This window comes from Camellia sinensis, chromosome 4, assembly GCF_055761805.1.
Source record: "Camellia sinensis isolate YWXY chromosome 4, ASM5576180v1, whole genome shotgun sequence".
In the NCBI taxonomy this organism is placed as follows: domain Eukaryota; kingdom Viridiplantae; phylum Streptophyta; class Magnoliopsida; order Ericales; family Theaceae; genus Camellia; species Camellia sinensis.
Genome location: NC_138964.1, coordinates 111,950,598 through 112,022,686, shown reverse-complemented (window position 1 = coordinate 112,022,686; position 72,089 = coordinate 111,950,598). Strand labels below are relative to the sequence as shown.

Below are 72,089 nucleotides of genomic sequence, written 5' to 3'. Positions count from 1 at the left end.
AAATGGCCAACTTGGCCACATCTAAAGCATACTCTCGTGTCTCGATGGCATTGTAGAGCAAGTTAGAATGGTGTCACCTCTAGGATTTGTACGACCTTGATTGCTTGAATTGGTTGAACTAGTTGTGCCTGTATTTACTCTCTTGGGAGGTGTGACACCGGGTCTTTTGTTATCTCTTTCCCAAAATCGCTTCCTTTGGCTTGGTTCCCCGAAGCGCAAGGCCTTCATCCCTTTTTCCGCAATATATGCTTGATCCACCACCTCCGCATAGGTTGGTAGTTTCAAAACCTCCAATCTGTTCTTGATTTTGGCATCCAATCCTGCTTCGAATTTCTTGGATTTTCAAGCTTCGATGGGGATGACGTATGTCGCAAATCAAGCCAGTTGTGTGAACTTGCTCTCGTATTCGGCCACCGTCATGGTTCCTTGCCTTAGATGTGTGAATTTTGCCGACTTTTGTTCCCGTAAGGAATCTAGAAAGTTATTTTCATAGAATACCTTCAAGAATCTTGCCCAAGTCACAATATCTTCCTTCTCCAAGGTAAGAAGGCACCATTCTTAAGCATCATCTTTGAAGGTGAATGTGGCGAAGGTTACCTTCTGTCTTTCTATGCAAGGTAGTGCACGAAAAATCTTCTCCATATCTCTGACCTAAGCTTATGCTACCAATGGGTTTGTACTATCGGTAAATATAGTGGGTTTCAAGTCCTGGAACTGTTTTATTGTAGTTGGCTCTTCTCGCCGTTCAGGCATTTCGTTATTTATGTTGGTTTGTAGGGCTCGCAGAAAATTAGTAACTGCTCTTTCCATGATTTGCTCCATTGGGTCGGTACTGCCGACCGATGATCTTGTTCCATTTCCATTATTATCCATTACTACAAGGTGAAAACGGTTAGTGGACTTTCTCTTTTTTTCTTTGCTTTTTTTTTTTTTTGAACCACTTAATATACATTTAATTATTACAATATCATATCTATGATTCACAAGATATTATAACAGTACATATATAATTTTCACTTATGCAAAAGAAAAGGTTAGTAGTACAATATACTTAGAATACAGTCAAGAGTTAGTGTCTAATCTTACTAATACAAAAATAGAAGGATTAGACTAATCATGGTCAGGTCACAAAAAAAGGATCTCCTGGTTGGACGTCTAGAAGGGACCATTAGGCCACCATAAGAACTGGCTCTGGAAAACTGGTCCATGAAATAACCCCACAACTCCCCCTACATGAGGGACTTAAACTCTCGCACACTGTGCTCTACTACAAAGCAAAGCCATACCACCTAGACTATGTAGACAGGGATACCGTGATCATAACCCCAAAACACCCGTCCGGTAATCCGTACTGGTATCTCCAAGTATGATGCACTGTCAGCGAAGTCCACAACTCGAGTATGGATAATGTGTTGTGGAGGAGGTGTCGTAGTGCGAATGTGGCTGCTAGGGTATGCATGTCCTCTCCTCTCCGCAAAGCCCAAAGGTAGAGGTGCGATTAGAAAGTGCGGCTGTCCTAGGTCCGGAGCAAGACTAACAACGTGGGTTAGCCCTATGTACCTCTCACGAGTACTGCCTTGGCTGAGTCTCCAAAATAAGAAATCCTCATCAGGGTCATCCTGCAAATATACGGGTCTCCCCATGAGCCGGTCAAGTGTCAGATGGGCTTGCCTGCTTTGAATCACCCCAGCCCTCTAATAGGTTTAGGATAAGATGAGCTCCTATGGGCTTGAACCAAAATAACTCCATTAGATTGGCCATTTCCTACAACACAAGAAAACTTAGCCTAGACATATGTACAACATGGTTTACTTGCATTAGACAAACTAAAATTTTGTTTTAGTTGGTATATATATATATTTTTTTGACATAATTTTCAATTCAATTAATGTGAATAATTGTACGGCAAAATTCAAAACCATATATTATTTTTTTAAAAAAACCATTGCTCTGATACCACTTTTGTCATGACCTAAACCCGATACCCAAAGGTTTGGCATCACAACAAGATAAAAATAAAATAAATCTAAAATTTCTGTAGTAGTAGCGCAACGGATAAATTAAATAAAATAAAATAAAATAATTGGATACCAAAAGCTTATTAAAAAGAAACAAAAATACTCATTTGGGCTTTTATTTTATTGCAAGAGTCCAATAAAAAATACAGATAGTACAAAAAAAAAAACACTGTGATTTATCCCCCATCTTGATCCCGCTAAATCCCGTCACTTGAAAGGAATAACAGCTATAAGCACATAACAGAGTGAGAAATATTATACTGTGAGTATATGGGCACAAAATAGTCGTGGATAGTTATTTAAGCTAAAACATTAACATAATTTAAGTTGAATAAACAAATTATTTAAGTAGCAGAAACTGAAATACAGAAATTACGTAAATAACTATAACCACGGTACAGAACAGAATAGAACAGGGGTCACTGGAGTAACAATCAGAACAAAGGTCAATGGATCTATGACAAGCAGAGGACCACAAGGTGGCCAAACAAGGGCCAATGGTTATTTAAGTCTTCTAAGGCATGGGACTCCCACGGTGGTACTTACAAAAAATAATTGTTTACAAGATCATTGTAAAATACTTTCTAAAATTTAAACAAACACATCCATGAGTTTCCAATTGAGCAAATAGAGTTCAGAAAATAATTCACGTAATTGAAACATTAATATAACCATAAAACATAAATCATATAAAATAAATTGTAGTAACTCAAAACATTTGTAAAATATATTATGGTAACTCAATGTATAATATAACTCACCTAAATATTAACCCTTAGCCTTCACTTTTTTATTATTGACTCGTTAAACCCCGTATGTATATTTCTTCCGAAACTTGGTGATCTCAGCTACAGAATCCTGAACTATTTATAGGGAGAGTATGCGTGGCCTCTATGTGGCACGTTTTGCCACTACTCTACAAGTGTCAATTGCCCAGCTCCCATTTGTCCCTCTAGGTAGGTGACTCACCTAAGCTATATGCTTATTCGCCTAAGCTATATACTTATTCACCATCCTATACATTAGGATGGTGATAAGTCGTTGTTTAAAAAATTTATTTATTTATTTTAATTAAATGTGTTACCCAAAAGACAACCTAAGAGGGGGGTGAATTAGATTTTTACAATTAAAAATTAATAATACCCTAATAAAAATTATGACTAGCACAATAGATAAATATAGTTAATGAAATAAAAATAATTAAAACAAGTGTTCTAGCAACTATGTCAGTTAATGATTTTAGCACAGTGAAAATGTGAAATATAACTACAGTAATTTAAATAAAATAAAGAGATAAGGGAGAGAGAGGCAAACAAATCTATAGCGATTTGGCTTCAACTCGGCTTAGGTCCACTCCTCAAGCTTCACTTGAGATTTTCCACTATGCTCTAGCTTCACGAGGGTGCTAGCAACCTCTTTACAAATGGAGCAATCCTCCACGGATTTTACACAGACTTTCTAAGGCAAGAACACTAAGTGTACTACACTCTTACAAGATTGAAAAAAATCTGTTTTTACTTTCACATAAAGCTATAAGAATTATCTCTCAAAGATAGATATATAAAATGAAGTTTTGATCTTTCTATAAATCTCACACAGGAAAGATGAGTTTAATGCTATAAGGCTCCGTGTATAATTTCTAAGAGAGGATGTAAACAAAAATTGAAGAACACTTCTCAGACAATTTTTCAGAGAATAGATGTGAGTGATTATAGATCAAAGAATATTTTATGTTTTTTTTTTTTTTTTTTTTTGTTACTTGTTTACATTAGAGGCTTTGGTATATATAATGAAACGTATAACCATTTATAACCGTTGTATTCATTTGAATTTATAGTTGTTTATAGCCATTGTAGTCATTTGAATTTATAGCCGTTTATAACCGTTGTACTCCATCATTACTAATTTGAATATCTTACACTCCATCATTACACATTTGAATATCTTCTACTTGAACCTTTTGACCTGCTGTTGTGCTGAGTTATTTGAACCTCTGTTTTTGGGCTGTTTGAATTCCTGATTTAATCAAATATTAAATACATTCTAACAACATTTAGGATAAAGATTTAGGTGAGAAATAATGAGACAAAATAAATTTTGATTCTATTTTTCTCTTTCAAATAAATTAAAACATAATTAAATAAATCATCAAGATAAATGTTGATTCTATTTTTCTCTTTCAAATAAATCATCAAAATAAATTTTGATTCTATTTTTCTCTTCCAAATAAATTAAAAAATAAATCATCAAAATAAATGTTGATTCTATTTTTCTCTTTCAAATAAATTATCAAAATAAATTTTGATTCTATTTTTCTCTTCCAAATAAATTAAAAAATAAATCATCAAAATAAATTTTAGATTCTATTTTTCTCTTTCAAATAAATTAAAACACAATTAAATAAATCATCAAAATAAATAAGTTTAACAATTTCTCCTTTTTTGATGATGGCACACAATGATGTTTTGATTTGATTTGGGAGTAAAAAAGGCTCCCCCTTAAGTCATGCTCCTTGAATTCATTTCTAAATACATAGGTTAACATATGTGTAATAAATAAGCTTTAATTAGAGACATGATATGAGACTAAGATATCAAACTATAAATTCATAATCATCATATTAGTTTTCAAATAATAACATAATACATAACATCATATAATTTCTCCCCTTGTGACATTATCAAAAGGAAATCATGGATCAGAATCTAGAGGAAGATGAGGAAAATCATAGTGATAAATGACATCGATACAATTCAAAACATATATATACGGGTCAATCAACAGTCATTCAACAAATATATATATATATATATATTACATAGCTATACAATATATATACATATATGCATACACATACAACTCTCCCGCGTCTCTCTTTTTTTTCACAAAATGCGGTTACCACGTGGCTTGGCTTTTGCTTCATTGGCCGACAAAATCAGCTCTCCTCGATTGCTGCTCGCCTCGGCTATCGCTCCCTCTTTGTCTTCTTCTCTTCAGCCTTCTTCTTAATCACACTCATCTACGTCTTCTTCTTCACCTCACTCTCTTCTATCTCTTCTGCGATCTCTTCTTTATCACTCTCTTCGATCTTCTTCTTCCTCAAGAGACGGAATAGAGAGATTGAGCAGAGCAGAAAGACTTCCAAAAGCTACCCTTCTTTCGATTACAGCCCTTTCTACGACCACATGGCCTCGTCCTGTCCGCTTATGCTCTTTCCGGACCTAAATGATCCCGTAAGCGCTACTAGGCCGAGTGTCCCAGCTCCTACTCTTCCCAACCTTCCTATGATGTCGATTAAGCAAATAATGGCAGCTCAATTAGACATTGAAGCCAATCATTTCACACTGACGTCTTGTATGGAGATGGTGACTGCAGTCACAAAATTGGCTCACCGACTGTAGAACAGGATGAGTGAGCTCCATCAGGTCAACACCCAACTCTCTCTACTCCAGCACATGTACAAGGATGCACAAGCAGAGATAGGCGCACTGAAGGCCGAAAATAAAGAGCTTAAACGGAAGACCAACTCCATGGCCCGATTTGGAGCAACATTGTTCTTGGCTTTTGATAGTCGGCGAGAAGTGCTCGCTCCTGACGAAAGCACGGGGGTAGGGATGTCAAGCGTCGCCCAAGGTGATAAAAAGAAGAAGAAAGCAGTGGAAGAGATGAGTAAGTAAGATCGGTGTATGGTCGTAAAAAAATGAAGGGTTTGTTTGTTTATTTTTACTTTTTTATGTTTATTTTGATTGGTGTATGGCTGTAAAAAAATGAAAGGTGTTTTTTTTAATGTAAATATTTGTATTTTGATTTTTTTTTGTTTTTATGTTTAAGTACTGAAAAATGAAATTAAAAAGCAGAAAAAAATAAGAAAATTAAGTCCAAACAAAAAATAATAATGAGAAAAAAAAAATTAAGCCTAATAGCAAAATAAAAATAAATAAATTAAAACAAAATAATACCAGTAGAAATTAAACTTAATGGGATGTTGGTGTTGCTGGAATGGTAATGCAAAAAAAATACCATGAGGCTTTAAAAAAAATCAATGTATGCAAAGTTAATTTTACCTCAAGATGCAGAACCTAAAAAAAATTGCACAGTTGAGAATAACAAACTGTTAAGGAGAATAAATGTATGAAGGACTTGAGAGTATTCAACTAATATAAATGTTTCCATATCAATGTAGCATCAAGTTTAGATAAATGCCATAGGTGCAATAAGGAGAAGTTCCAAAGGTCAAGAATAAGACACGCATGTTGTTGTAGCAAGATAATATGGCAACAATGAATTAATGAGCATATCCATTATGAAGAATTCATGCTATTTCAATCTATTTTCAAGCAAGAGCCAAGGAGATACCAAATTGTTAAAAGTATATGTGAAACAGTTGAGCATAATCTAACAATCGATTTGACCATGATCTAACAATCAATTTCTAGCAAGAGCGTACAGATTTTATACAAGATAATTAGAAAATATGTGAGGTGCAAGCTTATAAGTGTGATATCAAAAATAGAATAGAATCTGAGGGATTTTTTTTAAAAAAAATAATCTAGTTTAAATTATTCCCCTTGTTTCATTTGGCAAAATCAGTAGAAGATATGATAAATGAAAACTCATAACTAAAATGTTCTCCTCAATAATATCAAATAGAATGCCAAATATTACCAATAAAGATGCCAAAATGATACCAACATGCAATCCACCAAGGATACCAATATGCAATCTAGAAGATTTAACAATCATAGCTCAAGCATTATGTAGAACACCAAATATTGCTCATAATAGGTTAAACTCAATATAATCTCATGGCGCTAATGCAATTCCAAAAAAAAATGAAGCATGTTCAAGGTATAGCAATCCATGTGCCAAGAAAAATCATAAATTTCAATATATAGCACACATTTAAGCATAGGCATGATTCTTAGGCAAGAGCATCATCAAAGAGTATACATTACAAATAATATGAAGCATAATCATTCTTTTTCATATCAAAGTAATAACAGTATTAGCTCAAAGGATATAAGATAGAATTTTTACTTCAAAAGCTTAAGGGAGTATAGGAGGCATACCTTTGGTTCATGAGTTAGAAACTTTTCAATCTTCAATTTTCTTTCATGAGGAGTTCATCTCAAATGGGTTTAACAAGTATGTTAGCAAAATGATTTCTCCTCCTAAGTTGGTGTTATCCTTTTCTAATATGATTTTGTGTAAATATAGCATTCATAGAACAATCACTATTACTCAATAAAAATACAACACAAATCACTTCTTATTACAAACTCAAAAGGTGAAAAATAATTCAATGATCAAACAAGAGTTTGGAATGTTATTTTTCAAAATTTTCAAGTTGTAGCACATAGCATAATATGCATAAGAAAATAGTGTTATGCTCTTTGTTTTATTAAGAAATGATGCAAGAATCTCATTTAATCACATAACATTATCAAGAGGTATTTTCATCAATTCAATCTACATACTCAAGTGTGATAAAACATTTTACTTAATGTGGAACACAACATGAATGTTATAATTCGAACATGAATGTTATAAACAATTAATACAACAATTTATCAATCAAAAGCATTTCATGAGATGTATGCCAATATTATCCATATTCAAAAGATATTCAATAGGATAGATGCAATGTCTCTACAAACGTATGATACTTCTTTTCATTTAGACATTGTTGATGGATCATAATCAAGGAATTTCACAACTCATTCAAATATTCCAATGTAAAGCATATAAGCATGAAATTTTCATATTGAGCATATTCTTGAGAACACAAATGTAGAATTTGAAATATAGATAGTATACATCTCAAAAACATACTATGACATCAAAATTGATTCTACAAAGATATGACTCAAAAAGGAATTAACATATTAGTATCAAGTCATATATAAGATGTGAAAAGTATGCTCACAAAAAAATTTATCACTTCTTATCTCTTTTTCATAACAATGGATGACATGATATAAAATGTTAATGAATACATGAATCATTCATATTCTAATAGACATTCATCAAAATAATATAATTCTCATTTTTTAGTTCAATGAATATTTGAAAGAAACTAGCAGAACATAACTTAGCAAACTTAGTACAATTAGGTTACATGGAAGCAATAATTAGACACAACCTATTGTACACAAATCACACCTTAAAGAATATAGAAATTTAAGCTTAAAGGTGTGTTAAGAGTTATACCTTCATTTACCTCTTTGGAATCTTCACCCATACATTACCTCTATTGTTCATCTTGGTAATTTTTCATTTCATCATTCTTCTTCTTGTAGGAGCTGATTTTGTTCTTTAGATTGAACACTCTTGTTGTGCATTTCCTCTCAAAGTTCTTGGTGTTCTTTGAGATTCCACCTACAAAATATCTTGATTTATTTCTCGGTACCCATACTTTCTTGGGTCCTTGGGGATTAGTCTCAAGAATATTTAATCTCATAAAAGGTTTAGGAGAAACAAAACCAATGCCTACTTTGTCAAAAAAGCATCTTTTATTTCCAAGAAGCTTGTTGAGGCTTTTTTTTCTTTTTACAAAATTTTCAAGAGTTTTGTTTAAATCCTCAACATCGTTTTTCAAAATATTTTTCTCATTGGCAATAGACGTAAAGACATTTTTCAAGTAATATTTTTCATTTTTAAAACACCCACATCATTTGAAAGAGAAGTAACTAATTTCTTTAATTTAGAATTCTTAACACAAACATTTCTAAATATGTCATGTAATTCATTGAAAGCACTTTTAAGTTCTACATTATTAGAAATTATCTCATCTTGAATGTATTTTTCTTCTCTAAGAGCCATGAGACACAGGTTGGCTACTCCATCATTTTCTCCCCAAATGACTTTCTTTTTGCTGCCATCCATCATTGAAAGTTCATGAGCCATGAGTGAGCCTAGGAGTTCTTCAATGCTTAATTTTGTTAGGTCTTTTGCTTCTTGAATAGCTGTAACCTTAACTTCCCATTCATTTGGCAAAGACCTAAATATTTTTCTTACAAGCTCACCATTAGTATAAGATTTACCAAGAGATTTTAGAGCATTAATAATATTGGTAAATTTATAAAACATCTCAGAAATAGATTCAAATGATTCCATGGTAAAGAGTTCATAATCATAAATAAGTATGTCAATCCGAAACTCTTTATTTGGCTAGTTCCTTCATAGGTGATTTCAAATTTATCCCAAATCTCTTTAGCAGTAATACACCCAGAAATTCTATTGTACTCATTTGCATCTAGTCCACACACAAGAATAAGCTTGGCTTTAGCATTAGCTTGAAGGAGTTTATAATCACGGTCATCAAATTCATCCTCAAGTTTTGGCACACTGATATGGTCTACTGGTAGGGATTTTAGGACCTTTAGTGATAATGAGCCACAAAGTATAATTGGTAGCTTGAAGATACAAAGCTATTTTTTCTTTCCAATGAATGTAATTACTACCATCAAAGAGAGGTGGCCTATTGCTAGCTTGTCCTACAACAGAGTAAGTAGAATACATGATTGCTATGGATCAAAAACTCAAGATTGTTAAATCTAAACAAGAGCCCCAGGCTCTGATACCAATTGTTATCCAAAAAGAGGAGGGGTGAATTAGGTTTTTACAATTAAAAATTGATAATACCCTAATAAAAATTATGACTAGCACAATAAATAAATATAGTTAATGAAATAAAAATAATTAAAACAAGTGTTCTAACAACTATGTCAGTTAATGATTTTAGCACAGTGAAAATGTGAAATATAACTATAGCAATTTAAATAAAATAAAGAGATAAGGGAGAGAGCGGCAAACAAATTTATAGTAGTTCGGCTTTAACTCGGCCTACGTCCACTCCTTAAGCTTCACTTGAGATTTTCCACTATGCTCTACCTTCACGAGGGTGCTAGCAACCTCTTTACAAATGGAGCAATCCTCCACGGATTTTACACAAACTTTCTAAGTCAAGAACACTGAGTGTACTACACTCTTACAAGATTGAAAAGAAACTATTTTTTCTTTCACATAAAGCTACAAGAATTATCTCTCAAAGATAGATATATAAAATGAAACTTTAATTTTTCTGTAAATCTCACACAGGAAAGATGAGCTTAATGCTATAAGGCTCAGTGTATAATTTCTAAGAGATGATGTAAACAAAAATTGAAGAACACTTCTCAAAGAATTTTTCAAAGAATAGATGTGAGTAATTATAAATTAAAGAATATTTTATGGTTTTTTTTGTTTGTTTTGTTACTTGTTTGCATTAGAGGCTTTGGTATATATAATGAAACTTATAGTCATTTATAGCCTTTGTATTCATTTGAATTTATAGTTGTTTATAGCCATTGTAGTCATTTGAATTTATAGCCGTTTATAATCGTTATACTCCGTCATTACTAATTTGAATATCTTCCACTCTATCATTACAAATTTGAATATCTTCCACTTGAACCTTTTGAACTGCTGCTGTGCTGGGTTATTTGAACCTCTGTTTTTGGGCTGTTTGAACTCTTGATTTAATCAAATATTAAATACATTCTAACAACATTTAGGATAAAGATTTATGTGAGAAATAATGAGATAAAATAAATTTTGATTTTCTTTTTCTTTTTCAAATAAATTAAAACATAATTAAATAAATCATCAAAATAAATGTTGATTCTATTTTTCTCTTTCAAATAAATCATCAAAATAAATTTTGGTTATATTTTTCTCTTCCAAATAAATTAAAAAATAAATCATCAAAATAAATTTTGATTTTATTTTTCTCTTCCAAATAAATTAAAAAATAAATCATCAAAATAAATTTTGAATTCTATTTTTCTCTTTCAAATAAATTAAAACATAATTAAATAAATCATCAAAATAAATAAGTCTAATAAAATGATAAGCCATCTTTTATTTATTTATATATTTATAATTTTTATTATTATTAATTAAGCAAATGGGGTGTCACACAGTTGCTCCAGTGTTCTGCTTCCATGCTCCATCCACCATACAAGTAAATAAGTGGAAATTATCATGTATCATAAGACTATTAACAATAACAGAACAATTTTGAGAAGAAGTGTTCATCAACATTCCATTATAACATCCTCAACATTCCATCTTCCATTGTTCCATTGCATATTAAGTTAAGCCAAACACAAAGTCTAATCTATTGTCATTTGTTCATGTTCAAAAACACTATCATTTCTCTGCCTCCATATGGCCCATAATATGACAATAGAATAAACTATTATTTCTTCTCGTGAACACTCAGAACCCATTCCATCCACCAAGAACTAAACCTAACCGAATACCCTTGAGAAAAATACAACCCGAAAATTATACCCCTCCAAACTCTTTGGGACCAAGGACATTCAAAAAAAAGATGTTCTAAGGTTTCATCAGCATGACCACTCCTCATACATAACATATCGACCAGTGCACCTCTTCTTTTAAGTTGCCAACGCATCGGGACAATATTATGAAGGCGCTTCCAAACAAATAAAATCCATTTAGAAGGTATTTTAGTCTACGACAACTTTTTCCAAACAAAAGGATCAATCTCATTAACCCCATTATCCCTTTCTTGCCTTCAACTAATAGCTACCCAATAGCCCAATTTGACTGAATATATACCATCATTAGTTTTGGTTCATACCAGCTTATCAAGACAAGAGATGAAGGGAATGTGTATGCCTAAAATAGACTGGACAACACTCTAGAAACAACCATTTAATTAAATTTCTTCTCCAACAATTATTTAGAAAATCTATCAAATTGGCTACTTTCAAATTGGGCAAATATTGAGAGAGCCCCACCACTCCCACTGGATTAACCTTCCTATGTATCCATGAATCCTCAAAAGGATTTATAGATTGCACATCCCCTACCCTCCACATCAATCCTTCCTTCAATAACTCCCTACTCCAAATGACACTTTTCCAACCCCAAGACGATGCCTTTGAGTAACCAACTTCTAGGAAGTTATTTTAGAAACTATACTTATCTAATAACACACAAAGACATAGGATTAGACAATAAACGCCAAGCTTGTTTTGCAAACAGTTCTTGATTAAAACAATCCAAATCTCTAAATCCAAGCCGACTCCCCTTCTAAGTTAAACACAAACTATCCCATTTTTTCCATATCACACCTTGTCCTCTATCTGATTGCCATAAAAAACAACGAATAATAGCCATTATTTTCTGTAGAACCCTACAAGGCATTTTGAAAACCGACAAAGATATATAGGAATAGCTTGTAGCACATGTTTGACCATAATATGACCTGCAAAATTTAACAATCGGCATGTCCACCCCTATAACTTCCTATTGATTTTGTCCAACAAAGACTTAAACAACACAATTTTGGATTTACCTGAAAAATCCAGTGACGCCCCCAGATAAACTCCTAGGTTCATTACCACTTTAAATCGGAAAATAGATTCCAATATATACCTTTCCCTAGCTTGAAAATTGGGGCTTTTGTCACGCCCCACTTTTTATTACTCGAAGTATTATCAATTTCATTTACTTAATTCCATTTCAGAGATAACATGCAGAAATAAACTCGTATATTCAACTCGTAGAAGTGAATAACATTGCTCTCATTCGTATGCAAGTAAATACAACATGAGGATATTAAATAAATTGCCCTTGGGCTTACATTATTAACAAATCAAAAAGAAGGGTGCAACCCTTTTTCACATATGGCATTCCCCTAATACAAGAGAGGCCCTGTGGCCAACAAATAAGAAGATCCAAATCTTGCAGCACATTTAGCTCAACACCTGAAAAAGATTCAACAACGTGGGATAAACATATAGTCCAGTAGGGATCTCAACAAGGCCCTCAACAATAACAACTTATAGATAGCTATGATCATGAATACCTAATCTCATACTAGAATAGTAATCTGACAATTTATACGAAATATACATGAGTATGAACTTTTCTTGAAAATAACCATTTCAATCAACGCCATAGGCGATTCAATTTCCTTTTCTTTTCATTAACCCCCGTTCCCAATCTTTTATGACATTAACAATACCTTAGGAAATAAATTCACTAAGCCCACTACTCTCTTCCATTTTCCAAACATACACAGATATGCCTTTTCAAAATATATATCTCTTTAAAATATCTGTTCTCCTTCATACTTTCCAAAAGACAAAAATGACGTTTTGGCTTCTTCCCGATACAATCGAATCTATACATGCACCGTTATAAAAAGGGAGATAACAACTCACCAACATGCATAAGATAAACCAATGAGGCAACTCAGCCCTCTAAAACCGTAACCAACACAATCCATGATATTCCCAGACACACTAAAACATCAACAACAAAACTTTGCTCTACTAGCTATGTGCGTAGTAAGCCAAAGATACACCTCTCACAACAACATGCCAGTTTACCAGACGCTAGCTGGAAGGGTATGGTGCCTTAGATTCTCAGCGCAGTCAGTTCTCCAGGTGCTAGCTGGAAGGTCATGGTACCTCTGATTCTTAGCGCAAGGTATAACACCACCAACCAAAATACAACAGGGCACAACTAACATGTATAACACATATACATAAACTATCCAGATACAAGCAATGTGTTAAAGTATATGAACACATAATTAATTTCCTCCGAGCAAGGATACATATATAATGTATCTCAGCACCTCATCACATACAATGCTCAATCAATAGCGGTGTGATGCACACACGACAATCCAACACAACCATGTCATCCTCCACCGATGACCAAGGACAAAACCTTTAGATGCAAGTATTTAGTACATCTATTAAAGACTCAATCGCTATGAGACCATAAACCCAACAACAACATTAACAAGGTAGTTAAAGATACAATCACTCACATGTGTGTGTTCAACACTCAAGAAACAACAATCCAATTTTCATGCGTATTTCAAAAATACTTTTCCCATTTCACAAAACAAGTCCTATTTCCTTTCATTTTCACAAAACCAACTCCATCCCTTTTATTTCCACAAAATCGATTCCATTCCTTTTGTTTTCACAAAACCAAATCCATGGACAATAAAGCCATAACTCATTTTAGTCCATTACATTCATTTCAAAACCATTCCAAAGCCATGGTTAATCCCTTAGGCATTAACATCTTCACCTAACTCACATTAACTATAGAGATTTACAACATAGGTTAACTTGATACAGCTCCGATTTATTAAGATTAATCCTTAAACCAGTTTGTTCACAGAAGACATTTAACAACCATTGCAAACACCATATCTCCTTCGCCATAAATTGCATATATAAAAAAACAACCATCTGCAAACATTATATGGGAAATTGGAGGTGAATGCTTACTAATCGCAATACCCCGACAAATGCCCTGTTGTGCAAAATATTCCAATCCCTCAGATAATGCTTACATGACAATAATAAACAAATAAGGTGACAAAGGATCACCTTGCCTTAACCCAACTTGTGGTGTAAAAAAACTTTGAGGGTAGACCATTTAGCATAATAGAAAAAGACACCGTTGAGACACATTGGTGCACCAACTGAACACATCGCTCACTAAATCCCATACGACGAAGAACCATAATAAAAAATTCCCAATTCACCCGATCATAGGCCTTATTCATGTCCAATTTGAGCCGAAAAAACACTTTACTTCCCTCTTTTTTTTTCTTTTTTTTTTATGTCTAATAAACTCAATAAGCTCATGTGCAAGCAAAATGTTATCTGAAATAAGACGACCCTTAAGAAAAGCATTTTGGTTAGGGGCAATTAAGTCAGGCAACACCAAGCGTAATCTATTTGCCAAGACCTTAGACCCAATTTTATAAATCACATTACAAAGACTAATTGTTTTACAATCATGCACTGTCACCGGTTTCCTATTCTTTGGAATCAAACAAATAAAAGTTTTATTAAATTCCTTAAGCAATAAACAAGGATTAAGGAACGCTAGCACTGCCTCCACAACAGATGGCCCAACAACATTCCAATATTTGTGGTAAAACCCCGCAATAAATCCATCAGGCCCATGTGCTTCTAAACGTACACACTTTCTCTTCAACGCCTACAGAAAAATATATATAACAATTTTACCTTCAAACATAATTCATATTAAGCTAAACTACCAATAAGTCTCAATAATTAGATTTAATTCTCGTCAACTCTTATTGAAAATAACTCTTAGCACAATCGTTACTAAAATAATTTTTTGTGACGATTGCTTGTATATGTCGCTAAAAATGACAATTAGTGATTTTTTTGTCATGGTTTCTATAAATTGTCGCAAAAACTTATAATTAGTGACGTTTTTCTGTGACCAATTTTTCAAACTGTCGCTAAAAGTTGAAAATTAATAACCTTTTTTGTGATGATTTTTTTTAAACTATTGCTAAAACTTGTAATTAGTGACATTTTTGTGACAAAAATTTCAAACTGTTGTTGAAAATTAACAATTTGTGACTTTTTAAATAATATTTTGATGAAAAATGCCATTAATTATCATAAGACCTATTGAACAATAAGTTTACCTATTAGGACCTACACGTAAGTTCTCATTCATATTAAGAGCACAATTTACAATAATTTATTTGTTTTTTAAATCTCACCACCACCAATCTCCCTTACATTCTCACCATGTCCATTCTACCACTACCACAACTCCCCTGATATCCTTTTTTTTTTTTTTTCCCCTCTTCTCTCTTTCTTTTCTAAGTAATGCTAAAGATCCTAAAAGATTTATCAAAAATTCTACCAAATGTCTCAAATAGGTGTGGGACCTGCATGAGACCCACACCCATGTGAAACATTTGACAGAAATTTTAGTAAATCTTTTGGGATCTCTAACATTTTGGTTCTTTTCTTCCCTAACATTTTGAAACCTTTACCAAATAAATGAGAGGAAAGAAAGAAAGAGAAGGAAATGAAAAAGTAATAAGGAATGAAGGCATTCAATAAGGAATGAGATAAAGGGGCTATGGAGTAGCAAGAGAAAGAATATAGGGGCAACGAATAATGACATTTCCCCAACTCGTAGATGAAGAGGGATTTGTAAATATTGAAAAGGTTATGGATAAGGATTAATTTTAGGATTAAGATGGATGTAATTAAAAAAAATTAAATTAAAATTATGAGGTAAGTGTAGAAAGAAAGTGTGTGTAGAAAGATGTTCTTAGAGCATCTCCAATGGTTTGCCATTGAAGCTGCCATCGCTATAATATAGCAGCTGTGTTGCAAAATGATGCTCCAATGGTTGAATATAGCTGCTACCAAATTTGAGAAATGCCAAAGCTTGTGTCAAATTTGACACAAATTTTGGCAGCTGCCATTTGTGCCAACTCAGCCAAAACCAACTGTTTCCCTTATTCCCTCTCTCCCTCCCTCCCAGCAACTATTTCACCATTTTTATTTTTCAAAATTCACCACAAAAAAAAAATCGATAATTTTTTTTTAATTTACCAGAAAAAAAATAATAATTTACACAATCAATCAACAACAATCAATAAATCTCAACAAAAACTCAAACAAATTCAACAAATGTTAGATTCAACAAAAACAATTCAACAATTTCATTGGAGCTCAACAAGCAATTTCATAAGTTCAAATCTCAAAATCTCAGAATATGAAAAAAATTGAAAATAAAAAATACCTGGTCGCTGATCGTCTCTTGGGTGGTGGGGGATAGACGGTTGCCGATCGTCTATTCGATCTTGTACCATCGCCGATCAAAGAGAGAGAGAGTGACAGTGAGAGAGAGGTAGAATAGAGACCAATGAGAGATAGAGTGACAGCAAGGGAGAGATAGATCTGGTGATCGTCTCTTCCATTCTAGGAGTAGAAAAGAGAGAGACAGAAATGAGTGAGAGAGACAGAGGGGTGGGGGGTAGACGGTCGCTGATCGTTTCTTCGATCTTGTACCTTCGCCGATCGAAGAGAGAGAGAGAGAGAGAGAGAGAGAGAAAGAGAGAGAGTGACAGTGAGGGAGAGGTAGAACAAAAACCAAGGAGAGATAAAGTGATAGTGAGGGAGAGATAGATCGGTGATCGTCTCTTCCATTCTAGAAGTGTGTGTGTGTGTGAGAGAGAGAGAGAGAGAGAGGAGTGAGAGTGAGTGAGAGAGAGACATGCTTCGTAGCCGATTGAAGAGACAGAGAAAACAGATAGAGTCAGAATTAGAGTCAGAGTGAGAGTAAGAGGGAGAGGGAGACTGAGACGAAAAGAAAATGGGTTGGATGATTCTAGATCTTCATCTCAACCGTTGGAAATGGAATTGCATGGACGGTGGTGATCTGTCTTGGAAAGGCAAAAGAGTCCTTATGCTTTTTTTGCTTAAAAAAAAAACAAAAACAAACAAACAACAGCTATAAATTAACGATAATCTTCTGTTTTTTTTTGAACGGTTATATTTTGTATTTCTGTAAATAGAAACCTCAATCTCAATTTCATTTCATAGCAAATATTTCAAATTTCATTTTTCTTTTCGCTTTTTTTTATCTCAATTTCATTTGACAGCAAACTTTCAAAATTATTTTGTTTTTAGTTTTTTCTTACAATCACTATGAAAGGTTCATCAAAAACAAAGAGAGGAAAATCATTCACTACTCAAAAAGATATGACAATTTGTAGAGCTTGGTGTCACATTACTGAAGACCCAATTGTTGGGAATTCGCAATCTCATGCTTATTTTTTGGGAAGAATTTTTGAAAATTATTGCTCGCAGCAGAATGATCACTCATGAACACAAGTATCTATCTCATCTTGATAGGGTGTAATCATGAAATGTTGCAACAAATTTTGTAAGTGTTTAGTGCAAGTCAAAAATCTACACCCAAATAGGATGTCTCAAGTTGATATAGTAAGATTTCATCTTCATTTATTAAGTTTTTTTTTTTAATTTGTCTTATATAAAAATTAACTAATTAATTAATCTAATATTTTATTGATATAGATGCTTCAAGCAAAACTGTTGTACCATCAAGATGAAAACAAACATTTTGCTTTTGAACATTGTTGGCCAGTCTTACAAAACAATATCAAGTGGTAAGATGTAACTCCTACGACCACGGTGAAGTCAAGGATACATACACCATTTTTTCCTAATTCAGCCCCCAATTCCCCTATGGATAACTGCATTTCTCCTGAAAACAACAACAGTCTAAGTGTTGGTAATAATCCAATTGTTGGTAATAATCGAATCGGTGAGTGTAGTGTCTCTGCAAAGAGTAAAAAGCTTATGGGTAGGAAAGCTACAAAAGAATTATCTTGGAAAAATCAAGTCGTTAAAGCAGAAGTCCAAAAAATAAGTATACAATTGGAGACATTTAACCAATACCTTATTGAGAAGAAAAAGAAAAAAAAAACTGAAAAAGAAGAAAAAAAGATTCAAGCACTACAGGAGATGAAAGAACTTGAGATAAAAAAGGAAGAATATTTAATAATGACTATAGACATTTTTCATTTGGACCATCAGACGAAAGCGTATCACATAATACGAAAAAAATGAGATTTTTGTCAAGTGGTTCGCAAATGTCAGCAACCCAAATTATTATTTTTCCTTGCCTCTTGATGAATAATTAAGGGAGAATGTATTTTTTAATTTTGCAATGTCATTTATTTTTAATGTAATTTTTAGTCTTTATTTGCAATGTCATTTTTATGTTCCAATGTAATTTTGAGTATTTAAATTTATTTTTTCAAATTTTCAATTTCTTTTTCATTTTTTATGTTTGTATAGTCGGCTATAATATAAATATATAATTTTTTTTAACAAACAAATAAAAAAAAGTCACAAAAGATAAAAAATAAACAAAAATAAATTACTAAAAAATCTATATCCAAACAATAACTACAAACTTAAAATGAAAGTTAGTTGAGATTTGTTAAAATATCATGTCATTAAAATACTATTATTATAATTTGATAAATTATTACTATTTATTATCAAATTGTAACAATAATAATGGTATTATAACAATTGCTATGGAAAATGCTGTTAGAAAAGCTCCCTATTTTGCCCTTTAGCGCGGTGGTTATTGCAGTTAAACCCCTGTTCTATTTAATCGAACACATCAGCTACATCTGGACCGTCAAAACAAGTGGGACCCCAAAGAGCTATCACTTTCGGCACAGCACACTCGGCGCACATTAGCATTCTATCCTTTCTGTCAGCTACTTTTTCTAATCTATCCCCAGTTGCGTACTGTCCACTTACCTCCTCCCGCATTCTTCTTCTCTTGCCAACCCCGACAGCACCCTGTAGAAATTGTCAATTTCATCTCTGAAATTAGGGTTTCTTTTTTGACAATTCAACCTATTTCTTCTCATTCTGTTCTTCAATTTCAACTACAAGTCCAAATTAGGCTTGGCTTTTTTAAAATTATTGATTGGGGGTTATCTGCTTATTTGGTGTTTGATTTCTTCGAGACTTTGTGGAAGATTCGCTATAGGAGGTAAGAATTATGGGTTTTGTTGTTTTTGACATTTGATTCCATAGAAAAAGGCAAACTTGGTCATTTTGTGTATAGAAATAGAGTATTTTTTGGGGAAATTTGTGTTTGTTGTGAGTTATGATTGATGGGTTTTATTTTTTTGTTTCGATTTGATGCTGTTAAGTAGTAATTTGATGATTCAGGGCTTGGTTTAATTGTTTCGGAACAAATTTTTGTGTGTTCTTGAGGTGTGATGCAGGGGAGCTGTTTTTCTTAGAATTTGATTATGTTGAAGAAGAAAAATTGGTCATTTAAGGGTTGGAATTAGGTTCTTTTGGATTATATTCTTGTGTTCTTTGGGGTAAGACTAATGGGTACTGCTTTTCTTTTCTGGGACCTAGTTCTACTAAATAGGTGAAATTGGTGATTTTGAACTAAAACTCAGGTTTTGGGAGGTTATTTTGCTTCAGTATTTGAGTCCATGAACTTGAAGAAATCGGTGATTTGTGAGTAGATATTTGGGTTGTGTGCTTCTTTTCCTTGGGTTTTGTTGACATTGAATTGTGCTTGAATGGGCGACACAGACGATGATGCAAGATATCCACCCATCCCTTACGGTGTGACTCAAGGTTATGGGTCGGCACAACGCCTAAAGCTTCCCATTCGGAGTTCATCTTATCCTCGTCAGGTTGGTAATCAATATGTCAACGTTGATGATGATGATGATGATAATGAAGAGGTTGATGAAGCAGAAGAGGTTGATGAAGAAGAAGAAGAAGAAGAAGAAGAAAATGATGATAATGAGGATAATGCTAATAGACAAATGGTCAAAGTTGAAAATGTTGATGATGACGACAACGATGATGATGGTGATGATGAGACTGAGGATGAGGATGGAGATGAACAAAATGGTTATAGTGTGAGGATTGGAGACGTTGATTTAGAAAGGCACCAAAAGAAGCGGAAGGTGAAGAGTCTATCAAGTTACGAATTTGCTCCTCGAGTGGCTGCATCTCCAATGGCAACTGCATCCACCTCAAAGCCATCATTTGGTGGGCGGAATCCACTTGCTGATTGGACTGAACATGAGACATTTGTTCTGCTAGATGCTTGGGGTGACAGATTTCTTAAACGTGGTAGAAAGAGTCTTCGGTCTGACGAGTGGCAAGAGGTCGCAGAGAAGGTAACACAGGAGTCAAAAATTGAGAGGGCAGACACTCAGTGTCGAAATCGTTTGGATACGTTGAAGAAAAAATACAAGAAAGAGAAGATTAAGTTGGCTGAGAGCAGAGACACAACCAGCAAATGGGTATATTTTAGAAAAATGGACATGCTAATGTCGCCTGCCCCCAAACAACCAGGCCTTTCATGTGGGGTGGATTCGGGGGAGTTTGTTTTCATGAACCCTAAAGTCTATTTGAATCGTGCTAATGGATTGGATGAAATGAGGGATAGCCCAGGAAATTCAGGATCTGCAGAGGAGGAGGATTCAGATGAACTTCCACCCAAGAGGACAAGGATGGGCAAGGAGAGAGATGATGGAGCTTCGTTCAGATTGCTTGCTGATTCTATTCATAAATTTAGCGAGATATATGAGAAGATTGAAAACAGTAAAAGACAGCAGATGCTAGAACTGGAAAAGATGAGGATGGATTTCCATAGGGAGTTGGAATCACAGAGAAGGCAGATTCTAGAGAGAACCCAGGCTGAGATTGAAAAAATAAGGCAAGGTGACAATGAGGAGAATGATCTTTCTGCCGAGAACATCAGTGGGTGATGTATCTGCATCTGATTTTTTTTCTTAATGTTATTTAGAATTGGGCTGCTTGCTGTAGTTGTTCGGTATATCAGGCATTGTGTTCCTTTTTGGTTATTAAATTGCTAGGCAATAAACCACCAGGATGAATGTATTTGAAAACATTAATTATGGCTGAAGTAATAATCAAACTACATAGATTAGTGCCTTCTCTGTTACATTAACATTCCTTTAATAACGCCAGTGCTACTTTTATCAGTAATTTTTTCTGTTTCACGACATAATGAGGATATCTATGCTTTGCTGATAATCTGTTTCATTGCCACCCGCTTATTCGGTGTTCAAGAGGAAATTCAGAAGGTAATAGTGTGATTGATAGTCAGTTATGCATCATACTTATCTGATGGTGAATACTTAGAGGTGCATGAGAATTTATTCAGTGTTTTGGGCCTACTTTCAAATGTTCCTCTCAGCTATATGCTCTTTTCGCTACTTCTCAGAATGTGCATGCCTGATATCAGGCAGAATATATGGAACCATCAATTGCTTTCTTAAACCTTCAATTAGGAATAAACTTATGTAGTGCAGTGAGGTGCATTTGTCTAATCTTCTTCTTTTATATTCATTTTTTTTTTTTTTCCTTCAGTCATTCTATGCTGCTTTACTCCTTCCCATCAATTGATGAACTATTAAGTAGGATGATTCTTGTTTCTCTAAAAGCTAGTTCTAAAATTCGTAGTTGGGAGCAAAATCCTTAATTTCCTTGGAGAAGATGACTTGTGTTATATGTTAATCATACATCATGGGACATCTACCGCATGTCTTCACTCAAGAAATAAGAAAATAGAAGGAAAGTTATAGATATTGTTAGAGATAAGATTTAAACAGATATAAAATAAGGTAAGAACACCTTTATATTTATACAAAAAAATCGATTTTGTTGAAGGTGTTGTTGGCTTGTATTTTTTCTCTCTCTTTCTTCTTCATGCAACTAAACTTTAATAGATTTTCCCTGTGGGAAAGAAACATGTTTGTAAATCCTATTGTTGTATAGTAACTAGAGAGATGGAGAAATGAAATATGATTCAAAAGAGAAGCAACCGATAATAACCAGTCTTCCACCTTACCAATGGATGGGGATTTAAAGTGGATGGTTTTAGGCCTGTTTTCGGTGAAACCCTTTTTTCGTTGGTCAGTCCAACGAATTTCAGGGACATTGCCGCGATTTCAAGGAGCAGAGTTTCAAGGGTTTGTTGAGTTATGACAAGAGGTAGGGTTTTCATGTTTCCCGATGACTTGTTTTGATGTTATACTTTGTGGCAGAAAGGAAAGAGATTAGGAATGGAAGCTGCATGGAAAAAAGAATTTGCATCTCTCCACAATCATGGTAAGAGTACTCGGTAAAATGTGGATGTCCAGAATTTTGTTTTAGTGAAATAAAAAATAACCATTTAAAAAAAAAATTCCATAATAATGTAAGAACATACTGTAGATGTTTATCAAAAGCTCTAAAACAATGACAATGGCGTGATGTAACACTTGTCAAACTTAAATTTTAGAAAAACTTCTTAAAGATTATAACATATCGAAAACTTGTGTCAAATTTAATACAGAATTTGACGATGGTACAAATTTAACAAGACTCTCTCTCTCACACAGGTTCACAAATGTCATTTTCATTTGGCATTGTGCTATGAAAAAAACTACATTTGCACTACTTTTTACAATGTCAAAATAGAAGTCTTCAACATTACTAAAATGGTAAAATTACTAGAGATGATCTTAGTTGGAAATTGAAACTACTCTTGTTCAAGTAGATAATGTTTTGATAAAATTCCATGTTGATAATTTTTAATTGACACACCACAAACACAGTTTATATATCTCAGTGACAGATATACAAAAGTTGCTAGCTAAATCCCAAGACTGAAAAACATAATCATCATTCTTTACATGAAATAACACATCAGGGCATTGTTTTCACTCAATGTAGAACTTAAACTAAACAAAACAAAACCAAAAAAAAAAAATTAAACAAAGTCAAGCGTATAATTCTGCCAAGTTACCTTGCAGAAATGCACTATAAAAATTATTTATTCACTTAAATTCTACAGATCTCGTAAATGACAGTAGCCATATACTTCACTCTGAATTCACTTGCGAAAAGAATCGGTGCCTGATCATATATAACATATATGATTCTCATAACATCCTTTGGTAGTTTTACAACTAGTTGGTCTATCAACAATTTGACCTGTGAAATTCTTCATAACTTCTGCCCATTTGCAATTTAAAATGTAGAAGCCTCTGAGCAATCTGCATTCAAATACACTTTTGACAGTTGCAAAGAGTTTTGTGCGCTTTGGCCATTTATAATGGAGAACTAAGGGCTCAAGCCTCAACGTTCTTCCGCCTATCTTCACCTGAAATTTCACCACTCATCAGTACTCCAATGCATTCTGGTGCAGGTTTGTGCTCTCTCTATGCAGTCAAAATGACATGCTCATCTTGGAGTATGGACCATTTTCTTGTGTCTACTATGTCAATTACCTAATCAGTGTATCACCAAGAATATATACCTGAAAAAAGCATGAAAAAAGAAACTGTTAAAACGAAATTAACCTGACAGCAAAAATGTAATCAGATTTCTGAAATGGTAATGATATACAAACAGAAAATTTACGTAGGATTTTCATACAGAACGATGTGGCTCAAAGTAGACTTTAAAACAAAGCAATCATAAAGATTATTTACAAAAATTGCATTGCCACATCATTCTTGTAATGTTTTTTATATGAATTTAATGTATGAATAGATTTTCCTTCCTGAAATGTTCATGCACAATAGTTATCTAGCAAAGAAAGAAGTCACACCATGTACAAATCTCTCTCTCTCTCTCTCTCTCTCTCTCTCTCTCTCTTTCAACTTATCATGAAAGTTTAAAACGTGGATAGAATTTTTTTTATAACATCCAATCAAGAAGGCATCCACATATTTGAAATGCATACAGTATGAATTTGTGGTAAACTCGTCATTGCAAAATTTAGTCGATTTGCCATAGTTGGAAATTATGTGACTTGAACAAGATGTTCAAGCAAGATCCTCTCCCTCTCTTGGCAATGGAATGATTTCACAACAATAGCCTATGGTTTGATTATTTGAAGCACCTATCATGTTGGTTAAACCTTCAACTGAGAGGGGTCAACATAAGGATATCATATGACAAAAGTATTATGACTCGATTGAATTGTCTCTCAGATAATCATCAAAACTATACAGCTACTACAGGACAATACTAGATAACATGGAGCAAAATTGACGTATATTTATTCCCCGTGGCATACGTTACGCCCTTTTATATGAGGCAAATCCAATAGCTTCAAATCTAATGCATTCTTATCAGATTTAATATTTACTTATAAAATAATAATGATAATAATAATAATACATTCTTATCAGACCACCCAGAGCTAACTAATGCAAAAGAGTCTTACTAAATAAATTAAAACGAATATATCGTACCAGGTTTTCTTTCACAGTATTGTATCTGCACGAACTTCATCAATCTTACCTACTGCCTCGAGTATTGATGAGTATGTTATACGATCATATTCAAAACCATTTAAATGCATCTCTTTCATCAGCTTTGCAGCATCCTCAAACATGCCGGCACGGCTGAGACAGCCAAGGACAGTATTGTAAGAAACAGCGTCCGGCTTTATTTTCAAATTCTTCATCTTTGTAAACATCTCCATTGCTCGTTGTGGACCACCCGTCCTAGCCAACCCATTTAGAATGATGTTATGTGAATTTAAATCTGGAAAACAACCATTTTCTTCCATGGTTCGAAGCAACGAGTAAGCTTCGTCTATCATTCCAGCCCTTACCATCCCAGACATAAGCGCATTATATGCATAGACATCAGGACTGCACCCAAGTTTTTTCATTTCATTGAAAAGATCTATAGCCTCGGTGAGACACCCACATTTCCCAAAGTGCTTGATCATCACTGCATATACCCGAGCACTTGAAGATCCACAATTCTCCTTGAGTTCTTGAAATAATTCATTTGCAGCTTCATACCGCTTTGCTTTTCCAAGAGTGTTGATAAGGCTGCAATAGGCAGCTGGACAGGGAGGAAAACCCTTTTCATCCATCTCCTCAAGCAACAACAAAGCTTTCTCTACCCTATTAGTCTTGCAAAACCCATCAATAAGAATTGAATAAGTAAAAGAGCTAGGAGTAACACCATTTGCCTTCATCCTTTCAAACCATGAAGAAGCCTCGGATGCAGGAGCTTTGCATTCAAATAAAGCTTTAATAACAGTGTTATATGTCACCACATTCGGCGTGCAATGCAAGGATTCCATATCTTCAAAATGCCTAATAGCATCAGCCAAACGACCTGCTCTGCCTAAAATGTTTATTACATTGTTTATTAGCACGACATCTGGCTTACAACCCTCTTTGAGCATGTTCATAAAGATACTGTACGCCTCTTCGACCCTCTGAGCTTTTCCAAGTCCCTTTATTACTTCTGTATATGTATAAACAGTTGGAGCACAACCCTTTTCTTTCATTTTCTGGACCAAACCTAAAGCTTTTTCAACCATACCCAACTTGAAGTAGATCCCTATTAAAGTAGTATAAATTTTTGCAGTTGGATGTAATCCATTCTCCCTCATTTCATCAAACAACCTAATAGCAGAATCCTCGCGACCCAATTTCCCAAATGTTGATATAAGCGCGCTGTATGTTACTGTGTCAGGGAAACAATTACCTTCATTACACATCTCATTATAAAGCTCATGGACTTTTTCATGATGACCTTCCTGCATTAGCATCAAGATTATGGAGTTGTAAGTGCTTGCAGTTGGTTTGCATTTGCGACCTTTCATCTGGTAGAAGATGGAGAGTGCCTTGTTCACCATTTTAGCCTTGCCCAAAATTCTCACAATTTCAGATAAATCAGCTGGACAGATGAGGCATGTACTCCTAAACAGTTCCTGGATTGTCTTCCACATTTCTCCAACCAGTCCAGCTTCATCTAAACAGTGAATTAGAGACATGTAAGTGGTGGAGTCATGTTCAAAGTTCCTTCTCTTCCCAGCCCACCTGAAAAACTGGATCTTAACATTGACCTCAACATCTATTTTCAAAACCTCACGAACTAACCGATGATCCACTTTCAGCATGAGAACCTCCAAAGCCTTTTCTGCATCAGGCCCCCACTTAAATATCTTCAAAATCCTTATGAATCTCTCATCCAATGTCCTTACTGAGCGGTTGTTCCGTGACAGTGTTCGATTTGTGGGCAAGCTTGGTGTTTCATCTTTTGGACTTGACAGGCGGAACATTTGGACAATTTCATTTTCTGCTAGAATAATATGAAAAATGGAACTAAATGAGATTTAACAGACTCTAGGAAAAAAATTTGTCAAGACTGTTTGGAAAATGCAGCATTTGTTCAAAACAGTATACCAAACCAAAATAGATAATGAAAATCTTACCTGTCTGTTTAATTCTGTTACATAGATGAGGCAATGTTGATATTACTCGCCTTGAACCCATCGGTCCTGCAACCATTTTTCTGAAACCTACAAAATAGATTTCAATGCAGCTAGAAGAATGTTTTTGTAATTCTCACAGTATTGCATAGAAGACCATACAGATGCTTGATGTAGTTAATTTCATTTCATTATCAGCCAACATAATGTGATGTAACACTCACGGATTGATATGATGGAAGCTGGTTAAAATTTCAAAAAATATTTAGCAGAACTTCTTGAAGAAAGGATACCAAAACTCACCGATGGATAAAAGAAAATTCCAAAGGACACTCCCCAACCACTGCAACAAGATTCTTGAATATTAGCAAAGCTCTCTAACCCCATCCCCAAATTTGCAAACAAAAATTCTGGATTTGGCATATACAATTAAAAATTTTCTTATTACTATATGCAAATAAGCAAAATTTACTTTTTTACTCAGAAAAATACACAAATTACTCCACTTTCAAAATTTATTTCTAGTCCCAAACTGATCTTGAAGCTACCCAAATCTATGCTCCCGACTAGTCACCAAATCCATATTATCCAAGCAGCTGACAACTTTAGAATGCAGAAGTTGTCACAATATTCCCATAATTAAATTGAAGAGTATCTATCAATTGGGTTTTGAGGAAATGCAAAAGGTGAAATATAGGTATATTTATTCATATTTCACCTGCTTTTTTTTATTTCTCTTCCCAAATCCCCCAACCAAACACAGTCTAATGGAAACAAGTCAGTGAGGCATTTCGTCGAACAACAAACGTGCATACATCATTGAACAAACCCACTTAAAAACATTCATCATTGAGTCATGAATTTGTGACAATAGTTTAGGGGAACAACAAAGTTACCTATAAAAGACAAGAATGATTTAGGGACTTCGCAGAATTGCTGCCCAAAGAAACAGAAACAGAGTTTGCATGAATTTTCACAAAACACTACCAAACCAAGAGAGAGGAGTTCAAACTGATACTTAGAGCATGGGCTTCTTAAAACAACTTTGTTGGGCTATAGATCGCTCCACATACTTTAGAAAATTACAAATGTCTTTTATCAGAATTTTTTATTTAATAAAATTAACGAAAAAAAATATAACTTTTAATTACTCTTTTATATATAATAATAAAATTACTTGAATTATTAATTGAAATAAATTTCTAATATCATTAAAAACTGTTAATTGACTTGATGATTTATTAATAAAATAGATCATTTGTTATAAAATTAGAAATTTCAGAAGGTGTAATGTAATTTCCAGAATCACAAGTGATAAATCGTATTTTAAACAAATATCAAGGGATGTATTTCTAATTTATCCTTATTTATTTTAGTAAGATTCTTCTGTGCAAGTTACATTTAGACAGTTTGGGAGGCTTTTAAAATAATTTGCGTTGATAAATATATAAAATAAAGAGTAATGTTGGAATACATACATAAAAAAATTAGTTAAGTATAATATAAGTATATCTTTTTTTGGTAAACAAATAAAAGTATATCTTTTTCATACTTTAATTAGTGAAAAATAAAGAGTAGTATTGAAGCTACTCTTATACAGCCGGCAATTATTTTTTTAATAAGGATTTTTCTTTTAAATTTAAAATTTTTACAATTTTAGATTCTGTTTGAGTAGATAAAACTTGAAAAGTAAAAAAAATAAAAATCTCTAAAATATATTTTTGTGTATATCTTTACTGATTTTTTATTTTTTATTTTTGAATAATTTCAAAAAAAATTAACTTTTTAAATCCTTCAAGACTAGATAGACTTGATCTCCGTCTCCATGCGACAATGATTTATTTACAAGTAACAACTTCAAATCTACAATGATTTATTTTGTAATGTGGAGGTAAGAATTATGTCAACCATTATCGATTGCAACGATTGTTGGATCGTGAAAGATGTTTGGGGTTAATTATTTTAATTTTGGTTATAATTTTTTTATGTTAAAAATAATATGCCTCCCTGCATAAAGGTTTTCTTCCTTCGTGAAGGATTTATCTTCTTTGCATGGAGGTTTGTTTCTCCGTGCATAAGAATATTATCATCACTATGTTGAAACTTTCTTTATTTCTTTTGAACTCATTATAATAATGTACTTTAGATGACTTATTATCGAATATACAATATATTAAATCACTTACTTTTTGATAACAAAAAAAAAAAAAAGGATTAGACAAACTTGAAAATAATTTTTTTGATATGAACCTAAAATAATAATAAAAAAAATTCAAAAAAAAAAATTTTTTTTTAACTAATTCCAAACAGATCAATGTAAAAAAATTTAATTTGGGGCCCTTTTATCAGTTTTGGCATTGTAATTTTTAATTTTTCTAATATTATAATTTTTATTTAAAATCCATAACATTTCTTTGCTTGATCCAAATCAACCAATATCCCGAATTTGAATCAAAATAATTTTGATAATCAATAAATCCAATCATATAAGATGTTATACTTTTATGGGAAATAACAACACAAGATACTAAAAAAGAAAAATAAATATATTTGTTTTAATTTTGATTACTAATTAAAGAAAGAATGATTACTTTTCTTCTTTTTTTTTTATCAAATATTAGATATTCCAAAAGTTTTATTAAATTTTTTAGGATAAATTATAAATACACTTCTTGAAGTTTGCTTAAAATACAGATTGTCTCCTGTGATTTAAAAAATTACAAATACCCCCTTATTAGAATTTGTTATTTAACAGAATTAACTAAAAAAATGAAATTCATAATTGCTCTCCTATACAATAATAAAATTACCTAAATTATTAATTGAAACATATTTTTAACATCATTAAAAACTATTAATTGACTTGATGATTTATTGATAAAAGGGTCGATTTGTTATGAAATTAGAAACCTCAGAGGGTGGAATGTAATTTTCAAAACCACAGCGGGCGATTCATATTTTAATCAAATCTCAGGAAGTGTATTTGAAATTTACCCAATTTTCTATCAAATGTCTCACATGGGCGTAAGACCCATGTAAGAAATTTGATAAATTTTTTAAAATTTCTAACATTTTTTAAATTAAAATATTTTTATTTTGATATGCTTAAAAAGAGGGTACGAATTTAATGATAGGTTGAAGTATAAAATATTTGACACGATGGAGACCCAGATTAAGATTAGACTTCTCTCACGTTTATATCTTATAATTTGGCATAAATTAAATAATTAAGTGTACTTATTTGGGTCGCACCTCTTTATTTTTCTGCATATTTTTTCGTAAAATGTCAAAAAAATATTCTTATTTAGATCATTCAAAACAATCCCTTAATATGAAATTTTTTTGAAAAACTTGTAAAACCCACGAATAATATGAATCATTCACTTCTTAAGGCTAATTAAATAAAATATTTATGCAAAAAATCAAAATAATCAAATATCGATAATTATATATTTAAATCAAATTTTTATTACAAAAAATGGATGATTATTTTCAAATTATATTTATTGTATATTTCTTTTTAAAAAACAAATCTAATTCAAGCATAGAGTTATCAATGTCTTATCATTTCTAATCATTTTAATTTTTTATATAAACATTCTATTCAACAAGTTCAAAAAATTAAACAACTTAAATCATCAAAATCAATTTTAAAATAAACTTATCAAACCCAAATACTCTTTTACGTTGAAATGTTGACTTAAGAAAAAACAGAGACTACTATTTTTGTTCCATTGAGAACATCTGAACTGTGGTCTTTTCATCTTTCATCAAAAATCTAAAAAATGTAGTCATAAACCTCTTTACATGGAATGAGAGACTATTTTGCCTTTAGATTTGGTTGAAAGACTGAAATGACTGATAATTTCTTTAATAGTGAAAACATAATAAAGGAAGATCCCATTGCAAAATAGCTTCAAACAATTGCATTTGAAATGGCATACCTAAATTAACCGCAAACATCATCTTTGACATCCCTTGGTGTTGAAAATTTTGATAATATTGTCTGACATGACAGAGCTGAAAGGTGTGAACAAATCTCAAGCTGCAAATAATACTTAACCAAAATGGAGGTAAGAGGAACAATTTAGACAGACAAGGAAACAATAATTGAAAATTCTATACCCAAGAAAAACTCAAAAACAGTGGACAAAACCCAAAATAGATCCTCCTGATAAGGAAAGGAGACAGATGACACTTAAAATCCCTCTGCAAGGGTAGAAATTGGTCTCTTTTTCACACAAACCACAAAAAAAAGAAGGCAAATTTACTGTTTCCCTTACAAACCCATTTGAAAAACTGGATTCTAGAGACCTATCCCATTTAATGACATAATTTGATAAACCATCTGAGAACCTGGTAAAGACTGGCTTTACAGAAACTAAACAAATCTCACCAATAAAAACCCCGTACCCTTTTTTAACCATTGGCCCATCAAAGAGGAAAAGACATTAAAAAAACAAATCCACCAAATTTTGACCCTGGATTGAACACTTAAAGACAAACAGGTCTACGCATTTATGCTGCAGCACTGGGTGCTGTCTCAGACTTGTCAGTTTCCATTGGCTCCGAAGCAGCTGGTGGCACCTCGCAATTGGCAGCTCCAGCATTCTCGTTAGGGTTGCTGTTGGGGTCACTGTCAGCACCCTGAGGCGGTGGCTCAGTTCCTGGGGGAGGAGTTGCTGATGGCATTTCAGGACTAGCTGGCTTGGCCGGCTTGGGTTTCGTCATTATTGGCCTGCAAAACCTGTTCAAACAAATTCTACTGAGTGAATATCAACAGACTCCTAGCAAATAGTATTGGCACATTTAGAATCGCAAAAATTATATCAAATAGCCGAATAAAACTGAGATAAAATATAAAGGCCAGCATATATTTTACATGGGACGAGCACAAACACATTTTTAACTTGAAGAAGATTTGGGAAAGACCAAATATGCGGAAAATAAAACAACAAAGAAATATTCAATTCAATTCGAGCAATGTCAAACAACAAGACAGTACCTGTTGAGTGCTTCAGTCTTCCTTCTCACATCAGCTGACAAGAGAACTGGGGTCGCATGTTTGGGCAGCGAGTCCTGCTGCTGCTTTTTCTCCGTCAACCAAGCTTCAGCTTGCCCACATTCATTCAAAACCTACCACACCCAGAAACAAAATTACAATTTACAATCAATTTATGACTGCATATACAAAGAGAGAGAGACAGAGAGTTGATCTCACACCTGCTGCTTCTCTGCTAAGTCAATGTGATCGAATTTAGAATCATTTGAAATGGCAGCTTCTCTGTAACTATTGATACAATAAACAAGTTGATCAATCACTGATCCCCTCTCAGTGTGCTCTTTGTAGCGCTCCTCAATCGGATTGCCTTGCTGCAGATTTTGAATTCCAAGTCAGCCATAAAAAATATAGTAATTGAAGAAAATCAATATGCACAACAAGAAAAGCCAACCTTCTTGAGCTCATCAAGCTTGGCAATGTAAACGCCTTTAGTCTCATCCTCACCATCTTCATACAACCAATCTTCCACCACCTGGAGTTTAGCAATAAACTCTTCCCTCTCTGATTCAGTCACAAACTCTTGATATTTGTCGTGAAGCTGGAGAGCAACAAAGAAACTGGTTAGTTAAAAATATCCAAATTTGTCGAAATCTGTTTTATGGCAGGACATAATAATACATAATAATAATAATAATAGTACCTTGTTTCTCATATCATAAACATAGGCCTCCACAGCATTCTTCTTATCTTTGGTTTCTTCCATAACTCGATCCTGCAAAGCCATTTCAAACTCCTTCTCCACTGCTTTTTGCACATCAGCAGAAGCCATTCCTCCACAAATATGCTCTGTTACCGGAATATTTGTTTTCTTTACCTTTTTCTTGGGAGCCTGAGCCTGCACAGCAGAAAATTACTTATTTCACATAAAAGACCAAATAAAATCTACTTACTTGATTTCTTGTTAGTTGATACACAATAACTACTTCCTTAGGACACGATTAATCAATCTTCACAATTGTGGGCCAAGCATTAACCAAGCTTTAGCAAACATTGACCACGACCAATAAATGCAGACAAGTATGCATCACATCAATTTTCACATTGGACAAAACTACTCTTATCTTACGAACTGCATTCACACGGCACAAAAAAAACAAAGGCTGTCATCCCCTTGCCCCTTTCTTCCAGAGGCTAATGAGTGTATAACTTGCATTTAACTCTCCATTCAAATTTTGGACAGCTAGAAGGTTATGGAAGCCTAATAAGCATGGAGATCTACACATCCTTGCAAAGGAAAATATATTGAGTGTAACAGTGACACGATCCCATGTGGTGTCACCAGCCAACAAAAAGTCACAAATGGGATAAAGTAGACAACCCTTGTCTCCCATTAACACAACAATGTTGTGGTCCCTACTACAAATCAAGATTGCTCATTGGATGGTGATATAGCGACGTGGTATCACCGTTACATCCAATATTTACTCAATTAAATCAACTTACTTATTTTTGTTTCTATTCAAAAGGGTACTTGACCACCAGAGTCTACTTAGGTGCTACAGATTTACCATTTTTAAGTGTCTTATAGATCTCATTACCATAACCTCACAAAGAATTATGTAATCATTACTGTTGGCAAAAAAAAAAAATTGCAACTTCTTCCCACAATCATCAACCAGATTTGTGGATGCTTATCTTAACATTGATTTAAACTATCCATGGCAGTAATCCAAAGCTAACCGAAAGTAACACATTAGGGTTATGAATCTACTTCTACAGTCTTGTCAGAAAGAGCAAGTAAGCCATTGACATCATCCCCCACCCCTCGATGAGAGAAGTAGATTACAAGAAGTCCTTTCAGCTTTTAGCAGAGCTCTGAAACATCATTTTAGGTAGATAACTGGATCTCTTCATCACCCAGCCTAAATCCAAAGCGGTTTCTATGCTCCAATTAACTTTATTCAAGGCTCGGAAAATATGCTTCTTATCTAAATTTCCTTTTTCCCTTTCCAAATCCCTACCCAAATTCATGATCCCAACACAACCTAGGCCAAACTATTTCTTAGTTGATATAGAGCACTGCTCAATCAAAAAAAAAAAAAAAAAATTAAGAAAAATGAACTTGCAGTGCCAGTGGGCTGCAAACGAACCGAGTCGAGCTGAGTTTTACTGAGCTCGAGCTCGGCTTGATAAGAAACTAGACTCGAGCTCCGCTCAATAATTTTTTTTTAATATTATTTATATTATTTAAATAAAAATATTTAAATAAAAAATATTATTTATATTATTTAATATATAAATAATGTATTATACAATTATTTATATATATTTAAATAAAAATAAACGAGACAAGCTTGACGAGCTGAAGCTCAGCTCGTTTACTAAACGAGCCTAATATTCAAGCTCAAAGCTTGGCTCGTTTACTAAGCAAGCCGAGCCGAGCTGAGCTGAGCTGAGCTGAGCTGAGCCAAGCTCGGTTCCTGAACAGCTCAGTTCATTTAAAGCCCTAACTGCCAGTGGACTACATAGAACCATCTATGTCTCGACAGACAGAAGTATGTCTAAATCAAGTATCAGATGTAGGTCCCTGCTATACCATGACTTCCTTTTCAATTTGCTCTCGAGTCCTGATTTTCCAAAATCATATTTAAGTTGCAATCAAGCTTTGACTGAGAACTCAATTTTTCATACAAAAATCCATATTCAAAATTGGAGCTGACATGCTCAATGATTGTCGTCAAATTGCAAATCAAATCGTGAATCATTTTGCTGAAAAGTATATAATAAATCATGATTAGTGAATCGTAAAATTCACTTTATTTAGCATAATATAATTTTGTACGTGTATATACGTATAACAATGAATAAATATCAATATAACTAATTAGATACATATAAAACTACAAATATCAATATAAATAAATTAATGTTTTTAATTTTGCAAAATGACGTTTCATGTATTATGCAAACAAAGTGAATCGTAGTGAATTATAGAGAATCACAATTGAATCTTGTGATACACTAATAAAGATTCAATAGCATGAATCAAATCATTTTTGCTGACACTCATATTAGATTGAATTAATCGATTTGTGAAATCGTAACATTCTAGCAACCATGTGCTCAATTTTTATTTTTAATGCTCAAATAAAAATATCATTTCAATAATATAAGAATTACAACTTACAATAAGAAATAAATATCAAAGTAATGGAAGAAATTGTGGTTCATTACATACTTAGGTTTGTACAAGCCCTTCGGTTATTAGCTAAGATGCAACATCCGTCACAACACCAACATGACAAGGACACACACACCAACACAAGAGGATTAAGTGTTAAGTATGTTGTTTTTCAAAAAATATAGAACACAACACGTAGAGTACACGAGAAAAATATAAAACTATATATACAAGGAAAAGCAATTATTATATATCATGCTAAAAAGCACTGACACTTCTAAAAAGGCAACTCGTGTCCGTGTCCGTGTCCGTGTCCGTGTCCGTGTCCGTGTCAGACACCGACACTCGTTGGATTCTTCCCTGACACGTATCCGACACTCTTCAAAACATGTTCTATTTTTTAAAGATCCGAACACTCTTTGGACACTTGGAGGACACGTGTGTATCTTTTAAACACACGTGTCTATCGATTAAACACATGTAAAACTAATTATAAGTATGAATAAAACAACTTAAGGTACGATAATAAAACAAAACTATATAAATTTATAGGGATTAATGTCATATTACCTATGAAGTGTGAACACTCCAAAATCAGTGCCATGGCGGTGTCCGACACGAGAACACGCCGGGTACATGTACGGGACACGCCATCTGTAATTTAATGATTTTTTTGTAAGGGACATGGTGGGTACATGCGTGTCCATATGGGACATGACGGGGACATGGCGGGGCTAATTTTTTTCTTTTTCTTTTTTTTTTTCTTTTGCCTCTCTTATTTAGTGCTTTTGTGAAGAATATTATTAGATGTTGAATGCTTTCCCCTTCTCGTCTTAACTTTTGTTATCGTTTATTATGACTTTTTTTGTGAATGGATGATCTATTAATTTGTTTAAACGTAGTAATTATATTTATTGAATTAATGTTATTATGTTAGTGTTTATTAATTTTGATTTAGGATAAATGTAATATGAATCTACATAACACAAAAAAATATATAAAAATAAATAAAATAAAATTTGTCGTGTCCCCCGCCATGTCCATATCCCCATTTCTTGAAAATTGCCGTGTCCTGTGTCCGTGTCCGTATTCGTGGCCGTGTCCCTGCTTCATAGCATATTGCATTTTTTTATTATCTTTAAATAATATATTCATATATATAACATAGAATAAATATATAAAATTATATATTTCATGTGTATCCCTCATGTGTCGTGTCCGGCATTTTTTTAAAATTAGCATGTCGGCGTGTCCGTGTCGTATTTGTGTCGCGTCACGTCATGTGTCTGTATCCATACTTCTTAGATATCATGTAAAAATATTTAATTCAAATACAATAATTTTTAAAATCTAAAAGAATAGCATTAATACAAATTTATATTGTTTTTCTTTTATCATTGGTTTCCTCATCATTTTATTCAAACTTGTAATGTGTTTGATGTGTGTTTAAGCAATAGATGTGTGTTCTCCAAGTGTGTAAAGCACGTCCGAGCCCAATTTTTTTTTAAAAACAGTCATTTTGAACACATGTTCAATAGGTGTTGGGAAGAGTCCATCAAGTGTTGTGTCATTTCAAATAATGTCGAACACAACACGCCACCTTCTTAGAAGTGTCTATGTTGCTTAAGATTATTAGATGCCTTTCCTAATAAAAATGGTTGAATTATATTCTCTATTATTAAAATGATAAAGTTCTCTATTATTAAAATAATAAATAGAAGCTTAAAAGAATAAACAACAAAATTAACATGTGTGCCTGCACACTCATGTGAATGATGACTCACTATGAGAAAGTTTAGAACTGACCTTGGCATCTGTTTCCATTTGTACAGGCTTCTCTCCTGACTCTGGGATACCATTCTCAGCCCCAGGAACATCGGTATCACCTTTAGCATCTTGCATATTGACATCACTTTCAGTCAAAGCTGATGGAGCAGTGTCACTTGGAGCTTCATCTGTTTCCATCTTATTAGCTTCTTTTGCTGGCTCTTTAACAACTGGAACCTCAACTTCCTCCTCTTCCAAAAGCTGGACAAAATATCAAATCATTAAAAGGTTAATAATGATCTATTAATCCGCCCCAAGAATCAATTAAACTAGCATTATGACTTACTGTTGCTGAATCAATTGATACAATGCCGTGCAGATTTAGGCGAACTTTCACCCTCACTTTTGCCCGTTCACCCTTAGTGGATTGAAAAGGACCAATCTGTACACAAGCATAAACATTTATTTCAAGGATATTGTTTCAAGAAACCATAAAGTCCAAAACTCGGCAAATCACAGAACTGGAAGTCTAAAATCGACAAGCACCCTAGGTGGATCCATTACCGTATATGTGCTAATCTTAGCTGGTGCCTGTAATTCACTGACATCAGCATATTGAACATCTATTGTGAATGTTTCTGATCTGTACAATGTCAAAGCCTTAATGCTAGGTATTGGATTCCCCTTGGGGAAAACAAGAGGGCTTTGTTGATTATCTGCAACTCCATTCTGAGTATCTGGAGCAGCGCCTTTCCATGACAAATCAATGGGGAATGGAAAACTCTCATTGACCTTAAATCCCACAAACACAAAAACAAAACAAATTAATTTCTATTGAACAATGCCATTGCACATCCAGTTCAATTCAATCTATAAAAAGTAACTAAAAAAGGAATGACAGTTGATTATGAGTAACTTCCCTTCACCTATACCAAAATATACAACAAGAACAAGAAGGAATAAACTGCATATGCAACAAACTAAATATGCATGATATGACAAAGTTCCTTTTATAAGTTTTAAAGAGAGGTCATATATTTCCATTAAGAAAAAAAGGATAGAAAATAAAAGAAATCAAATGGTTCATTCGATTAAAAACAAGTAAATAACTTGGATCTCAAACTTGATGATAAAGAATGCGGAATGGCAAGCTTTGAAGAATAAATGTCATGTACTTCAAACCAGGTCTTTGTTTGTTTGTTAGTTCGTTAAAAGGTTCATGCCTTGGCATTAGTACGCACTAAAAGTTGTACTATTTTAAATAGCATGTCTTGTGTATTAAATTATTGAATAGTTTGGTTAACCTTATCTCTGGACTCCGAAGGGTCTTTTGTCTTAATTGCTGTATAGCATCTGAAATTTGTAGGAGGCATGCTTGATTAACTTGAAACACATCCAGTAGTAATTTTAAGAGACATCTTCCTTTATGTGGTAGAGAATCATGATGAAATCATGAAATTATTTTTATATTTAGATGAGTGGAAACAGACAAACAAAAATATAACCCAATATAATCAGTGAGAAGCATCTTTACCTGGAATTCCCGCACTTTAAATGTGGGACTGAGGATTGCACACTCTAAAGCACAGCCTTTGGCAACACATTCACTCGCATTCATAGTTCGCCTAGGCTCCTTGCCAAAGAACTCTGTCAATATCTTAATTATGGCAGGAACCCGAGAGCCGGAACCAACAACCTCAACAGCATGAATATTCTCAACAGTCAGTCCAGCATCTGAAAGAGCCTTCTCCAACGGCTTCCTCACGCGTTCCAAAATCGGAATACTAATTTTTTCAAACTCTTCTCTCTTGATGAAACCCCTAACATCCTTTTCATCCATCAAGCACTCTATATTCAAAGGTGCCTCTGGGTTTGCACTAAGAACTTTCTTCAGTTTTTCACAAGCAGCACGAAGCCTGAGGCAGGCCCTAGCATTCTGGTATACATCAATCTTGTACTCTTCCTTGAACTTTGCAGCAAAGTACTGGAATAGAACTTCATCAAAATCTCTGCCACCTAAAGATCGATCGAATGAATGGGCCAATATCTTCAGCTGGCCTTTCTTGAAGCCAGCTATACAAACTTGCAAACTAGCATGACCAACGTCAACAAATGCAACATTTAGTTGGTCATTCTCGGGTAAATCTGTCTTATAAATTCCAAATGCCAAAGCAGTTGCAGTGGTCTCATGAAGTAATCGGAGAGGGTGCAAACCTGCGATAGTAGCTGCATCTAAAACAGCTCTTCTTTGAAGGTCAGTGAAATAAACAGGTATCCCAATACAACAATCCACAACTGCAGCATTCAAATTCTTCTCCGCTATAGTCTTCATATTTGAGAACACCATTGCTAATAGTTGGGTAGGTGTAAATGACCTTGTATCTCCCAAATACTGCGCATGAATCAATGGGTATCCATCAGGGCCTTCAGTCACGGCAAAGGGCATTGCCTCGAGATCTTGTTGTAGCTCAGGATCAGAAAACTGCCGCCCAATCAGACGCTTTATCTGAGAAATTGTATTCTTTGGATTCATCATACTTGACGCAGCCCCAGCAGTTCCAAGGAAGCGCTGTCTTTCACCAAAACATACAATAGCGGGAGTCTCGCGCTTTGATTCGTCATTGAGTACAACATCAATTCCTCTTTGCCTTGCAACGGCAACAACACAGCTCTCGTTCCCAAAATCAAAACCAACCACACTCATTTTCAAACAACAAGATTCACTTTGGCGCACACAATCACTCTATCCCCGAATAGACAACGGCCTAAAAAAACCAAATAAAACCCCATTTAATTCAATTCCATCAAAAGTAAAAAATAAAAAAAGCCATTAATACAAAGTTGGAAAAAATTAGCACAAAAACAAGTACTCCTATGTGCTGATTTTTTTTAGACAACGGCCTAAAAAAAACCAAATAAAACCCCATTTAATTCAATTCCATCAAAAGTAAAAAATAAAAAAAAGCCATTAATCAGGCTTAACCCCAATAAATGAATCACATGGAAAACTAGCAATCACAACAAGAAGTAAAAAAACCCCATTTAATGTGTACTCAGTTGCAAAAAATTAGCACAAAAACAAGTACTCCTATATGGAATTATTATAGTAACTATTAATCAGGCTTAACCCCAATAAATGAATCACATGGAAAACTTAGGCAATCAAAATCAAACTCAAATGAATGAGTAATAAACTCTTAGAAACTTAATTTTCTTCTCACTTGGTTCTAAAAATGTTAGGCAATCACAACAAATATGTATTCCAACATATATAGCACATAGTAATTGCTGTAATACCACTATCATTACTAGGGCTTTTTTATTTCCAAATGATTCTATATGATAACACCTCCACGTATATTTCAAAAACATAATAATACAGTTTGTTAAAGCAAATAATTGTTTCATCGATGTCATTTAAAAAACATATCTTTTACAGCACCAATGATTAACAATTCCAACCAAAAAAGGACAACGAACTTCTTCCCATAAATCGCGTAAGAGTAATTGAATCTAGAGAAAGATACGAAACCAGAGATCTGAGAATTCTAGAGAGAGAGAGAGAGAGAGAGAGAGAGCTAGGGTTTGGCGGAGAGAGAGACAGAGATCGTACCTGAGGGTCGAGAGAAGGCTGTGCCTCTGTGTGGAATTTTCTGAAGACTCCTTGAGGTCGTCGAGGAGTAGCAGTAGAGAATTTTTATTCTGACGAGAGGCGAAAGATGTGGAAATTTATAGTGTGGGTTGGATTAAGAGTGCGTGCGCTTTTGTTCAACCAGGTTGCTCCCAGAGGTGTCTAGAGACATACTCTGCTGCCGCTTCTAGAAGGATCTTATTTTGGACTACCTCTTCTGGTCTTTGGACCATACCACCAAATGAATATGGATCTCATTGTGGTTTGATGATATGGGCTGGGTTGAACTGGGCTTGGATTCAGTCATGGTGAGGCCTAGGGCTTTATTTGATATACTTACAAAATTATTTAGTATGCTGAATTTGCTATTAAATTATTTAGAGTTTTTTTTTCACAAATTATTTTTCAAGGTAAAGTCATAATTTGTGATACACATAAATAATAAACAAATCAATTCAAAGAAAATCCCCTAATCTCTTCTTCTTTTCTCATCTACGGTATTCTCTTTCTTTTTTTCTCTTCCTAACTCTCCGTCATTGGCAAATATTGAAGAAGAAGGACATTGTTTCATCTCCATAACTAAATAAATTCCTCATTTTTTATTATTATTATTTTTTTTTTGTTGATTACATTTTTCATTGTTTGAGATAGTGGTTGTCAACTTTTCAAAACTACAATTGTTGATTTCAATTTATGATCTTCGCTAAAGTCGTTCGGCCTTAATATGCCGAACATATTGCCTTTGTTTGGCGATACAGAGCTGAACAAAAACATGCGCAATTTGTTCGTCTCTGAAATGTCGAACAATGTTGATGTAAAATAAGCAAAATGTGTTTTTACGTAAAAAAAAAAAATACAAAAATCAAGAATTATTTTTGATATTTATGTGAATACTTATCTCATCTTTGATGCATTATTTCAAAAAATATTTTTGATTATTATTCTCATTCATTGTTTGATTTTGTTTAAATTTTCTTCTATTTACAAATAACACAATAAGAAACAATGACATTGGTGATAATTATGAGTTTTAGTGGGGTGGATTGAAGTTTTAGAGTGAGGAATAAGATGAAGTGAAAATAATTGAAACTTTGGGAAGAAGGTGAAGAAACTTGAATATAAAGAATACGTGAAATTGATTAGAATGTACCATGAGGAAAAAAAATATTTTATTTTAAAATTTAACATGTATTGCCCTTATTAATAAATTTACATTATGGTATAATATGAACTAAAATTTTGGTTGAGTATACTGAATTACTATTTGGGTGCAAATGGAATCACACATTGATATTGTTATATGTATCACTCATTCGGTATATTACACTCAATTCCCATGAGTTTTAAAGAAAATACTATAAATTCTATAATTTTAATATAATTACACTAATATTCCTTTTAGTAAGATTAAAGAGACCAATAATAATGCATATAATATGTATGAAGACACAAAAATACACAAGGTAAAACATATATTTCAATATAAAAGATATTTTACAATATTATTTTTTTTATTCATATGACTAACGAATTTTTTATGAAAATAAGAAAGTATTATATGAATTAAAACCCTTAAGAAAGTCCAGTGTAATTATGTAAACCTTATGGACCTTATTGTATTCTACAAACCTCAAGGAAAATCGTGTAATTTACTCTTATTGATTCTAATTTCAGGAAAAAAAATTGAAAAAAATAAAAGTTAATTTGACAAAAATAAACGCTAAAAATATGTTTAAATTTTTAAAATTTATTATCCCCTCCAAAAAAAAAATAAATCATATGAAAATTATGAGTGTTTTTTATTTATTATTTTTTTCACTAAATTTTTAAATTTTTTCAAAAAATTTAGAGAACAGATTTTGAAAACCAAACAAATAGAAAATTTAGAGAACAGATTTTGAAAACCAAACAAATAGAACCTTTTGTTCGAATTTCGATTATCTCTTCATCTTCTATTACAACAATTACAGTCGTTTGGAAAGGTGTGAATTTCAAATCAAGTAATTTAAGATTAAATGAATAAAAAAATAATGAAGATCAGTTGAGATAAAAGATATATTGTAATAGTATTCTTGTCACTATATAAAAGGAACCTTAGTATAATTTCAAATATTTACTTTTACATAGTTATTTCAAACCCATTTAGATAAAACTATTTTACTCATCTTTGAAGTAAGTAAACTATTATATCTAAATTTGAGTTAATGTTCTTGAATGCATAAGGTCAAATCCCTGTGACGCCTCAAAATAATGAAACCTGATTCGTCAGGATTGACTCATATTCATTATTCAACCTCCAATATTACCATAACCAACAAGTGGAAGCAATAGATTTTCTTGATAATTCATTAATTAACATTAATACTAAACCTCCATACATCGTTCATGAATTTCATATGAGAATTACAAAAGTGGATCACATGCAATTACACATTTATATGCCTAATAATTGAATTTATAGTATGTGATTTCCAAAACTAGAACTAAATAAATATAAGTTATGCTCTATTGGCTATAATTTCCAAGGCCTTACCCAGTTACAATCAAAAGTGGGAATTAAAAACTCAATACAAAATAAGCCATCGGTTATACAAATAAAATAAACACAACGAGCTTTTCGCTCAAAAAATCCTCCCAAGTCTTCACCTTGATAGAAGCACACTGTCAACACCTGGAAAGTTGTTTCCACATAGGGATGAGTATAAAGCCCAGCAGAGATAATCTAAATAAAGTGCATAAAACTTAACAATATCACAGGGTGAATGCATATGAAATGCCATGCCAAAATATAAGTTTCTTTTCAAAATCTCATGCCATGCACATGCTCGAAATCAAATCCAGATCAATTATTCATTTGATAAACAAAGAGGCGATAAATACGACACTATCCTTAGGTTGTTGTTTGTAAATACTTTCAAAGTACTACCACAACTACTTTTTCGGCTCTTAACTAGAAGGAATTTGAGACTTACTTCGCGTGTGTTTTTTGACTTTCACCATGGACCTAAAGAAACTTAATTCACAACCATCTACACCCCTTAACCAGATTCACCAAGTTGTTTTCGCCATTTACTCAACACATTTCAATCATTTCTAATAAACGATCTCAAAAGCAATTTCTCAAATATAACACGGTAGCAAAATCATAAAACATGAAATGATTAATACCATGCATGAGTTTGTAAGTGTTTCGATTGACCTAGCCCAGATGTAAGTTCTATAATGATCAATACGACCCTCCACTGGTTACCAAAACAATTATTTCTATTCAATAGTGGCCCAGGTCAGTTTAACCCGATCCGTTTTCGTTTTTGGTGGGACACAGGCTTGTCCAGAGTGACATGGGCCTTTCAGAGCAGTTTGGGCCTTAGGAGTGCCTCGGGTTGGCTGCTGGGCAGCAGCCTAGAGTTGCTGGGCTTGGCCAGTCACGCTTACGACCACAGTGGTTGCCCCCGTGATGGGTGGTTCTCGAGGTCACGCCCGCAAGGGGGCCGCGACCAATAGTGGCTCTTAGGTCATTTGGCCTAGGTTGAGGGAATTGCCCGTGGTGTAGGTCGCGGCATGCATAACCACGCTCATAGTCCTATGGTCACGCCAGCTACCATGTTGGGTGGCCTAATCGCGACCATGGTATGGCCTTCGCAACCGCGGTCCGTCTGTCTTTGTGAGGCGCCAAAAGCTAAAAATACCTATTTTCTTGATCCTATCTCCTTTGTCTCTCTCTCCCTCCGTCATTTTTAACCTTTTTAAGCTTTCAAGCTTGGGTTTCATCTATTTTTACCCACTTTCTACCCCCTAGTACCATATACCAAAATGTAGAGCTCAGCAAGGGATTCATTTTAATCTGAGCGGATTGTCTTTTTGTCTCTGGCGATATTTTTTGGTTTGTTTCCTCTTCGCTTCAAGAGGTAGGGTCTATTTTTTAAACTCGATGTGAGTTCAGTAATGTATTCATGGTGTGTTTTGGAAATATAGATTTTGTGGTTATTTGGGTTGGTTTTGAAATTATGTTTGTGGGTTGAGGGTTTATCCAAGTTAAGGGTTGTTTGGTTATGATTTTGCTATCAAATCTCTTTTCGGTATACAAAATTGCATATGGATTTCCAAAGGTAGAAAAGCCTCAATTTGTGAAAAACCCTAAATGATATTATTTTGGGGAGTTGTGTTGATTTTGGAAAATGGTTTAGTTGAAAAGGGATAGAAAGGGAATAGTTAGGAAATTTTGAAAACAATGAGTATTATTACTCTTTTGGGAAATCTTGGGTGTTGAGAAATATACGGGTTTTGAAATTAGTGGATTATATATATGTATTGTTATCTTTTAATTATTGCATTAGAGATAATTGTTTTGGCTATCGATGAAGGATATCATTGCCGTGTGTTAGAAATTGTATGTAGACTAGGTAAACTTGAATAATTGTGAAATCATACATGTCATGGTGTATGCCATAGATTTTGGAACTCAAAACTGTAAGTTTTGGAAAAGTTATTTTTAAGAATTGTCATATTGTGTTTTGAAAACATTTCGATTGATTTGAAAATGTTATTTTGGAAAACATTTACTGTGTAAGTGAAAAGGGTAAATAAAGTGGTAAAGTTGTAAGAGGGTGTTAAAGTAGAATTAAGTTGGCCTATGTGTCCATGGTGAAAGACTTAAAACCCGTGCGGTAGGTTCTGATTCCATCTGGATAATCTCGAAAAAATGGCATAGTGACTTGTAAAGTTGCTATTATGAACACTAGCTCTGGAGATTTATCCATTTTACTTATTATCGTTTTGGTTTTGAAAAGGATGTTTTCAAACAGTTTTAGCAATGTATTTGTTGTTATTAGCGATGTATTCGCATTTGGTTTAGCAATGTATTTGCTAGTTGGTATTGTGATATACCGAACTTGTTTTGGAAATGAGTTTTAACAAACAGATGTTTGATTTCTAAAAATTTTGTTTTGAATAAACAAAAAGGGTTTTGGTGATTGGAAAGAAAAGATTTTTGTTTAGAGAATCAGATAGATTTTGAAAACGCATCTGGGCATATTGTTTATGTATACTGCATCATGATCATTTATGATAGTAGAGCATATTTAGTTTTTAAAATATTCTCTACTGGGCTTTATGCTCACCTTACGTGGCTGAAAATGTTTTTCAGGTGTATGGAATGTAAGGATATGGACTGAGGCATTAAAGTTGTGTTCGGAACTGTGTAGGGTGGTTTCATTATTTGTAGGCCTTGGGCCATTTGTTTTCTTTATTTGGCTGTGTGCCATTCTTGTAAGGGTTATACCCTTTGTATATGATGTAAGCCTAAGAGCGTTTTAATTTAATGAATAACATCATTGTATGTTTCATATAGAGAGCATTCATCCACTTAGATGTTGTATAGAAGAAGTACAGAATCAGATAAACACATGTATTGTGTGACTATACTATACACATCTGGATGAGAGTTGTTACCTTAATTTATATTATTATTATCTTTTATTCATCATTAGGTGGTTTATTCACATGGGCTGGTGTAAACACCCCATTTTTGACCGCCCTTATGATTTGGACGCCACCACTTACACACCCAATGATGAATGTGTGTATGCTTGTCAAGTGCTCGGAAGTCCTCAGCGGAATGCCACAGTTTTGATCCTTCAAACCATGCAAACCTTGTGTCTTGTTTTTGCATCAAAACCCTAGTTTTTCAAGCCTGAAAAACCTTGGGACCTGCCGGTCATCACCTTTGGCTGCCGGCCACTAATTTCGGTTGCCGGCCACTTGTGTGGCTTGTTGGCCACAACTGTGTTTTGTAGATATTTTCTACCAGCTGTGCTAGCTGTTGTCACTGATGCATGCACTTGCTTACACATGTATGTGTTAATATTTCTGAGGGAGTTTGTTTGTCTATATATAGAGGACCTTCCCTCTTGCTTTCAAGGTTATAAAATTTTGGAGCAAATTATTTTCTCTCTCTCTCTTGCTAGTTATTGAACCAAACCTTGCTATCTTTGAACTGAGGTACTTTTGAGCCTACTTTACCCTTGTGTTTCTCACCTTTACATTATCTTTTTTTTGAGCTTGTAAACACTAATTTTCAAAGCTTTTTTAGTGGCTCAAATGTTTTTTTGAAGTCCCAAAAATTGAGGGGGTAGCCTCCCTTCCTTGTGTCTTGTTTACTAGCTTACATAGCTCCATGTTTTAGCTTATTATTCTAGCTATTTTTGTCTTAACTCCAACATGTTTTAGGGCTTATTTAGCACTGTTTTAGGACTGTTTTTAGTTGTTAATTGCATTTGAGCCTTGTATTGCATGCTTGTAGTGTAATTGTCCTCGTAGGCTTGGTGATTTAGACCTTAGCCACCAACCTATTTGAGTTGATAGCATTTGTTTATGGCTTTTCATATTTGTTTTCACCCCTAATCACTTCTGCAACCTCCCTCCTTTCTTGGCTTTTTCTTCGCTTTGAAAGTTGGTTCAAACTAGTTGCTTGTTTAAAGTATGGGATTGAGATCTTGTGCTTAATGGTTTAATAATCTCTTTGGGGGTTCATTACCAATGACATGCCAATTCTCTCATGCCTAAAACAACTCTTGGTTTGATACTTCTTTCCATTAGAGGACTTAAAGCTCACCTTTGGACTTAATTTATTCAGGAATGGTTGGAAATTAAAATGACGTAATAAAATTGGGACTAAAATGATACAAGATAATAACTTGGTTAGGGTTCAATCGAACGTTAATTGAACCCTTGAGTCTTGAATCGTTTCATACTTGTTAGAGATGTAAACGGTTCAAGAGTCATCGTCGACCACTTCCCTTGATCAATCCATGATAGGGAGGAGGTTTGAGAGTCTTTATTTGTTGCATTTATTGAACTTGCACACTTTGGTTCATAGGCCATCATGCAATGAAATTGCATTGATTGATGGTTTGGGAATCAAACTTACCACTCCTTTGAGCTGTTTGATGATAAGGATGGGTAAGTTGTGCAAATAACCCTTGAGAATACCTTGATTATGCTTTGTTTGCTCTTTGTGTAGTGGGAAGAACAGTCGGCAGACCACTGTTTCTGGATGACAAACCAGCTTTTGTGGACAGCAGGCCACCACTTTTAGCCTGTCGGGCACCTTTGCAAAACCCAACAGTGGCTTTTTGAAATGGAACATAGTTGATTTTGAGGTGAAAAACAGTGCAAATGTTCTAACTATGCAACAGAGGCTTCCTGGCAGTAGAACAATGGCTTTTTCGGGTGGAGATCGCGCGCGCACGCATGAGCACTCCTCGTTTCCCAAGGCTGTTTAGTTTAAATTACTTAGCTTAGTTATTTGTTGTAATTAATTAGTTGTAACTATTTAATTTTGTCTTGTAAATAATTAGTTAGCTAAACTAGTTATTTAATTTGTTGTAATAATAATTAAGCTAGCATAGTTTAATTCATTTTGTAATAGTTAGTTAATTCGTAGTAATTAGCTTAGCTAGTTAGTTCATTCGGACCCTCCTGCGTAAGGGCGCAAACTTAGAATAATGTGTATGTCTTCCAACCCTACGTCTTTCTCCTTTTTATTTACTAGCTTATGGTGGTTAGTTTAAGGCATCATATTTTGTTTAGCATCTCTCATGCCTTACATCTATTGTCTTGCATGTATTGAGCTCGGCGCATCATTCTAACTTGCATTGTCGTTTAAATACTTCTTTGAAAAAGGTGCTTAAACCGCATGCTATTAAATTGATTCATATGATATTTTAGTAGCCGAGCCTAGTAATTGCATATCGCATGTGTTGCATTAGTCATGTTGTATTAGTTAGAGCAAGCATTTTTCTAACTCTTTTCTTTTGGCTTGCCTTGGAGTACAAGGTGAGCATTTTTCTCTTTAGCATATTGCATTTGTATGTTAGTGTTGCCATGACAAAGCATCTTCACCATGAGGCTAAGGGCTTATTTGATAAACTGTTTGAATGCATGTGGATGAAGGCTAGTCGCTTGAATTAGGATGGTTTGATTCATGTACATTTAAGCCCACTTTTTCGAGTGACACATTTACAAACTCTTTTCAAAACAAACATGAAATCAAGTGTTCCAATTTTTGCAAGTTAGTCTATACTTGTGTATGTGCATCACATAGTAATGCAAGCCTAACAATTGAAACAAGAGCATATAATGTTGATAAGAATCACATCATGATTAGTAGAGGCCGATCTTTGATCGGGTGAATGAGGGTGCTCAATTGATAACCTTCCCCTTTGGTACCTAAATTCCCAAGCCGAGACAATCTTGGTGATGACGGACACGTGGCTTTTGGCACGAGTCATGGGTTTCCTAAATTTTCTCAAAAATATTTAGGTGGCAACTCTGCATCTGGCAAAGCAGTCCATTTTTTTGTATTTTGATTCAAAATCGATTTTCTAAAAGATTTGCCAGATGTGGACTCTTTAGTATTTATCTATTTCACATTGCACTTGTGAGATCAGATTTAGAACCACGAGAGTTCGAACTGTAAGGCTTATTGTCTTCCGAAAGGAGCACGAAAAGTCGAGCTACAACTGGACTCTATAAATCTGGGGTGTGACACAATATATTCCAAAATGGACAATATATAAGGAGCATGATTTCCACATTCTCAACAATATCAAAATAGTATATCATTTCTCAACGCATCACAATAACCCATCATTTCCAAAATCTCATTAATTTCCAAAACAACCAATACTTATAATTCTCCAAGAACTTGATGATTTATCAAAACAACCAATTTCTCAATTTTCAACACAATCCAAGGTTTTAGCAAAAAATTGGGGAAATTTTCATTGAAGGTTGTTTTTCCTCCTCAAAATCTAGAATCACAAAACAATCATACTCAACCAATGAAATCTTTGAAAACATTTTGGAGATTTCCTCCTTTTATGCATTAAATATAATTTTAACAAAATCGTAGTCTCCAAAACTGTCAAAATAGTAATTAATAGAGCTAAATTACATACACAATGTTTAGAAAATCTCTAACTCAAGTTTTGGGAGAGAAAAGAAGAAAAAGGCCCAAAATTGACGTCGTTGGAAAATAATCTCTACGGGAAAAAACGCACCTCTCGAGATGCTCGTCAATTTGGCCTAAAGAACTATGGCCAATAAGTTAATGGATCGTGATAGATTTGAAGAAATGTAAGAGTTTATGGGTTAACGTTAGAGAGAATGTAGAGAAAAGAAAGGAAATGTAAGTGAGAGAGAGAGAGAGAGAGAGAGAGAGAGAGAGAGAGAGTAGTGAAAATGGTTCAAAAATAAGAAAGAGATAAGATTTGAGTGAAATGGGACCAAAAACAGAGGCTGGGATGTGGAAGGCCGCACGTGCGGTGGTCACTCCCATACTGTCACGACCCAAACCCGCTCCTATAGGTTTAGCATCGTAACCGGCCAGTAATCCTTGGATTACCGAAGGCCTCTGAACAGATTAATAAAATTAAAGGGCTAGCAGAAGCTAATACATAAATATAGTTATCCAATGAGCTGTGCTGACTTATATGAAACAGAATATTTAAAAACTTTATATACATAATCAAAAGTCATTCACGCATTATACCTACACACATTAAAGTATCTTAAGTACAGCCAACAGAACAACCGAGTGTTATATATACAGAAACAACAGAACTTAAACACTTAAGACACTCTAGGAACCTCCACGTGAGGCACAAGGGTTGGCTGACAACAGAACACAGATCCAAACAAAAGCCTTCAGGCTCGATCTCCAAAATGCTGACCTATACATATATATACACACAGTGAGCTAAAGCCCAGTGAACAACATTAAGGTAAAGAGGTTAGTAAACGAATTCCGAACATATCATAAGCGTAAAACAGATCATAGCATAATCATTCTCGTATTAGAACATAATAATGGTACATCTCATAGAACACATCACAGAACATCTTCCAACTAGAGTAATCGGTTCTGGATACCGATTAAACACATATCACCACAATGAAGTGGCTAACGAGATCTCGTAATTACTTGTATGTCATGGACCCGCATTTTCATGTCGTCCCCCATGACTTGGGACTATCTATGGATGCCATAATAGATTTCAAACATGGAATATTCGTTCACGAAAACAGATATCATTTCAGAAATCACAGCTTATCATATTTCATTTAGAACATAATTCATATGAACGTATCTTTACGATAACGTTACTCACAGTGGTTCCAGTAAGCGGTCAATCAATCCTTGAGTCTTGACCTACAATCACAAAATACATAACACAAGCATGTCTTATCATTACACATTCAAGTGGCCATTAAGGCTTAGCTTTCATTACATTGGTTCTTATTCTTTTTTATCACATTGCCTAAAACACACACACTTGCAGTCTCAGAACTTAGTACATTCTTTTCTTAGTGTGTTTCTAATCCATAACCTCATTACCATGGCTTAATTAAGGCTTAGGAATGCCTAAGATGCAATGAGGATGTCAAAACATGCCTTGGAAAACACTTAGTCAAATTTATGAAAACAGGGTCCCCGCTCGAGCGTAGCTTTCCTCGCTCGAGCAGACATGCAAAATGAGGGTGGCCGCTCGAGCGTAGATTCCTTTGCTCAAGCGATCTGCAAAAACATGAAACTTTTGGGAGCTTGCATCTCACGCTCGAGCGGACTCATGGTCGCTCGAGCGGAAGTGCACGCACTCAGAGCAGTCGCTCGAGCGTGAACTACTACGCTCGAGCGTAGATGCAGAATTTGGAATTTCCAGATTGCACCTCCAAGCTCAAAACTCGAATTCAACTCACCAAAACACATCTCTTGGGCCCCAAAACTTAAGATAACATAGTAAACTTGTAAAATATGAAGAATAAAGGATCATTTCATAAAATCATGGCCTAAGAGTTTGCCAAAAGTTCAGAATTCATCTTGAAATTCAAGAAACAAAACATGCATGTAAAATCTTTTCTTCAAACCTCATGAAACTAGCAAATTGAGCTCATAAGCTCCATGCATGTAAGAAATTCCTTCCAAAACATGAATTTAAGTGAAGGAACATGATATTTCAAACATGGATGATATGAATCATGTTCAAAATGATGAAATTAAACTAAACTAAGCATGCATGTATGAATTAACTCTAAATTCATCATCTTTGGTCCAATTCTTGTATACAATCACAAATTCTTCTTGAAATGATCTACTTGATGGTTAAAACTCATAATTATGTCTTAAATCCTTACCTAGAGTCTTGAATTACTATTGTTCTAGCACAATCTTGGTGAATTCAACACAAAACCTCCAATTCTTCTTCAATCTCTTCCTTCCTCTCTTTAGAATTGTGCTCCCTCTCTCTCTAAAATGTCTCACCAGATTTTTCCACTCAAGGGATAAAAGAAATGAGCTCAAAATGAGCTTATATCTCATATATATGTTTATGGTGCTAAAACACATTAATTGGAATATTAGGCTAACCAAACATGACTTAATTAATCGTTTTGAATCAATTTTTAATAAAACTTGCCATATGGTTCTAAAAGATCCAAATAACCTAGCGGTGTAGTCAATTTCGATTTCGGATGCCGATAAGGCTTTCAATTTACATATTAAAGTGGAATTCCAAACAGATATTTCTATAAGTAACAGATAGAAGGCCAAATATCATGCAATTTACATATTAATCCCATAATTCATTTGATCCACTCAATTAGCATCTTTAATCATTGATTAGTAGCTAATTACGGGTCGGGGTTATTGCACATACATTCAGTGCCCCTTTCTCGCATGTGCTAATCAAGGCAACATATATTTGCTTGGCATGCACCCCTTGCCATGCTTATGGGCCTCACCCACCGCATGTGTGGCCCAACCCTTGGATCAGATGATTTTTTGTTGGAGCAAACCATACATGCAAGCTTCTCTTGTCACACGTATGGAAATGACTGAAGGTCAAAAATTTGTCTAAAGCATTCTCACACTCTCTGATTTTTTCCTTACACCCGAAACTTACAAATTTTAACTCAAAAATTATTAAGAGAAGTTACATAAGGGCGGAAATAATATCTCAACAATAGCACACAATACTCAAGGCTCTAAAAACAAAATGAATAACCCGAATAAACACGTTCAAGTCCGGTCCAAGACTCAGACATCATAATCGCTTTATTTGAAATCTATATATATCCAAACAAACCATTAGGTCTTTAAGCTTTAACATATTGGCATTAATAATAAACTAGTCAATAGAAAGAGGACATGCAGCAACCAACTACATTGTAATATGAGCAAAAATCAAGAAAAACGCGGAGAAAAGTTAAATAAGCAATTTAGCATTTAGATCTACGTATGTTGAGGAGGTGGCATTAACAATTGTACATCTTAATGGTTAATAAAAACAATTCAAGTTCAAATTTGGAGGGGAAGCACGTATGAAATTAAGCAAAGTATAATGGAGGACTTGCAAAGTAACTGCTCTTTCAATGATTGTTGAAAAATTCATAGATGCTAAGATGTCTATGAATGACAATTATAGTAAAAGAAGAGACCTTCAAACAAACCATCAAAGCCCAACATATTACTTACCTTTCATTTTATTTGATGGCGTTTTACGTTTCAGGTATGAGTAGCCATAGTTTAAGTGGTTTTCTCTTCTAGTATTTTTCTTATAGTTCTTTTAATGCCTTTATGTAAAGCCCCGAAAAAATAACAATAGACCATCGCATAACATTCCTCATAATTGAACAATAACATCATATTCTGTTCCACTTATGAACTTGATGATACAAAAGGCGACATATGCGGTATACATTCATAAATCCTAAATCCTAAATCTATAGCATATGACATAGATACACAAATTAAAAGAAAAGTAAAATCCAAGTAATTATATGCCCTATTGGCTACATCTTTCCAAGACAATGCTTTGTTACATCAACATGAGTTCAACTCAATACAATTAAAGCCCAAGGCTTGTACAAAAATAATTACATCAAATAACAAAAAAAAAACCCTTGGCTCCAAGTCCTCCCAAGCTATGTCCTTGTGGAGGCATATTATCAGCACTTGAAAGTTGTTTTCCACATAGGGTGAGCCAAAGCCTAGTAGAGATACTTTAACGCAATATATAAATCTTAACAAAGTCATAAGGGAAATTCACATGCATGCCATTTATCAAATATTTCTCAATGCTAGATTATATATCAATTCATAAAAATAATCCTTTTATAACAGAAAATAGGGCAGTGGATACAAAATACTAAGAATCTCTGGGTACGTGTCTGCCAGTAGGCTATATAAGCACTACTAAAGCCATTTTACCGGTACTAACCGGAAGGATTGGCACCTAACCGCGCGAGTTTTTTGACTTTCACCATGGACACACAGGCCAACATAACAACCACAACCACATTCTGATTGTCATCATTAGGTAATCAAAAGAAAGCGCCCAAGTCTTAGGGCCAGTCAAAATAGGGTGTCTATAACACCCCCTAACTAGATTCACCAAGGTATTCACCCATTTATCTCAAAACAAACATTTTCAATGTTTAAGTATGCAACAATGCTCAATGTAAGGTGTATGAGTGATTAATTTTAATTTATAATCCTCATGTAATTTCTACAATAATCAAAACTATTCTCCACCGATAGTTTAAAACAGATATTTCTATATAACAGATAATTTTTCGACAACAGATATAATCTCTTCATTTTTAAAATGGGAGTGATATTACATATCCAAAATCATTAACATATACATTGTTTCTATTCTTACCAAACCAACACCATTTTCTATTTCCTTTTACAAAACTAAATATCCATAATTTAGAACAAAAACCCCCTTCACTTACAAAATCAATTTTAAGTAAAGAATTTACCATTTTAACATATCTTAATCATAAACACATTCCCACTACCTTTCTCAAGAATCCTTTTGAAAACCCCTCATTTTCAATTCAAAACCAAACCCTAGGTTTAACTCCAAAATCCCCAAACCACTAGACTTTTTCAATAGACAAATAACTAAGGCAAAAATCATACCAAAGGTTAAAGAAATCCCTACCTCAAAGTAGAAGACCAAAAGAGAACAAGAGTTAAGGATTGGCGGAGCCGAAACGATAACTCCTCCGATTAAAATGAAGCCCTCGATGTGCTCTACATTTTTCTCCAAAGAGTTAGGGTGAGGAAACCAATAGATTGAGAGTATTTGGAGTTTAAATGCAAGAACTAGAGAGAGAGAGAGAGAGCGAAGATTTAGGGTTTTTGAAATGTTTAGAGAGAGAGAAAAATAAAAAATGACACATAATGCCCTTTTATTAGATTGATATATGCGCAGACCATTGGGGCGATCAAAACATCACTCAAGTGTCAGACACAATAAGTGACACTGCTCGAGCGACCAAAACCACCGCTCGAGCACACAATGACCCCCTCCTAGAAGTTCAGACTTGCAAATGAATGCTCGAGCGCAAGGAAGACTGCATAAGTGAAGATACCACACTTCTAGTAGTTTTGCAGATTGTAAAAGATCGCTCGAGCGCAAGAAAGACCATTCGTGCGAACAGACAAAAATCTGAGCAACAACTCTTTTGAAAAACTAACTCTAAACCTGTTTCAAACACAATCATAACTCCCAAATAGCCAAACTCAACTAGTAACAAGATGAAAATGAAATAAACAATAGTTAAGGGCATGGATTCCCTGATTTAAAAGCAAGAAATGGGTTGGGTCTAAATTGGAATCATTATACTTTACCTTTTTGTAGTAACTCATTTATTTGAATTTTTGCTTCGTAAGAATAGAGGTAGCTTTAAGGTAACTACCATAGAACTCGTGCTATACACAAGGATAAAAATATATCTTCATATAATACAATTCTATAATACCGTTCGACTTAAACTCATGTCTAATTATCTTTTGATTCTTATAATTTTGTATCATATTATCAAATTATAATACCTAAGTTTAACGGGTCACCCTAATCATCATAAGACCCAAGAAATAGTCTAAAAGTACATTATTATGTTGTCATTAAAATTAAAATGCAAAATTTGTTCAACTATTACTATGGTTGACATTTAATGGTACTCAATTAATTGTTAAATTCACTATTGTCGTCTTCATTCCTTCTTCTTTTTAACGTTTTTGGGAAAGGAGACAATAAATAAGTTTGATGATATTAAAAATGTTATATATCAAGTCGACAGCCTAAGAATTTTTGTATATAAGTATGTGATGTTTTCAATTGAAATGTTATACCTCTGAAAGCCGATCCTAAACACACATTCATGTGTAATCTATAATCCTAAATTTCTTGATTAGAATGTTTTATACATCCAAATGCTCATCTTACACAATACCAAATTTATCTAGATTAGTTTTTTCTTACATAATGAAGTTTACAGTTTATCTAGTATACAATTATTGGGTATATATCCTGTGATGACCCCGACCTCCGTACTATTATATTATATTGATTCAATAAGTTTAATTGCATGATTATGTGTTTAATTGTGTGATTATATGCTTAATTTTGTAGTTATCTATTATTACATGGAATATTTGTTCACTTATCGACTTAGAATCAGAAATTGAAAGCTTGAATGGCTTCAGAAGCCAAAATTGACTAGCCCAATAGGCTAATTAGAATATTTAGAATTTTATGACAACTTTCGTCAAAATTTGATTCAGACCGAAATAATTAGAATAAAATAATTGGAATCAATTAAAATTTAGTAGGATTAATTATCCATAAGCAAGCTTAATTAGGTTAAGATAATTACTCCCAATATAAGCCTAATACATGTCTTGAGCTCACATATACAAACACATGGGCTGAGATTTTGAGGAGAAGGAAGGAGAACTCAACATTTAGAGAGAGAGAGAGCGAATGAGCATTGTAGAGTATTTGTGGAAGATTTGAAGATTGAAGCCATAATACACTTGAATTCACACCTTTGGTATGAAATTCATCCTAAATTCTTAAGTTATGTAGGAAATAAGTTCATGGAGTTGTAGGATCATTTGCATGAGTTTAAGTGGATTGAACATGAATTACCATGGATATGATGAATTGGAGTTGAATTATGCACATGCATGCTTGATCCTTCATTTTTGAGTTAAGATTTCTTGAATTTCATACATGCATGAAGTCTAGAAGGCTTAAACTTGAAGGTTTTCCATGGTCTTATACATATCATGTCATCTTGTTATGTTTTGAGAAGAGAAGAGTGTAATTAATGTCATGCATGGTTCCAACTTCATGATTTAAGTTTGATTTTGAGAATTAGGTCCATGATTTGAGCAATTGGTTCCAAACATATTTTCAAGTTCTAAAATGTTTTTCCATGTTTTTGTACCAAAAACACGAGTTTTGGTCCTTTGAATATCAAGTTTGAACTTCAAACACAGTTTTGGAAATTTCAAAATTCGACATGTCCGCTCAAGCGAAGAAAGTGTCGCTTGAGCGTAAAAATCAAGCTCCCAGAAGTTTTGCAAAGAATTGCATGATGGCTCGAGCATCCAAAGCTACGCTCAAGCAAATCCTGTTTTGCATTACTCATCGCTTAAGTGACAGAAAGCTCGCTCGAGCGCAAAAATTGAGCAACCAATACTTTTACAGAGTTTTGCAGACCGGTCGAGCGACCAAAGTGGCACTCTAGCAAGGACTCTATTTTCAACAAATTTTGATTAACTCTTTGTAGACCACCCAAGACTCCGCTCCGCGCGCAAGGACGCGAATCGTTTGTTCTTAGCTACTACAGTTCGGACTCATGTCACGGTTCTGAATCTAATCTTGCAAAGTGCAATGCAAGACTGATAAATCACCTAAGAGCCCAAATCCGGCAAATCGTTTTGGAAAATCGATTTTAATAAAGAAGTGCCAAACATGGACTGATTTGCCAGATACAGAGTCGCCACCTAAATGTTTTATTTTAGAGAAATTTAGAAAACCCTGACTCGTGCCTAAGGCCACGTATCCGTCATCACCAAAGTTGCCTCGGCTCGGGAACTTGGGTACGAGAGGGGAAGGTCATGCAATGAGCACCCCCGCTCGCCCGATCAAAGATCGCCCTTTACTAACATGATATGTTGTTTTTGAAAACACATGTGTTCTTATTCCGATTATTAACCTAGAATTACTATGTGATGAGCACAGCATACAAGTATAGACTAGATCTCCTAAGTTGGAACAAAACATTTCGTGTTCGTTTATTTGAAAACGGTTTAGAGGTGCTACTCGCAAGTAGGCTAAGTCATGGATTTTGCCACCCTCAAGTGGTCTTAGAAAACATGATTTTGCCACTCTTAAGTGGGCTTAAAACACACATTTTGATGAATTGTTCCAATTCAAGCAATCTAACCTTCACCCACAGGAATTCAAGCAGTTAATCACTTAAGCAGTTAGCCTCATGGCAAGCATGCTAACATGGCAACATACACATCTCATGCAGTATACTAAAGCGTAAACACTCACAGTATACTCTGAACCAAAACAAAGAACTAGTTAGAAATCATGCATGATCCTAGTTCATGTTGAGATGGCTAATGTAACACATGCAAAAATGCAACTAAGATAGGCTTGGCTATTCTAAGATGTCATGTGAATGCAACTTGATAACATGTATTCAAATTGGAATTGAAATACAATGCAGTTAGTATGGTGCGCCGAGCCCAGTGCATGCAAAACAGATGAATGATACACTCATGCGAAGCATAAGGATAAGGATGTTAATGAAATATGTCCTAAAACTAACCATCATAAGCGATTAAGTAAAAGGGAGAAAGAAATGGGGGTTAGAAGACATGCATCACACACACGCACGCTTATTATAACAGTGTGCCCTCTTGACAGAGGGTCCGAATAATAAGCTAACTAGCTAATCTAAGTTAATTAAACTAATTATTACATCACAAAACTAATTAACTAACAAGCTAACTAATTAAGTACAAAATGAAGCTAATTAACTACCAAGTTAACTAACTAGTTATTACAACACAAATAAGCAGCTATATGCATTAACTACTTAAGTACAGAACCAAAGCATAAGCTAGCTAAGGAAAACATTTAAGTAAAGCAAATAGAAGGGGCCTCGGAGCGAGAAGCGCATGTATGTTCGGTCGCCTCGTTCGGAAATCCATCGCGATGCCCCAATTTGCCTCTGTTTTCAATTGTTCTCAGAACTCTGCACCAAGCTCCAGATAGCTTCTAACTCACCTTGGGGACCCTCAAGAGGGCTGTCGACCAGTTATTGGTATTGCCAACCACCTGCCGACCACCTATGTTTGCTGCAGACCAGAAAAAGTGGTCGGCCAACCACTTTTACTGGTCTGCCGACTACTTTTTGCTGTACTTTTCTAGTTTCCTGCAACAAAGAACAAGAAGGGGCATGGCAATGTATTTGCAAGATATGTGTGCACAATCACCCTCCCTATCATTTCATGAGCTCAAGAGAGTGCGGTTCTCTACCCTCGGGCCACCAATCACGCATCTCGATGTATGATGGCCGAGAAGCCGAGATTGCACGAATCAATGTGAAATGAATGCACACATAACACATAAATGCCTTAAACTCTATCATGCGTGATCAAGAGCGTCGGGGACTGAGAAATGAGGCACGTTTCATCACTTCAAGTATGAAACGTCCCTCGTGTTTGGACTAACACCCTATCCAAACACAAGTAACACAAGGCATGCATACACAATGCAATGCAACAAACATGCAAAAATCATGCAATGCAACAAGCATGCAACAATATGCAATACACCAAGCATGCAACAACACAAAAACAAACATGTTCAATGGACTTAAACCGAATATGGACGGACCTCAGTCATGCCAAAACAGTGGCCATAATGCTACAAAAGATGGCATGAAATGCAAAACAATGCATGCACATGCATTAGCCTATCAACTAGGCATAAGAGCATAACTCTCAAAAGTGCTCAAGGAGCGACAAACATGGAAGTGTGACAACACTATAAGCACTGAAATAAGGTATGAAATGATGCCAAATCATTCAAACAATACAAGCATAGCATGCAAGGGTCCTTAAAGCATTAAAGCTAGCAAAGAGGACTATACAAGGGATATGCAATACATGGCACAAATGCATGAACCAACCATGGACAGAGTTCAAATAGGTCAAAACAAGGACCAAAACATGCTGAGATGGGGCTCAAATGCCTAGGCATGCATGCACACTAAGCCACAAACAAGGCAACAATGCACAACCCTTAGAGGCACTCAAAGGGTGAAAGAAATGGGAACATGGAAATGCTACATGCTCTGAAATATCATGTTAAATGATGCCAAATCATGTACATGTCACAAATGAAGCATGCTATGGTGCCCAAAGCTCAAAGCTAGCAAGGCCAATTGCACTACAACTATGCAATACATGAAGCATATGGAAAATACAACCCAAAACAGTCCTAGAGCATGTTAAAATGATGCTAAAACATGTATGGAAGGAAGCCAAAATAAGCTAGCGTGGTGAGCATGAAGCATGAAATATGCAAGGCCAAAAGGGAGGATTACACTACACCTACTAAGACCAAGCATGAGATGGTTTTGCCAACAAAAATCAGAGTTATATCATGGCAAAATAACCCCAAATACACACTGAAATGATAGCTCGCAAGCTTAGGCATGAAAGCATACACAATGGCTCATGTTTAAGGCATAAAGGACCAACTCTCCAATGCATTGAAAGAGTGAAAGATGTGAGTGTATGACCACACTACATGCACTGAAATCACATATCATATGATGCCAAATCATGAAAATAGTCCGAGCAATGCATGCTAGTGGCTTGGAAACTCAAGGCTAGTGAGCTAGATTGAACCATGGCTATACAAAGCAATGCATGCATGATCAAAACAACATAAACTAGAGCTAGAACATGCTAAAACATGAACAAAAGCTTCTCAGAGTTAAGCCAAAATCATGCTAGAATGATGGTCCAAAGCATGATGCATGTTAGGCTAATCATGCAAGATTGCACTACAAGTGTGTGAAGCATGCAAGAGGTTAACAAACCAACCTAAAGCAGAGGTATAGCATGCTAAAACAACACCAAAAACAAGCTGTGATGGAGCCAAAACATGCTAGAAAGACATGCTACTTCATAAGGCACACAAAGCTAGTTTGCAAAATTTACATTACAAGTGTATAAAGCATGCATGAGGTGACAAAACCAAATCAAAATAGTGGTATGCCATGTCAAAATAACCCCAAATACATGCTAAGATGGAGACAACATAAGCTTAACAAACATGCTCAAACATTAGGCAAATGAAGCAAGCATCCAAGATACAAGGAGAGGGGATGACCTTCTTCTATTTAAGACCTCAAAACACAAGTTTTACCACTAAAAATCCACTGGATTTCAGTGGTTGAAAGGCCAAGAGAAAGTGATCTCAAGGGCCTAAAGTGATGGTGTAAAACAAAGCTAAACAAGGCACAAGAGGGGGGTAGACCACCCCCAACACAAAAGAGACCTCAAACAAACATTACAAGCATGCAAAATCAGAACTTTTTATAGTAGAAAGTCAAGCCAAAATAAGCATGCAAATAGGGCCAAAAGCTTAATAAAAAAACAAGGGTTTAAGAGGTTAGAAGTTCACCCTTGTAGAACAACTTTAGAGCAATAACTCCAGCAGCTTTTTTTTTTATCAGAACCAATCCAAAAACACCAAAACCAACTTCAAAGTGCCTCAGCAACAAGAGTGTGGTGTTTCACTATGTGTTTGTGTGCAAAAGTGTGAAGAATAGGCACTTTCAAGCACAAAAATGAAGCGAAATGAAGAAGTATAGAGATAGATGATATGTATAGCTTAAGCGACTTTTTCTGAACCTAAGGCATGAGGGAAGAGGTTCTCTTATATAGAAAAAAAAGTTCAAGCTTGTTGAACACACTAGGAGCTCTAAGCAATCCCTCCATATACGTGTATGGAGGATGCTTTCTGTGCCCAACAGTTGGCACAGCTGGCAAGAAAAGATCTCCAGGAAACTGCTGGAAAGCCACCGACCACTTGAAGTGGTCGGCCAGCTACTTGCAGTGGTTGGCCGACCACTTTTTCTGGTCAGCAAGAAGAGAAAGTGGTCGGCAAGGGGGGAAATGTGGTCTGCACAATGAGAGGAAGGGGTTGGCATGGCTGCAGACCACTTTCCCCCACCAGACCAGTTATAGACCACCTAAGTGGTCGGCCAGCTCAATTTTCTGGTCGGTAGGAAAAATTCTGCTTTCCAAGTCCAACTTCAAATGGCTATAACTCCATCATCTGGACTCCTTTTCAGGTCATTCTTGTGTCCAAATTGAAGCCCCGAAAGTAATATTTCCAATGGTGAAAGATTTGCATCAAAATTCCAACTGTGAAAAAGGTTATGCCTGTTTTGGTGAAGCTATGCAGTTTTGGTTCTACCCGAATTCATGCCGAACTTCTCCCAAACTAGTTTTCTTCTCTCCTTTCCTCTTTTCTTCAACTCCAAACCCCTAAACAAGGTGTTCTGAAATATTTTTCAAAGATTTTATCCCTCTTTCATTCATTTTCACTTTGTCCTTGCTCGGTTTATCGAAAAGCGCAACATTTAACGAAATGCGAGCGTCGGAACATTGTAGGAACTTTATTTTCAAAACATTTTGAAAGAGAGGGTTTCAAGGTCTAAAATCTTTTGATCAAGATTTTTTTGGTCCAAAAGGGGTATGATGTTAGGATTTGACTCTCTCCTTGTCGAAGAAACTGAACCTTTGCCCTTCACACCTTTCACCACCAAGTAAACCATCAGTAGTGCCCAAGTCTTAAGGGCGGTCAAAAATGGGGTGTCTACACTCTTTTAAGTTCATACTTGCATCCTCATGTCATTTCAGTACTTTTAAGCACCAATTGAACTCATATAAACATGGAATGCGTTAGAAACACATGAGGAGAATTGAATGAAGTGAAATGGATATCGAATGATGCTTCAATTGTATTTTTATTATGTGTTTTGTATACGTGGACATCCGAGGCCTAGTGACAATGTAACCCACTATGAGTAATAACTGTATAAAGATATGTTCGAGTTATATTTATTTTTGAAAATGTTATTGTTATCGAAATTGATATATGAATCATTGAATGGCTTATTGAAACGAATGGTTTATTGAAACGTTATGATGATTTATTGAAATTGTTGTTGTTCATCCAATGATTTATTGAAATGTTAGTTTCTTATGAATGAATGAAGTTCCCTTTTGAAAATGTATTTGTGGCATCCTTTAGTGAGGCCCTCACTTGGGAGATATAATACCATGGCCCATTGCTTAATAGGCCCTCGCCTGGGGGATACAACATCATGGCCCATTGATAAAGTGGCCTTTGCCTAGGGGAAATTAATACCATTGCCCATTGATAAAGAGGCCCTTGCCTAGGGGAAATTAATACCATGGCCCAGTGGCCCTCGTCCGGGGGAAACAATATCGTGGCCCATTGGATAATTGAAACATAAAGATATCTGATGTTAGACCTTCATGGTCATATTGAATATTGAACATTGATTGACCCTTGAGGTCCCATTGTTAGTGATACATGGTTACTCTACTGTATGTGCCACATGAATTGAATGAAATGGATATTAATGTCAAGATTGACTAGAAATGTGAAATTGATATTCGTGATGGCATTGAACTTCATTCATATAATCTCTTTATTCTGTTATTACTCATTGGGCATTAGCTCACTATTTATATATATATATATATATGTGTGTGTGTGTGTGTGTGTGTGTAGGTGAGCAAGATGAACATCATGGATAGAAGTTGCCTAGGAGTTACCCAGTGGTCAGCCTTTCGTGGAGCTCCCGGAAAGGAGACAACTTGGACTCGTATGGAGCCAAACAAAGTCTAAACCCCTTTTTGTTTTGAGCTCTTAGTTTGATTTTTGGTATAGGGGTTTTTTTTGTATATGTATGACTTGTTAAGTTTGGAAATTGTGGACTGGATGTTGTTTTACAACTTTTGTAATGTATGCACTTACCTATAGAATGATTGTACAATTTTAATGCAAACTCTTTTCATATACGCATGGCTCAATGGATAATTTTTATGTTATGTTATACTTCGGCTAAGCCCCGTACTTTATATTTAATGGATTTTGTTTCTGGAGGTCGTAAATGATCTATGATTACTGACCGGTCATGACGCTAAACCTATAGGGGCGGGTTTGGGTTGTGACATATCCATAACCTATTGAGGGATCCCAAAAATTAAAATAACTTTATGTCGGTGAGAAACTTTTAAAAAAAAACATACCTACAAAAGTTCTAAAAACCATTCGTGGCGAGGGGCACTATACATTTAAAGCTTATGCTGGGTTTGTTGTCTATGTAAAGCTACTTATAAAAGTTACCTATTCTAATATATAAAGTGAAGGTTGCTAGTGGTGTTTACACTTTTTGTTTCAATTTTTTTTTTTTTTTTTTTTTTGATTCAAAGGAAAAGATGAAAATAGACAAGACGACGGAGTTTAAAAATACAAACAGAGGGTTACTCCCTCATACTAGCCACTCCAGTCATATCTTCAATGAGGAGAGTTGTGACCTCCATAGGAGGATCCTCAAGGATTTTTACATGCTCAGCTTGGGCTACACCTAAATCAGCTAATCTATTTGCCAATTTGTTGCCTTCTCTTAAGGTGTGGAGGATTGAACAGTGGCATCTCTGAAGGAGGAATTTGGCATCTTCAAGGAGGGCCTTGAGAGGAGAGTTTAGGTTTGGCCCTTGTTGAATCTGAAGCATAGCTTGTTCAGAATCTGTTTCAATTACCACATTGGTCAGCCCTTTCTGGAACAAGATGGTGAGTCCACGGTAGATGGCCCAAATCTCTGCTTCTAAGCATGTGCAGTGTCCCAAATTTCCATAGTAGCCCCATATCCAAATGCATGTATCATCCCGCAAGAGGTCTCCATAACCTGCTTGACCTGGATCTCTCTTTGAACAGCCATCTGCGTTAAGCTTCAAATTGCCTACAGTAGGAAAACACCATTTGATTAGCTTAGGTTAAGAAAATTTGGGGTGAAGAGGAGATTGAAAAGCCTCATTAATTTCATGCACATAATCCCTGATGAGCTTAAGATTGGTATGAATTGGACTCATAAGTTGATCAAAGACCATTTGATTTCGATCCTTCCAGATCTGCCAGAGTGTAACAACAAATATCAAAAACCATTTTGTGCCAGCCATTTCTATTTTGCTCTTTTAGTTAAAGGACACCCAATCAAACAAGGGCAGTGTTGCTCCTTCCTCCCACCAAGATTGATTTTGAATGTGAATCCAGAGTGCCTTAGAGTGAGCACAGTCTCTAAGAAGGTGCAGCATGTCTTCACTAAAGTGTCCACATCTGGGACACAAATCTGAAGAGGACAAATTTCTCACAAGGCGCATGTGATTGGTCAGCAATCTACCTTTTAGGATAAGCCAAAGGAAAAATTTCAGTTTATGAGGGAGTTTGAGTTTCCAGATCCAAAGCCAATCCGTGCCATCCACAATAGGATTAGTAATAAACTGAAAAGCAGAGTTAGTAGAGAATTTACCACAATTAGATCCACTCCAAGAAGGAGTATCAGGAAATGTTACAAAACTGGGCCTGTAAATTCTAACAATTTTAGAGAGATCATGAGGAGTAACAAGAGTTGCAAGGCTATCCATGTTCCAATTACCATCCTCATCCAAGATTAGCTTAACTTTATCAAAGTCATTGGTTCGGTAGTTGTTATTTGTTAGGGCTAAGGGTTTAGAACCACACCACCAGTCATTCTAAAGGGAAATAGTTTCACCATTACCAACCACCCATTTAACCCCACATCTAAGAGTTTCCCTGGTTTTGCAAATGCCTCTCCAAATGTGGGAAGCTTGAGAATTCTGTGGCCAACTAAAGAAGCTGTGATGGTGCAAATATTTAGAATGAAGTATTTGGCACCAAAGTTTTGATCTATCACTCAAAAATTTCCACCCCAGTTTAGTAAGAAGAGTAGCGTTATGGTCTCGAGCCATTCTAATACCTAAACCACCCTCGGATTTACTACTGCAAACACTTTCCCAGTTAACTAGATGGACTTTTTTATGAGTTTCAGTGACCCCCAAAGAAATTTTCTATTGAGCTTATCAATCTCATCACAGGTGTGTCTAGGAAGTTCCATAGTTTGCATGGTGTAGGAAGGGATGACAAATGTGGCAGCTTGAACAAGGGTGGCTCTGCCTGCTAAGTTAAGAGTTTGGGTTTTCCAACCTGCCAATTTGGTTTTCATCTTCTCCAGAATTTCACTGAAAGTGGCCTTAGTGACTCTCTTGTGAAGTAAGGGGGAACCAAGGTATTTGCCCAGATCTTGCGTTAGGGCAATGTCACTATGGATGCTAAGGGACTTAGCAAAATTTCGATGGATATTGGGAGAGACAAAGAGCTTAGACTTGGCATGATTAATATTTTGACCAGAAACTGTACAAAATTCAAAAAGAACCTTAAAAATTGTATCACAGTTCATGTGGTCTGCTTGGGCAAAAAGGATAAGGTCGTCCGCAAAAAACAGATGGGATAATGGGAGGCTAGCTTTAGACGCCTTAATGTCTTTCCAAGAGCCTTCTCTCACTGTAGTGTTCATCATATTGGATAATCTCTCCATACAGAGCACAAAAAGGTAAGGAGAAAGAGGGTCACCCTGATGAAGCCCTCTCCCATTATGAATGCCCTCAATAAGTTCACCATTCCAAATGATAGAAAAATGCTTATTAGAGACACAGCTCATGATTAACTCAATCCAGGAATCATTCAGTTTGAAATCAATTAAGGTATCTTTGATGAAATCCCAAGACAAACGATCATAAGCTTTTTCTAAATCAATCTTGAAGATCATACCACCTGTTTTACCTTTCTTATGTCTTAAGGAATGCAAGATTTCCTGAGTGATGATAATATTATCAGTGGTACTCTTACCAGGGATAAAACTACTTTGGTTGGGACTAACCAGATTATCAAGAAGAGGTCGGATTCTACCCACATTAATTTTTGTAATGATTTTATAAGTGACATTACATAAACTAATGGGTCTGAATTGTCTAATGGACTTGGGATTGTTAACTTTAGGAATATGCACAATAAGAGTCTCATTAATGATAGTAGGGATCTGTTTAGAAAGGAAACAATTATTCATAGAGTCACACACAGATTGAGCCACAAGATGCCAATATTTGTGATAGAAAATGGCCTGAATGCCATCTTTGCCAGGGGCTTTAAAGACACCTACATCTTTAACAACTCTCAAGATCTCAGAGTTAGACACAGGTTGAGTTAATCTAGCATTGTCTTCAGGAGTGAAATGATTATGAGAAATATTATTCCAATGATCTAGATGAATTATAGGGCTAGAACTAAATAGATTCTAAAAATAATCAAGAAATATAACTTTAATACTAACAGAATCAGTAAACCAGTTACCAGATTGATCCTTAAGAGCATTAATTTTATTTTTTCTTCGCTTAGCAATAGTGGAGATATGAAAATACCTAGTATTTCTGTCCCCTAGCAGAATGTGTTTAGATCTAGCTTTCTAGAACCACAGAATTTCTTCTTGATACAGAGTAGAATTGTATCGAATAACGAGTTCTTTTTCAAGACTAAGGAGACTATGAGAAAAATTGTTAGCTAAACATTTTTGGATGCCTTCAATACAGGCCAAAAGGTGTATTTTCTTTTTAAAAATATTACCAAAGACCTCTCTGTTCCATTCTTTAACTTTACAGGTAAAGACAGTAGTGGAATCAATGAGGTTATGGTTCATACTAGTCCACGAAGAATTAATAACATCAATGAGACCTGGGTGTGTCATCCAGGCAGCTTTAAATCGAAAAGGCCTATTAAGGGGGTTGAGTTGATGTATACCTTGAGTGTAAACCAGAAGGGGGGAATGGTCTGAGTATGTTCTGGGGAAGATTCGGACAGTGGCCTCCGGGAACATGGTTCTCCATTCCGATTTGCACATAGCCCTATCTAGGCATTCCATTGTGTTGGTAAGCCCTTTTCGGTTATTAGTCCATGTCATACTAGGACCAGAACTCCCCAGATCCATTAAGTTGCAATTGTTGACTCTGTCTAGGAATTTCTGATTTTGAACAGTAGGATTTCGGGAGGTGAAGCTCCTTCTTTCTCGCTGAGTAGCAAAATCATTGAAGTCCCCTACGACTAACCAAGGCTTCCCCATAGTGCCAGTCACATCTTCTAGATTATCCCAGAGTTGGTCTCTCATAACAGGAGAAGGGCTAGCAAACACAGCAGCTAAGACCCATTCATCATAGTCAGCTTTATGGATAGTTGCATGGATGGCTTGAGAAGTGGCAGAGGACGCACGCACAGTAACTTGGCTTGTATCCCATACAATTCATATCCCCCCCCCCCCACGACCAATAGGGTCAACAATAGTTGAGGCTGTGAAGCCCAATCAATTGAAGAAATTGCCCATTTTACTGAAAGGAACCTTAGTTTCCAACAGAACTAGAATTTCAGGCTTGTGGGTTCTAATAATTTCAGTGAGGTTGCGCTTGAAATTGTTGTTGCCGGCTCCCCAGCAGTTCCAGAATAAAAGACGTAGCAAATCCATAGATGGGTAAGTTAGAGGGGAGTCAGACACCAAATCTTTAACGATGCTGTGAATCCATTGCCGATCATCTGCTTCTAACCTCATTGAGGCCATCTGAATCGAGTGGGCTGGTTATAGGTTGAGCCCCTCCCAACTTAGCACGATTGTCATGCGAATCTGTTCTATCCACCAAGCAAAAGCGACTAGGTGAGCAACTTCTGTCTCTGGTCCTAATAATAGGGCCACTGCACTGGTCTGATTCTGGTGGTCTTCCACCTCGATCATCTGTTCGGTCGGCTCCTGGTCTATGCTGAGCTTCTCCCGGATCAGGTGGGTCACTAGCTTTTTCTTGAAGCTCCGAAGGGTTGTGAAGTAGGGTGTGAGTTGTAAGTGAGGTAACAGAGGGGGTTGGGGAGGGTATACCTTCGACCATAGCTAGATCTATAGACCTTGGAAAGGGGGTGTCAGATGGACTCTGTATGGATAGCGTGTTTGTAGAGGATAAAGAGACCAAAGCTTGATCACAGTGAGGGGGATCTGCCTTGGCTTCGATAGGAAGATATGGTGTACTGACTTCAAGATTTTGCGGTGAAGTGTGATGCAGAAAGTGTGTAGTGGAATCCATTGGTTGGGGGGGGGTTTAACCCTACATTCTCTTTGCCTTTAGGGTCATTGGGTTGGGTTGGGCTTGGCACCTTAATGGGCTGGCTTTGCTCTTTTGAAGAACCCGATCTGTTAGTTTTCCTGCCCCTTTGGGAAGTCTTAGAATTAATTGGGTCCTCCTCCAAGGCTTTGAATTTGTTGTCCTTAGAAACTGGGCCAGACAGGTTAGGGGCCCGCTTGGGCTGGATTGGTCTTCTACCCTTTTTCTTGGCAAGCATCCATGGGCCAAATGGATCTGTCTCTCCTGTCCCAGATTGTAAATGGTCGTTGGCTTCTGTCATGGGTTTGTCAGGGGTACCATCACCGGAAATGGCTATATTATTCGCCGCCGGTTGGACGATGGTATGTCTGAAACGGCAAGCCTCTTTTTTGTGATCTATTCTACCACAAAGGAAGCAAAAAGAATGGAGAGATTCATATTCGATGTTGTAATATCGATCTTCCAAAATAAATTTTGGTTGCAGTGGTTGACTGAGATCCATTTCTATACAGACACGAGCGAATTTACCCCTCGTCGCCATGGCCGTAGTCCAGTCGATCTTCAGTGGCTTTCCTATAGCTTTGGCGATAGCAAAAAGGACTTTTTCCTGATAATATTCAATCGAAAGCTCTGGAAACCGAACCCAAACAGCGGTTGTGGTTTCAAAGGCTTCTGATGGTCTGAAATTCGGCTCCCATCTTCGCACAGTTAAATAGTGATCCATGATCACCCATGGTCCACCCGTGAACACATGAGTACAGTCTGCTTGTTCAGAAAATTTAAAAAGAAAGTAATTGTTCCCCAAATCGATAACATTAAATTCACCCTGCAGACCCCAAATATTCTTTACACGGTTACAGAGCATTTTATACCCAATGGACTTACCCAGAAGTCTGATAATCAAAGCATTTCTCTACGGTTGTCGAATTTTATCCAACAGTTTCTTAGGTAAGGATACTTTAGGGACACCCAACTGGTCGGAGTAGGAGTGTTAGATTTCATGTTGACCATCAGTGTCAGTGTCAGTGTCCTCTTCATCAAAGGAGAGGATTTCAACTTGATTATCAAAAATATAGTCACCTCGTTTGGACTGGTTCAGTGCATCCTTGAAGGATTTGGAAGGCGGAGGGGTAATAGATCCCAGGTCAGTAGATCCATGGGAAGGGAGACCCTCTTTAGACACTTCACAGTCCATGTTTGTCTCGTTGACGAAATCAGAGCTTTTTATTTTTTTGGTGCTGCGGATCAGGTGATCTTCCTCTTCAGTCGTCTTCTCAAGGTTGAGAGGGGCTACAGGAACACTAGTTTGGTTCTCCATTCCAAATTGTTTTGCTCAATTTTTTCTTTCTGAAAATAGGCCTCAGAAATTATTTCATTTCCATACCTAACTATTTTTTTGTCAGTTATTAAAACACCAAGACCAAAACCAACTTCAAAGTGCCTCAGCAACAAGAGTGTGGTGTTTCACTATGTGTTTGTGTGCAAAAGTGTGAAGAATAGGCACTTTCAAGCACAAAAATGAAGTGAAATGAAGAAGTATAGAGATAGATGATATGTATAGCTCAAGCAACTTTTTCTAAACCTAAGGCATGAGGGAAAAGGTTCTCTTATATAGAAAAACAAAGTTCAAGCTTGTTGAACACATTAGGAGCTCTAAGCAATCCCTCCATACACGTGTATGGAGGATACTTTCTGTGCCCAACAGCTGGCACAACTGTCAAGAAAAGATCTCTAGGAAACTGCTGGAAAGCCGCCGGCCACTTGAAGTGGTCAGCCAGCTACTTGCAGTGGTCGGCCGACCACTTTTTCTGGTCGACAAGAAGAGAAAGTGGTCGGCAAGGGGGGAAAGGTGGTCTGCACAATGAGAGCAAGGGGTTAGCACGGCTGCAGACCACTTTTCCCAACTGCAGACCAGTTGTAGACCGCCTAAGTGGTCAGCCAGCCACTTTTCTGGTCGGCCAGCTCAATTTTCTGGTCGGCAGGAAAAATCCTGCTTTCCAGGTCCAACTTCAATTGGCCATAACTCCTTCATCTGGACTCCTTTTCAGGTCATTCTTGTGTCCAAATTGAAGCCCCGAAAGTAATATTTCCAATGGTGGAAGATTTGCATCAAAATTCCAACTGTGAAAAAAGTTATGCCTATTTTGGTGAAGCTGCGCAGTTTTGGTCCTACCAGGATTCATGCCGAACTTCTCCCAAACTAGTTTTCTTCTCTCCTTTCCTCTTTTCTTCAACTCCAAACCCCTAAACAAGGTGTTTTGAAATATGTTTCACAGATTTTATCTCTCTTTCATTCATTTTCACTTTGTCCTTGCTCGGTTTATTGAAAAGCGCAACATTTAACGAAATGCGAGCATCGGAATATCGTAGGAACTTTATTTTCAAAACATTTTGAAAAAGAGGTTTTCAAGGTCTAAAATCTTTTGATCAAGATTGTTTTGGTCCAAAAGGGGTATGAAGTTAGGATTTGACTTTCTCCTTGCCGAAGAAACTGAACCTTTGCCCTGCACACCTTTCACCACCAAGTAAACCATCAGTAGTGCCCAAGTCTTAAGGGCGGTCAAAAATGGGGTGTCTACACTCTTTTAAGTGCATACTTGCATCCTCATGTCATTTCAGTACTTTTAGGCACCAATTGAACTCATATAAATATGGAATGTGTTAGAAACACATGAGGAGAATTGAATGAAGTGAAATGGATATCGAATGATGCTTCAATTGTATTTTTATTATGTGTTTTGTATAGGTGGACATCCGAGGCCTAGTGACAATGTAACCCACTGAGAGGGTAATTTATGTGAAAATTGGGCCGAGCTGGGAAATGGTCATTATGGCCCACAATACGAAGGGCTGAGTAAAAAGGCCGTAAAGTTACTCCGGCCCGAGAGAGGTACAAAGTTACTCCGGCCTGAGAGAAATGTAATGTTACTCCGGTCCGGAAACAACTTGGAGTTAGGCCGGTTGGAAGACGCTTTGAAGTGAGACCGGTCTCAGAGTTAGCCCGGTCATAACGTATTGTGGTTAGACCGGTTTGAACTTTGCTACTCGGTAGCTCGGTCTAACTATGCCATTCTTTGTACATGTGGAACCGAGATAAGGAGTAGTGAAAAGGAGAACCGAACTAAAGACGGTTCGGTCTACTCTGTGGCTCGGCGTGATCATAATTACTTCGGTTACATTAGAGTTCGGCCATGATAAAAACCATCTCACTTGGTTTAAGCAGTGAGGGGGGTGTTGAAGAATAAGCATTGTCCTTCAGGAGTATGAATCCTAGGAGGACTCTGCATGGAAAAGTAAAAGTCCTATAGGATTGTGCCACACGAAACCTATAAAAGCTCACAAACATCACCTTTGGAGAGGTAACACACAACTTTGCTTTCTGAATACACAGAGCTTTTGTCTATTGGTCAAGCTTACTGACTTAGGCATCGGAGAGGTTTCCGGCACACACCCGCCGGCTAGCTCACGTTTGTGTTTTCAGGTGATAAAGCGACGACGTACAGAGGAGCGCAGACTTGATCAACAAGATTATACGAGAAGGTTTATTTCTTTCCCGTACAATTGGCGCCATCTGTGGGAAAAACAGACAGGACAAAACCTCTTGATCAAGCTTT

General features: G+C 35.4%; 3 protein-coding genes across 14 annotated transcripts; 1 reads left to right on the top strand and 2 right to left on the bottom strand.

The window, feature by feature from the left end:
* The first annotated feature begins 19,179 nt into the window (after nucleotides 1-19,179).
* On the top strand, nucleotides 19,180-21,401 carry LOC114308638 (trihelix transcription factor ENAP2). 2 transcript variants are annotated; one of them, XM_028254265.2, is made up of 2 exons: nucleotides 19,180-19,448; nucleotides 19,687-21,401. In XM_028254265.2, the coding sequence occupies exon 2, from the start codon at nucleotides 19,999-20,001 to the stop codon at nucleotides 21,202-21,204; it is 1,206 nt and encodes a 401-aa protein (XP_028110066.2). In that variant the 5' UTR covers nucleotides 19,180-19,448; nucleotides 19,687-19,998; the 3' UTR covers nucleotides 21,205-21,401. The 2 variants fall into 2 exon arrangements, with proteins under 2 accessions (XP_028110066.2, XP_028110065.2); XM_028254264.2 differs by having other exon boundaries at nucleotides 19,676-21,401.
* Nucleotides 21,402-23,110: 1,709 nt separating this feature from the next.
* Nucleotides 23,111-31,437, bottom strand: LOC114308636 (Pentatricopeptide repeat (PPR-like) superfamily protein). 11 transcript variants are annotated; one of them, XM_028254262.2, is made up of 5 exons: nucleotides 30,635-31,437; nucleotides 26,994-27,100; nucleotides 26,694-26,780; nucleotides 24,706-26,557; nucleotides 23,111-23,762 (listed from the first exon to the last, which is right to left on the bottom strand). In XM_028254262.2, the coding sequence occupies exons 3-4, from the start codon at nucleotides 26,767-26,769 to the stop codon at nucleotides 24,717-24,719; spliced, it is 1,917 nt and encodes a 638-aa protein (XP_028110063.2). In that variant the 5' UTR covers nucleotides 26,770-26,780; nucleotides 26,994-27,100; nucleotides 30,635-31,437; the 3' UTR covers nucleotides 23,111-23,762; nucleotides 24,706-24,716. The 11 variants fall into 11 exon arrangements, with proteins under 11 accessions (XP_028110063.2, XP_082722101.1, XP_082722102.1 ...); XM_082865975.1 differs by having other exon boundaries at nucleotides 24,706-26,560; nucleotides 30,635-31,318; XM_082865976.1 differs by lacking the exon at nucleotides 30,635-31,437 and adding an exon at nucleotides 27,587-27,762.
* On the bottom strand, nucleotides 30,791-40,514 carry LOC114308639 (heat shock 70 kDa protein 15). Its single transcript, XM_028254266.2, has 10 exons — nucleotides 40,254-40,514; nucleotides 38,175-39,405; nucleotides 37,205-37,432; nucleotides 36,987-37,082; nucleotides 36,680-36,901; nucleotides 32,393-32,587; nucleotides 32,144-32,290; nucleotides 31,914-32,063; nucleotides 31,696-31,826; nucleotides 30,791-31,437 (listed from the first exon to the last, which is right to left on the bottom strand). The coding sequence occupies exons 2-10, from the start codon at nucleotides 39,342-39,344 to the stop codon at nucleotides 31,209-31,211; spliced, it is 2,568 nt and encodes an 855-aa protein (XP_028110067.1). The 5' UTR covers nucleotides 39,345-39,405; nucleotides 40,254-40,514; the 3' UTR covers nucleotides 30,791-31,208.
* Between the last annotated feature and the right edge of the window lie 31,575 nt (nucleotides 40,515-72,089).

Coding starts and splice junctions, on each gene's coding strand:
- LOC114308636 (XM_082865973.1), bottom strand. CDS start 30,665: ATGTCAAAGATGATGTTTGCGGTTAATTTAG. Junction 26,781..30,634: donor GATGTTTGCGGTTAATTTAG/GTATGCCATTTC, acceptor TCTATTTTGTAG/GTTTCAGAAAAATGGTTGCA. Junction 26,561..26,693: donor TAACAGAATTAAACAGACAG/GTAAGATTTTCA, acceptor ATATTATTCTAG/CAGAAAATGAAATTGTCCAA.
- LOC114308638 (XM_028254265.2), top strand. CDS start 19,999: ATGGGCGACACAGACGATGATGCAAGATATCCACCCATCCCTTACGGT.
- LOC114308639 (XM_028254266.2), bottom strand. CDS start 39,344: ATGAGTGTGGTTGGTTTTGATTTTGGGAACGAGAGCTGTGTTGTTGCC. Junction 37,083..37,204: donor CTAAGATTAGCACATATACG/GTAATGGATCCA, acceptor GCTTGTGTACAG/ATTGGTCCTTTTCAATCCAC. Junction 32,064..32,143: donor AGCTTGATGAGCTCAAGAAG/GTTGGCTTTTCT, acceptor CAAAATCTGCAG/CAAGGCAATCCGATTGAGGA.